This window comes from Eurosta solidaginis, chromosome 2 (assembly GCF_040869045.1).
Source record: "Eurosta solidaginis isolate ZX-2024a chromosome 2, ASM4086904v1, whole genome shotgun sequence".
NCBI classification, from domain to species: Eukaryota; Metazoa; Arthropoda; class Insecta; order Diptera; family Tephritidae; genus Eurosta; species Eurosta solidaginis.
This window is the reverse complement of record NC_090320.1, coordinates 99,596,126-99,668,214: the sequence shown is the minus strand read 5'-3', so window position 1 is coordinate 99,668,214 and position 72,089 is coordinate 99,596,126. Positions and strand designations below refer to the sequence as shown.

The following is a 72,089-nucleotide window of genomic DNA, read 5'->3' as shown; positions in this document are numbered from 1 at the left end:
ATTCTCCTCAAGCGAACGCATCCGATCGCGTTAATAGAGAAATTGTTTCGAAGGTTAGAATTTTCCTGATGGATAAACCAGACCATACCGATTGGGATTAGCATATACCCGAGATTTTATCAGTTTTGAGAAGTGATTTTCATATGGCGATTCAGTGCTCTCCTTATTTTGCATTATATGGCCATGCCTCGGCGTACAATATTTTAGAGAAACTCGGCAGCCTTCGGGGAGACCAGGTTACGATAGTGAGCAGAACTGACAAGTTGACCAATATTCGTGAGCAAATTCGCAGAAATTTAGATCAGGCAAAAGATAGGGGGATAAACACCTATAACAAGCGCTCTAGACAAGGCAATTACAAGGAAGCTCAAGAAGTTTTCCGGAAAAACTTTGCCTTAAGTAACTTCAAACAGGTCATTAACGCCAAATTCTTGCCAAAATACCCTAAGGGTCGCGTGCTCCGAAAAATAGGCAATGCACTGTATGATCTCGAGGACCTAAACGGGAAATGATAGGTCGCTTCCATGCTTCGGATATACGTCCACAATGAACCAACAAGAACATTTTTTTTTTTTTGTTAAATTACAAATTGACTTTTCTTATATAAACCTACCAATCGGACTTTTTTTGTATGGGCGTTTTGGCGGTCGGGGACATTTCGCCCAGTATTCTCCCCGAGGAGATAGGTTGTTCACACGCGTACTCACCGAGAACCGTAAACAGCCTGGCAGTCCACGCTTGTGTCGGACTAGCCTTACGGAGTTTGGACGAGTTCTCCTTATCAAAATGTTTACACCCATATTTTTTTTTTTTTGCCTTTCTGTGGGGGCGATAACCACTAGAAAATACCATACGGAGTTTTGACGAGTTCTCTATAACAAATGTCTAATTGCCGCAAAGCATTTTAACTAAGAAACAAAATTAATTCGCAAATTGACTTAACTTTTTTTTTGATGGACCTTGTTGCCCGGCTAGCTTCGCGGTAGAACTTTCAGACTCTTATCTTAGGGGTGAGTCGTGCCCCACGTTGCTTGGCATCGAAGGTTCCTGGTAGTGGCTTCCCCCAGATGAACCGGTTTCCTGTTCGCTTCATCGTCAGGTCTTTAAAGCGAAGCAGGTTTGTTATGGTCCACTTGGGAGATTCAACCTTGGAACGTACCAGTTGGCTAGTGATAGGGAAAAAGGTACGATTCACCCTCACTCATGTCTGCCTGGGGTGGTTAAAACAACATTTTGTTAGTTTCGTGCGGGTGGCATCATCAAAAATTCCCATGACATTGACGAATTTTCAATAAAACCTGGCTCAATTGTGTAGGTGGCTCATCTCATCAACTGATTTTATTCGTTTCATTGTACTGGCCTAGAGATTGTCAAAAGGAGATGGCAAACGCAAAATGCGACCGATGCATTAGCAACTATGCGCTGTCGTGGTGGTAAAATGTTACGCTTTCTCTACGTTCCATTCACCTAACATCAACACAAAGGTTTGACAGCCGGAACGCGACATGTATAATTTCGTAGGGATGAGCTATCCGTAACAATGAACCAATCGATAATCGCCGCCACAGTTAGATAACTGCGTTTTTCCATCGCTGAATGGAAGAAAAGACATTTTTCAACAATTCGATGGCGTGTGTGGCCATTTTGGGCGGAGGGAAAAAAATTAATTAGAAAATGACAAGCGTGGTGATCGGTCGAAATCATGTAGTGGTCGGATCTATTGAACAGTAAAAAAGAAATCGGGAATTATAAGTGTGCGCGCACCAAAAGCGTTGTGATAAAAATTGTTTCCTCGCGGAGAAAAGTGTGTTTTTCCACAAAACAGGAATTTTCTAATACGTTTTCGTCTCAAGAAAAGAAACTAAAGTGCGTAAGTGAGGAATGTTGGTATCCCGTAAGGCAGTGAGTGGGTAAAGGATTGTAGTCCGGTATAAGTTATCTAGCCAGAATGCGAGACACGTACTGGGCTGAGATAAGGTCACCAAAGACCATAAAAGAATTTGTATCGATATAACAAACAGTGCTGTGTGCAGCGAGCGTACATCCTTGGATTACCTCCGCGGGGATGCACAAATTCCCATTGGCCATTATCCTAATGAAGATAATAACCATTCACCTGCTTTCTAACGTTGGCACGATCCTTATCAGTCCTACGTTCCTGTCGCTGTCGCTCTGTATACATTAGTAATCGCATTCTAGGTATACTTTTGATGGAAAATTCTCCAGACTCCAACTTCGACCAAGCCAGTATATATATTCACCGGCACTTGGGAGCGCATGGCGCGCAGCTTTTGGTGGTACCATTTTGGATCTTTTGTGCCTACGGTTTCTAATTGCCACCATTTTCGCAAGTATTCCTTGCAGTGAATCGACAAAACAGTCACTAGAATACCCGCGGAATAACTATCTTATGCAGTATCAGACTTAGTGCTACCTCGGTTATCACCACCAATATTTAACAGCCACCATCATAAGTTCAACCACAACCACTTAGACAGCGCACCACCACCAATATTGCGCGCCAAAACCGCGCACGACCACCACATTGCGCCTTAACACGGCAACAACTAGCCGCCTCATAAGCTACACAACCAACAGCCACCACCAATACTTAACAACCACCATCATTGCGCCTCAGAACCGCGCACCACCACCACTACTAACAGCGCCAACACCACGTGCACATACCACCAGATACGACGACACCAATACCGGCAGCAACACTCCACACCGGCACGACCATTACAGCAGGGCCATGGGCATAGGCCACGACAGCAAACATACCGACATCATCTTAGGAACACCAAAAAACAATTCTAGCAACAACCGGGTGAGTTCGTTCCGTAAAGCGGACAACTACAATTTTATAAGTTAGGAATTTTCATGTGTAAATTTGGTAGTTTACTTTTTTTTCAATCAGTTATGTTTTATTAACAAGTTTTACTCAAGCCTTAATAATATCAAGGGTGGTTATCACCATCAAATTAATAGCAACTAGCAGCTATATAAGTAAGAATATAAACTAATATATGTAATCCACCACTACTTGGAAAAGAAAAAAAGAAAATTCGCTGAACGATGTGCAAATAGTACTTCTACTTTGAAACATTTAAATTTACTGACATTGTAGTGGACGATATTATTATTATCACAAAATCACTTAAAAACAAATATGGCGGCGACAAGCTTTTATCGGAGGATGTCGTTAAAGATGCCATGACATATACTGCTAATTTCTACAAAGATATAATTAACGAATCCTTAAACAGCGGTATTGTACCTAGTTACTGGAAAATTTCAACAATAATACCTGTGGAAAAAGTAAAAAATACAATGAAACCTGAGGAACTACGTCCAATTAACACGTTACCTACAGATGAAAAAATTATGGAGACAGTGGTGAAGGATCAACTTGTGGCATACTTAGAGAAGCACAATGTGATTATCTCAGAACAATCGGGATTCAGGAAGAGCCATTCTTGTGAAACAGCGTTGAATATGGTAATTGCAGATTGGAAAGAAGACATGGCGGACAAAAAATTTACGGTGTCTGTCTTCTTGGATTTAAAACGGGCTTTTGAAACTGTCGATAGATCTGAGTTATTGGACGTTATGTTTAAAATTGGTATAAGAGGAAAGGCGTTGGAATGGTTCCGGAGTTATTTGGGTGACAGAAAACAGAGAACGATAATTGGAAAGGAGGTTTCATCAGAGGTGGATGTTAACATTGGTTTACCACAAAGCTCGGTCTTGGCGCCAATATTGTTTACATTGTATATCAATGATATCAAAAGATGCTTAAAATATTGTAAAATACGTCTATTTGCGGATGATGCATTGCTTATCATAAGTGAAAAATAGGCAGAATATGCCTTGCTGAAAGTACAAGAAGACCTGGACTCGCTAAACAAATGGTTATGCCTTAGAAAACTGAAATTAAATGTCGAAAAAACTAAGTTCATGATATTTTGTAAAAACACTAATATCATAAGTAACAATAGTTTCAATAATATTACGCTGAAGGTAAAAAACATAGAAATCCAAAGAGTAGACAAAATTAAGTATTTAGGAGTTTTGATTGATGATAATCTAAATTTTGGAGAGCATGTAACTTATCTGGAAAGGAAAATTGCACAGAAAATAGGTTTCATGTATAGAACATGTAAACATACCAGTCAAAGTCATAAAATATTGGTATATCGTTCAATTATTGAACCACACTTTATTTATTGTCCTACTATTCTGCTATTAAGTAATGATATATATATTAAGAAACTTCAAATACAGCAAAACAAGGCAATGCGATTTATTTTAAAATGTTCTCCAAGAACGCCAAAAATTGTAATGCTCAATAGATTAAACTGGCTTAGTATTAAACAGTCAGTTAGTTATTTCACATTGAAATTTATATACCAACTTAGGTTAGGAATGTTACCGAATTACCTGAGTAGTAAAATACATTATAATAATGAAATCCACAATTATGGAACTAGAAATATAATGAGTTACCTTCTGATTTGAAAGACTGTGAAAATATTAGTAAGTTCAAAGAAAAACTGTTTTTATATTGTACGTCACTAAATTTGACATGAGTATTTATGTTTAATCTCTTATTTTAACCTAAACTAGGTCTTAAAGACCGTAATAAGAAATAAATAAAATAAATAAAATAAATAAAATAAATACTTTAGAGTAGGAATATATGATACCTAATCAAATTGACTATAATTTATAATCGACTATAATTCATAATCCAAAAATCCTGATCATAGTTTCGTCAAATAAAAGCCCTGAACTACATTTTGACGAACTACTTACTTACTGTCCTTTATTTACCTTTACTTTAAGTTCAGCATTAACCAAAAACAAAAAAAAAACAAAAAAAAAAGCACAAAATTATAGTTGCATAATGCATATACAGTTTATTTAAGACTTTCAATTACAAAGGTAGTTAGTAAACCGTTCGGTCATTTAATAAATTTAATTATACTTTTAAAGCTCCTAATTAAACAAACAAAAAAAGGAAAATGAAACAAAGTTTGTAAATTGAATTTTTCTTAGGATATAGGCAAAATGTATACGTATATATATATATACATATATTTACTTATTATCCATAATATAGATTAGAGAGTGGCCAATGAAGGCATCATCATAAATACATATGTAGAATTACGTAGCTCGCAGTAGATTTATAATCATACAACACACATACCTAGCCTTAATATGTATGATTAGCTATTTAGTTAAATAAGGGTGTGGATTGTCTTGTGCGAATAGCAATAAACTATTAAGCCTATGGTCATGCACACGTATTTGGCACATATATTTTGGCACATCGTCACGTCAGCCCCTTTTGGGCTACGTTTTAGCTTACAAACAGTAGGAATTTTGAAATAACAAATAACACTTTATGAAGTGCGATAGGAACAATCAAGAGAATGGAAAAGGTAACCCAGATAATAGAGCCACCAAGCGATCTTTAATTAATACAAGATTGAAGAGGCGAAGGGTAATTAGAATTTAGTAGCGACTTTATTATAAAATATGAAAGGTGTGCTAAAATTTTTTTTTTTTATTCTTCCTCACGAAACAACACACTCATATACATAGCAACTCAACAAACACCGACACAGGTATCGATTACACTCAACTAGAATTAGTAGCATTTAACGCACTAATACTAATACCTAACCATAGTTACTAATACTTACCCCTGAAGTACTAATGATTCAATAATTACATTAAAATTTTCCAGTTCTCTGTTTTAACGAAGTTACATGCGAATATACGTACTTTGAATTATTCGAAGCGAATCTAATCGAATAGTCCGAGCAATCCGGCTGATTCGAATAATCTAAAGAAATGCAGGCCTTTAAAATTTCTGAGCGATCATTTTTCTAAAGCTTTTAGGTATAGTAAGGAAGATTTGAAAACGGCAAAGAGTGCGACTATTGCCGCTGAGGAAAACAAAATAAGGAAAGGGGATTTGTTTAGAAGATTTTATTTCTTTCCTTTGCTGTACATTTTTTTTTTGTGATACTTGGATGAGTCGTAGTATAAATCTAGATGTATTGCACACGTTTCCATGTATATACGTATTGTTGCAATCAATTAAGGTCTTATGCCATAACTTTTGTAAGGAATATTATCTTGCAAAAGCAAAATGAAAACAGACTCAGTTCTTTTATTATCCTCGTTAACCGGATATGCGTATCCGATATAAAACCTAGTTAACTTTCAGTGATGAACAAGTCCTTACCCTTGATCGTGATTTTGTAGGATTGACCAGTAGTTAGGTTTAGACTTTATAAGTTCACCTCGTATTAACTAGATATATACCCAGATGCATTTTGAGTAAATTTTCTTGCAATGAGTTATAAATAAAATTGTAATTAAAATGGGAATGCTGACGTTCATCTTCATTTAGAAGGCACGTATGGTTAACAGGTAAGGGGCCACCGAAAATTTAGGTGCGTCGGTGGCCATGGATATGAGGGTGGGATATGCAGCGGGCGTCGCAACAACACCAGCGGCGCCCCCAAGTTATATTCGGCCCTTTTCTTTTTTATTTTAGTTCTTTCAGCGTTTTTTTTTATTTTTATTTTTTTTTTGAATTTCAGCAGTTAGTAACTGGTCGTGCCCGGTTCGGTAATTTTTTTTTGCGTCATATAGTTTTTGTCTAGTTTTTTATGAAGTTTAAATTTTTGAATGTTGTAACGGTTAGTCTGTGACATCCGGTTCGGCCGGATGTTGTTTTATTTTGAATTATAAGCATTTTGAATCGGCTCTGCGCTTTTGTCAGTTTTTTTAAAGGCATGATAGAAACTTTTTTTGTTATGGCGCAGGAACAGTAAGGTTAGCAAGGACCCCGCCCAGCCGACATGACTAGCCACTGAGCATCCCCAGACCATGCCGACTGCCTTTCTTACTGATCCATTAAAGATGCGTAACCATAACAGATGGCGCCCAACGTGGCACCTGAAGCGCTGGTCACGAGGGCCATTTCGGGTCGACTTGGGAAATCGACCATCCCACCAGTCCGGGATGCGCAGCCGCAGCAGCAGCCACCTGCGTTGCGGTGGGATGGTTGTACTCATCAGGTTGTCCGGAGTGGTCATCGGGGGCAGTAGCGGAGGGTTCCACGTGACTACACGTCAGTCCGCCGGATTTTTGCATTCACCCGATGAGGCAGTGCTGAACCCACTTAGTTTCTTTTTGTACTTGGGATTTTAGTTTGCCGGATGTGGTCCGTAGTCGGCTGTGGAAGTATTTTTTCCGCTAAATTGGGTTTTTTTTTGTCTAAATTTTTATAGTTTTTTTTTGTTTTCAGCCGAATTTGTGTTGTTAGGTATGAGTGTGTGTATGAATTGTAAGGACCCCAGCTCATCCCACGTCTCAGGTGGTACCACAGAATACCACCTGGATTGTGACGGGTTGAGCTGGGATCCAAAGCGGCGGAGGCAGGAGGGGTGTCCAGTGAGAATGGACGGGAGGCCTCAACACCCCCAACCAGTCCCAGGGGCGAGCCCCTGGAGACTGCCCCTGCGTTGCGGCTGGGCGTGTCGAGACCAACACGTGTGTATCTGGAACTGAACCTAGTGGCCCCAACCAGTCTCGGAGGGGGGCCTTAAGACCCCCTCGCATTGCGGTTGGGAGCACTAGGGACAGGTATGAATGGATTCTTGTATTTTTTTTTGTTTTCCTGTAGCCTGAGTGTCTTCTGGGGGATGGGATGTCAGCATTCCCATTGATTACTTACACTATATATTTAACCTTACTAATAATTTTGTTTCAGCTGATTTTTTTTTGTCTTTCGATACGAGTATAGATTATTTACTGCAGTTATTCTCTCGAGTTTTTTTCCTCGCGCCATTTTTTTTATATATGTATATATTTTTTTTTATTAAGCAAACCGTCGTCTGGAATATAGGTTAAGGGGGGGGGGGGGGGGGGGGGGGGTGAATCCTGACCTTTTTCCGTAACCCCTAACTGCCTTACGTTTTACTTTAGGCAAAAGTTTTTTTTTATACCAAAACTACTATTTGACCAATTATTTTTACTCCTGATTATAATGTCGCGTTTACCAGTCATTGGGGCAACCGGGCCGGCATACTCCGTTCGGGATCGCGGGGAACTTTAGAGGGCACCGGAACCGGGGTGGAAATAATAGGGGGGTTTTTTCAAAAACTAAACGTCCCCTGGTGATGCCTACTCCAATAGTTGGCCAGTATGGAGATCCCGCGAGGACGAATGTAGGCTCGGACCTAAACGACCCCCGTGAAAAGTTGGATAGACCCGGAAGTACCAGCAACTTGAATGCGCCCTTATTAAACGCGCATGATATCTCGGGGCTAATGACCAATGTGTCGACCTACGCACCAGAGGGAGCTGGTGCTTTACCATCAAATCATGGAATCGGAAATTTTAGAGAAGCTGTAAGCGACAGTGCGAATACTCCATATATCTATAACGAAGCTCCTCGTGGGGACTCGTGGGTGGAAGTGTTACACCAGCTGTTCAGGACCTCGCAGGAACAGATGCGGAGGGAGATGGGGTCAATCCGAAACAATATGGGCCAGCTCAACGCCGCTCTCGAATCTGCGCAGCAATCCATGTATTTGAACCGGAACGCGAATAGAACGGAACGTAACCCACTTCCAGCAGTAGTACCACCAATGAACCCTGATCCGAGCAGCACAGTAGTGAAACCTCAAGAGTGGAAGGTATCGTTCGACGGCGCTGGAAGCGTGGCGGATTTTCTGTTTAAGCTAAACACCCTGTGTGAACGTACACAATGCACCGACGACCAGATAATGGCTAGCTTCCACCTATTCCTTTCTGGACAGGCCGAAGAGTGGTACTGGTTGTTCAAAAAGCAGAACCCAAGTGCGACGTATGCCTTTTTGTGCTACTCCTTAAAAAGAAAGATCTCCGTGCGGAAGCACGTTTAAGAGAACCCATGTCAGAGGGTTTGCTGAATGACATCATAAAAAGGGACGTCAACAGTAGCCTTAAGCTGATGCTCTTCAACGCGGATGTAAGAACCCTCATGATCTACGCGATGTAGCACGCAGACGAGAACAAGTGCTGAAGGAAAGCAAGCTGTTGGGAGCCTTTTACCCAGGACGGCATGTGAACGAAGCCCGTATGTCAACCCCGGATATGAAGATGGAAGGCGAGGAATGCGAAGCTGATCCGCACATAGAGGCGTTGGAGTATCGACGCAGCAGGAGACCGGACTATTCAGGAATCCAATGCTGGAATTGGCAGGCAATGGGCCACTCATATATATACTGCGTGGAATCCATTAGGAATTCTTTTTATTTTAAATGTGGCCATAGGGGAGTATTAACTCCAAAATGCCCTAGGGACCATCGCAGGCAGGGAAACCAGTACCCGAGCGAGAAGGCGGGGGAACCTCGTTCGGCATCATAGCTCCCACACCAGCCAGTGCTCGAGGCGTCGTCCCGTGCACTGAACCAGAGGGTGGATCTATCGCAGGTACCGAGTTGCATGGAGGTGGTGAGCTTCCGAGGTGCAGTAGTACCCTGGCGAAAGAATACCCAAATGTAATCGTAACCCTCCCGGACAGTACGGATAATACCAACAGCTCTGAATCCGAGAGTCAAACGTCCTCATCCGCGATGGGCGAGACAAATTCTGTGACGCCAGTATAGGGATGTCGCTTGCCAGACGCATTTTTCACCAATTCTAGAAGAAAGGGAACATAGGTACAAACAAATAAGAAATGGCATTTTTGAACAATACACGGTATCAGAAAATATTTTGAAGTGCAGGAAAAGATACCACAGGAGAGTACAGGAGCGTATTCTGTTGCAAGCCACCACGTTAACGCTTGCAGAGGATGAAAGGCCTCTCGTAAAGGCAAAAATTAAGGATAGTTTTATTGTAGGGTTGTTGGACTCGGCAGCCAACGTTTCCATCTTGGGGAAAAATGGTGTAGAATTCCTGAAAGATAACGGCTTCGATTATCAGCCCTTACATGCATTCGTATATACCGCGGGTGGCAACAAGGAAAAAATCTTAGGCTCAGTGTCTCTACCGGTCACTTTCAAGAATATCACAAAGATTATTCGTTTTTACCTTGTTCCTTCACTTCTCCAAGAAGCTTACTTCGGAGTAGATTTTTGGAGAGCATTTGCCTTAGCTCCCGAAATATTCCCAAGCGTAGAGTGCATAGAGGTGAGGAAGGAAAAGGACGAAGAACCTAACCTCCATGAATTGTCACCAGCCCGGAAAATAAAATTGCAAAAGATCATAGAGACGTTTCCTTCGTACGAGAAGTTAGGCCTGGGGCAAACTAAATTAGTGGAGCATCACATTGACACCGGTGATGCCGTTCCCATAAAAAGCAAACATTTCCCTCTTTCGCCACCGAGGCAAGCCGAAGCTTTTAGCGAATTAGACAGGTTACTCGAACTGGGAGTTATAGAAGAATCAAACTCTCCGTGGTGTAGTCCTGTGGTACTGGTCCGGAAACCAGGTAAAGTTAGGCTGTACATAGATTCCAGGAAGGTCAACGCGGTGACTAAGAAGGACCCATACCCTCTGCCTCATATCAACGGCTTTTTGAGCAGACTGAAAGATACGCATTTTATTAGTGGCATTGATCTGAAGGACGCATTTTTCCAGATCAAATTGACAGAGTCCTCCAAGGAAAAACAGAATTCGCAGTTCCGGAGAGGCCTCTGTACCACTTCAAGGTAATGCCCTTTGGTCTGTGCAATGGACCGCAGACTATGAGTAGGCTGATGGACAAGGCAATCCCCTCGCGTCTGCGGGAGAATGTCTTCGTCTACCTGGACGACCTGATGGTATGTAGTACAAATTTTGAAAACCACCTGAAATTGCTGGCGGAAGTGGCAAAATGTTTGACAGACTCAGGTCTGACAATAAACGTAAACAAAAGCAAATTTTGTCAGAAGGAAATTCGTTACTTAGGGTACTTGATAGGCAGCGGGTGTTTGAAGATGGATCCAGGAAAAATAGAAGCGATGCAAAACTTCCCGATCCCTAAATCCCCTCGGCAGGTGCGTAGGTTTGTGGGCATGACGAATTGGTACAGGGCATTTATTATCAATTTTGCTGACTTGGCAGGTCCTTTGACCGACTGTCTCCGTAAGTCATCAGGCCCGTTCAAGCTTACCTCTGAAGCTATAGAGGCCTTCGAAAAACTAAAAGTAGCTTTGAGTTCTGCTCCTGTCTTGGCCCAACTTGATTTTTCCAAGGAATTCGTAATCCAATGCGACGCGTCCAAAATAGGTGTTGGCGGAGTGTTGTTCCAGGTCGATGATGAGGGCGCTGAGCATCCAATCGCGTTCGTGTCGAAACAGCTGAATAATGCTCAACGCAATTATACAGTAACCGAGCTGGAATGTCTCGCCGCCATAATCAGCGTGAAGCGTTTCCGGCCCTATGTTGAGGGATTACCGTTTCGGATTATCACGGACCACTCCAGTCTCAAGTGGCTGATGACGCAAAAGGACTTGAGCGGGAGGTTGGCGAGGTGGTCGCTCCTGCTGCAAAGATATGATTTTAAAATGGAACATCGTAAGGGCACCCTGAATGTAGTACACGATGCGCTTTCGCGGTTTGATTCTGACGAGTTAACTTTCACTACCACACCCGGGGAAATAGATTTAGTCTCTCCCGAATTTAGCAGTAACGAATATTTAGACTTGATTCGGACCGTCACCGAAAACGAGGAGTCGCTTCCGGATTTACGAGTGGTGGACGGTGTAATTTTCAAAAGAGAGAAATTTCGTAAGGGGGTGGAAGGGGAAGAAAAATCGCTGTGGCGTTTGTGGTTGCCAAAAGGGTTGACTGAGGAAGCAGTAAGATTAGCACATGACGCTAACCGGAGTTACCATGGCGGGTGGCAGAAAACCTTAGAAAGTGTTAGGCAAAAGTACTTCTGGCCGCAGCAGGCTAAGGACGTCAGGGACTACGTCCAGCGTTGTGACACTTGCAAGGCAGTAAAACCCACCAATCAGCAGTCGAGACCGCCTATAGAAAATACCTTTGCATCCGAGAGACCATTTGAGCGATTATATTGCGATTTTCTGGGGCCTTATCTAAGATCTAAACGACGCAATCAATTTCTTTTTATAGTACTGGACCATCTGTCAAAATATGTTTGGCTAAATCTTACTTTAAAATTGTTAAACTAGTACTAAGTTAACCTGTAATCTAGTCAGTAAGGTTGTTACCATTTGACTTAATAAAGATATGAAATATGAAATAAAGCCTATGCAAGAAGCCACCATTGTTAACGTCACCAACTACTTCGCTTCAGAAATTGTTCCAGCTGTAGGGGTTCCTGAGTTTATTCATATTTACAATGGTAAACAGTTTGTCTCGAAGGAAATGAACCAATTTTTAGTAAGTTACGGGGCGACGCACGTGAGGACGAGGTTATATTCTCCTCAAGCGAGCGCATCCGAGTGCGTTAATAGAGAAATTGTTTCGAACATTAGAATTTTCCTGAAGGATAAACCAGACCATACCGATTGGGGTAAGCATATACCCGAGATTTTATCAGTTTTGAGAAGTGATTTTCATATGGCGATTCAGTGCTCTCCTTATTTTGCATTATATGGCCAAAATATGGTCCAACATGCCTCGGCGTACAATATTTTAGAGAAACTCGGCAGCCTTCGGGGAGACCAGGTTACGATAGTGAGCAGAACTGACAAGTTGACCAATATTCGTGAGCAAATTCGCAGGAATTTAGATCAGGCAAAAGATAGGGGGATAAACACTTATAACAAGCGCTCTAGACAAGGCAACTACAAGGAAGGTCAAAAAGTTTTCCGGAAAAGCTTTGCCTTAAGTAACTTCAAACAGGTCATTAACGCCAAATTCTTGCCAAAATACCTTAAGGGTCGCGTGCTCCGAAAAATAGGCAATGCACTGTATGATATCTAGGACCTAAACGGGAAATTGATAGGTCGCTTCCATGCTTCGGATATACGTCCACAATGAACCAACAAGAACATTTTTTTTTGCTAAATTACAAATTGACTCTTTTTATATAAGCCTACCAATCGGACTTTTTTTGTATGGGCGTTTTGGCGGTCGGGGACATTTCGCCCAGTATTCTCCCCGAGCAATGATATCATAGGTTGTTCACACGCGTACTCACCGAGAACCGTAAACAGCCTGGCAGTCCACGCTTGTGTCGGACTAGCCTTACGGAGTTTGGACGAGTTCTCCTTATCAAAATGTCTACAGCCATATTTTTTTTTTTTTGCCTTTCTGTGGGGGCGATAACCACTAGAAAATACCATACGGAGTTTTGACGAGTTCTCCATAACAAATGTCTAATTGCCGCAAAGCAAAATTAATTCACAAATTGACTTAACTTTTTTTTGATGGACCTAGTTGCCCGGCTAGCTTCGCGGTAGAACTTTCAGACTCTTATCTTAGGGGTGAGTCGTGCCCCACGTTGCTTGGCATCGAAGGTTCCTGGTAGTGGCTTCCCCCAGATGAACCGGTTTCCTGTTCGCTTCATCGTCAGGTCTTTAAAGCGAAGCAGGTTTGTTATGGTCCACTTGGGAGATTCAACCTTGGAACGTACCAGTTGGCTAGTGATAGGGAAAAAGGTACGATTCACCCTCACTCATGTCTGCCTGGGGTGGTTAAAACAACATTTTGTTAGTTTCGTGCGGGTGGCATCATCAAAAATTCCCATGACATTGACGAATTTTCAATAAAACCTGGCTCAATTGTGTAGGTGGCTCATCTCATCAACTGATTTTATTCGTTTCATTGTACTGGCCTAGAGATTGTCAAAAGGAGATGGCAAACGCAAAATGCGACCGATGCATTAGCAACTATGCGCTGCCGTGGTGGTAAAATTTCACCTAATTTAGCGCACAACGTTCCCACAACACACAACAGTTGCAAAGTTTTACGATTTCTCTACGTTCCATTCACGTAACATCAACACAAAGGTTTGACAGCCGGAACGCGACATGTATAGTGCCGTAGGGATGAGCTAACCATAACAATGAACCAATCGATAATCGCCGCCACAGTTAGATAACTGCGTTTTTCCATCGCTGAATGGAAGAAAAGAAATTTTTTCAACAAGTCGATGGCGCGTGTGGCAATTTTGGGCGGAGGGAAAATGACAAGCGTGGTGATCGGTCGAAATCATGTAGTGGTCGGACCTATTGAACAGTAAAAAGGAAACGGGAATTATAAGTGTGCGCGCACTAAAAGCGTTGTGATAAAAATTGTTTCTTCGCGGAGAAAAGTGTGTTTTTCCACAGAACAGGAATTTGGTAATACCTTTTTCATCTCAAGAAAAGAAACTAAAGTGAGTAAGTGAGGAATGTTGGTATCCCGTAATGCTGTGAGTGGGTAAAGGATTGTAGTCCGGTATAAGTTACCTAGCCGGAATGCGAGACACGTACTGGGCTGATTTAAGGTCACCAAAGACCATAAAAGAATTTGGGTCGATATAACAAGCAGTGCTGTGTGCAGCGAGCGTACATCATTGGATTACCCCCGTGGGGATGTACAAATTCCCATTGGCCATTATTCTAATAAAGATAATAACCATTCACCTGGTTTCTAACGTTGGCACGATCCTTATCAATTCTGCGTTCCTGTTGCTGTCGCTCTGTGTACATTGGTAATCGCATTCTTGGTATACTTTTGATGGAAAATTCTCCAGACTCCAACTTCGACCAAACCATTATATATATTCACCGGCACTTGGGAGCGCATGGCGCGCAGCTTTGGGTGGTACCAATTTGGATCTTTTGTGCCCACGGTTTCTAATTGCCACCACTTTCGCAAGTATTTCTTGCAGTGAATCGACAAAACAGAGTCACTAGCATACCCGCGGAATAACTATCTTATGCAGTATCAGACTTAGTACTACCTCGGTTATCACCACGAATATTTAACAACCACCATCATAAGTGCAACCACAACCACTTAGACAGCGCACCACCACCAATATTGCGCGCCAACACGGCAACAACTAGCCGCCTCATAAGCTACACCACCAACAGCCACCACCAATATTTAACAACCACCATCATTGCGCGTAAAAACCGTGCACCACCACCACTACTAATAGCGCCAACACCACGCGCACATACCGCCAGATACGACGACACCAATACCGGCAAACAACACTCCACACCGGCACGACCATTACAGCAGGGCCATCGGCATAGGCCACGACAGCAAACATACCGGCATCATCTTAGGAACACCAAACACCAATTCTAGCAACAACCGGGTGAGTTCGTTCCGTAAAGCGGACAACTACAATTTTCTAAGTTGGAAATTTTCATGTTTAAATTTGGTAGTTTACTTTTTTTTCAATCAGTTATGTTTTATTAACAAGTTTTACTCAAGCCTTAATAATGTCAAGGGTGGTTATCACCATCAAATTAATAGCAACTAGCAGCTATATAGGTAAGAATATAAACTAATATATGTAATCCAGCACTACTTGAAAAAGAAAAAAAGAAAATTCGCTGAACGATGTGCAAATAGTACTTCTACTTTAGAGTAGGAATATATGATTACCTAATCAAATTGACTATAATTTATAATCGACTATAATTTATAATCCAAAAATCATGATCATAGTTTCGTCAAATAAAAACCCTGAACTACATTTTGACGAACTGCTTACTTACTGTCCTTTGTTGTTGTTGTTGTTGTAGCAATGCTCGCCCCACCTAATAGCCGCGACCGATCACAAATTGTCATCAATATCCTCTAACGGGAGTCCAAGGAAACTTGCCGTTTCAACAGGGGTGGACCATAAGGAAAGGGGTGTTAGAGGCGTTGGTTCCACATTACAATTAAAGAGATGGTTGGTGTCATGTGGGGACACATTGCAAGCAGGGCATACATTTTGTATGTCGGGGTTGATTCTGGATAGGTAAGAGTTTAACCTGTTACAGTATCCAGAACGAAGTTGAGCAAGAGTGACACGCGTTTCCCTGGGGAATATGCGTTCCTCTTCTGCGAGTTCTGGATATTTTTCTTCAAGTACTGGATTCACCGGGCAATTCCCGACATAAAGGTCCGACGCCTGTCTATGGAGTTCACCAAGGACCTGCTTGTGTTTTTCCGCTTCATACGGCTGGGTTCTCAGGTGCCGTATTTCCTCAAAATGCTTACAGAGATGACTCCTTAGGCCCCTAGGCGGTGCTCGTTCGTCAATCAGATGTCTGTTGGGATGCCCAGGTTTCTGGGTATTCAACAGAAACTGTTTGGTCAGCATCTCATTTCTCTCCCTGATGGGGAGTATTCTCGCCTCATTATGCAGATGGTGTTCTGGGGACATCAGAAGACAGCCCGTGGCGATTCTGAGAGCAGTATTTTGGCAGGCCTCTAGTTTCTTCCAGTGGGTGGTTTTTAGGCTTGGCGACCATATGGGTGACGCGTAGCACGTAATCGGCTGGCTAATTGCTTTGTATGTGGTCAAGAGCGTTTCTTTATCTTTTCCCCAGGTACTGCCAGCAAGGGATTTGAGGATTTTATTACGGCTCTGAATTCTTGGAACAATTGCGGTTGCGTGCGCACCAAAATGTAGATCCTGATCAAACGTCACACCCAAGATTTTGGGGTGTAGGACAGTCGGTAGCGTAGTGCCATCGACGTGGATGTTCAATATGGTCGACATTTGGGGCGTCCATGTTGTAAATAAGGTCGCGGAAGATTTAGTCGGTGACAATGCCAGGTTTCGCGAGGCGAAAAAACTGGAGAGATCAGGGAGATAGCCATTTATTTTATTGCATAGCTCATCGATCTTTGGGCCTGGGCCTGTAGCCATTATTGTGCAGTCATCGGCGTAGGAAACGATTGTGACTCCTTCCGGTGGTGAAGGTAGCTTAGATATGTAGAACTTAAACAAAAGCGGGGATAGTACACCACCCTGTGGCACCCCTTGTTTAATTCTCCTTTGTTTTGATGTTTCGTTTCTGAATTGCACCGATGCCTGCCGACCACCCACCACCTTTCCACCTTTTAAGACTTGGGGGAAGGGTAGACCCTTCCAGGTCTTGCAGTAACGAGCCATGTCAAAAGCTTTTGATAGGTCTAACGCTACGAGTACTGTTATATGGTGGGGATATTGATTCAAACCGCAATTTATCTGGGTGCTAATGACATTTAGCGTGGAGGTAGTGCTATGGAGTTTTCTGAAGCCATGCTGATGAGGGGCTAGCTGCAAATGTGCTTGGAAATAAGGGAGCAAAATGGCTTCAAGCGTCTTTGCCACTTAGATGCTTAGGTGCTCTTCCCATTTCGCCCGCTTGTGTTCGTCCACAAGCAATCTGATGCGTTGGTTTATATCCCTTATTTGGGGGTCGCCTGGATCAAGCTGTCTTATAAGGTCGCGTTCCCTCGCTAAGCTCGCGGCCTCCGCCGGGAAGTGGGGCCGGATTTCGGGAATTCTCCCGGCGGGAGTGAAATGTGCCGAGGCGGATTCAATGACCTTACGGAAGGCACGCTCCCCTTGGCGGGCATCAGTCGGGATAGGGAGGGCAGCAAAGCTGTTGTCTGTTGCAGATTTGTATTCTTCCCACTTTCCTTTTTTGAAGTTTATGAAAGTGCGTTTTTCGGTGACGATGAAGTCGGCGGTACGCTCGAACGAAATAAGTATGGGCAGGTGGTCGGATGCCAATGTTACCATCGGCTGCCAGTTGACGCAGTTTACGAGTTCTGCGCTCACGATTGAGATATCTGGCGAGCTATGACAGCTTCCTACCATACGTGTGGGGGCGTCTCCGTTTATTGTGCAGAACGTCGTTTCGTCTATTTGATCCGCCAACATCTCACCCCTACTGTCCGCCCGCAAGTTTGAATGCCATAGGTCGTGATGGGCATTGAAATCGCCTAAGATAATGCGATTGTTGCCAGTGAGTAAAGCCTCGATATTAGGGCGGTATCCACTGGGGCAACAGGTGACAGGAGGGATGTAGATGTTGATGATTTCTAGATTTGCATCGCCTAACCGGACAGATAGGCCTTGACGTTCTAAGACATTGTCACTGCGGTCGATGCCAGGATCAAATATATGATATTGCACAGAGTGGTGTATAATAAACGCGAGGCCGCCTCCATTTCCGCTCTCGCGGTCTTTCCTGTGGACATTATAACCAGAGCAGGTCTGCAATGCAGATCTTGCTGTGAGTTTAGTCTCTTGAATCGCAGCAATGCGGATGTTGTGCCGCTTCATGAAATCGACTATCTCCGTAATCTTCCCATTTAGTCCATTACAGTTGAACTGCAGAATTCTGAAGTGCATGAGGGGTGACGCCGCCACTCTAGGGGTAAGTGAGGGGTGACTACGCCTAGGTTGTGGAAGGCCAGGACGCAATTGCTGTTGTGGCCTTGGGACTGGGCGCCCTTGGGCAAGCATTGGGGTACCCGGATGATTTGGGTTTGCGACCTGGCAACATGGCGCGATGAAACCCGTCGAGGGGTTGCCGTCGCGGAGACCAGAACATCTAGGAAAGTGGCACCACCCAAGGCAGGAGCTGCATTGAGCGGATGTCGCAAACCTGTATATTCTGTGCTGGCAGACGGTGCAAACGGAGGCAGGGACTAAGAGTCTGTTTCTCTGACCTGCACGATTGCTGCCAGAAAAGAAGGGGGAGAAGAAGACGGGGCAGGGGCTGATTCTCAGCATTGCTACCAGCTCTACTACGAAGGTAGTAGTTATGAGTGGTATCAGCTGTTTGAGTTGTTGGCGCCGTGGGGCGCGAGCAGCAGCGGGTACTTGTTGTGGCTCTCTGAGCAGCGAAGCTGCTGGAAGGTAGTGGGGATACGCTTAGGCGTAGACTACGGGACGCCCTTGGGCGTGAGCAGCAAGGAGCCACAAAAGATTTATAAAAGTTACGTGGACGTCGGGTTTTGGGATCAAGCCCAGAACAACCTGTCCGATGCAACCATCCCTTGCACGAGACACACTGAACAGAGTATGACCGTCCTAAAAAGATTCTTTTCTGGCAAATGCAGCAAAACCATTTCTCAGGACCGGGGTCAGGAGACGGACCCGGATTGGGTTCGATACCTTCCCGGAGTAAGAGAATATGTAGCAGTCCTGCTGCAAGGAGCTGCTGGGAGGATGACAATTTGTGGGAGGGACGAAACAAATTAAATGGGGTCACACTGAAATGACAGTCCTTGGTCGAGAAAAATCCCGAGTCGCTCCGGTACATAGAACCGACTGCCTACTGTCCTTTGTTTTCCTTTACTTTAAGTTCAGCAATAACCAAAAACAAAAAAAAAAAAAACAAAAACACAAAATTATAGTTGCATAATGCATACACGGTTTATTTAAGACTTTCAATTACAAAGGTAGTTAGTAAACCGTTCGGTCATTTAATAAATTTAATTATACTTTTAAAGCTCCTAATTAAACAAACAAAAAAAGGAAAATGAAACAAAGTTTGTAAATTGAATTTGTCTTAGGATATAGGCAAAATATTTACGTATATATATACACATATTTACTTATTTTCCATAATATAGATTAGAGAGTGGCCAATGAAGGATCATCATAAATACATATGTAGATTTACGTAGCTCGCAGTAGATTTATAAACGTACAACACACATACCTAACCTTAATATGTATGATTAGCTCTTTAGGTAAATAAGGGTGTGGATTGTCTTGTGCGAATAGCAATAAACTATTAAGCCTATGGTCGTGCACACGTATTTGGCACATATATTTTGGCACATCGTCATGTCAGCCTCTTTGGGCTACGTTTTAGCTTACAAACAGTGGAATTTTGAAATAACAAATAACACTTTATGAAGTGCGATAGGAGCAACCGATAGGTAACCGAGATAATAGAGCCACCAAGCGATCTTTAATTAATACAAGATTGAAGAGGCAAAGGGTAATTAGAATTTAGTAGCGACTTTATTATAAAATATGAAAGGTGTGCTAAAATTTTTTTTTCGATTCTTCCTCACGAAACAACACACTCATATACATAGCAACCCAACAAACCACATTCGTAGTTACAACAGGTATCGATTACACTCAACTAGAATTAGTAGCATTTAACGCACCAATACTAATACCTAACCATAGTTACTAATACTTACCCCTGAAGTACTAATGATTCAATAATTACATTAAAATTTTCCAGTTCTCTGTTTTAACGAAGTTACATGCGAATATACGTACTTTGAATTATTCGAAGCGAATCTGATCGAATAGACAGAGCAATCAGGCTGATTCGAATAATCTAAAGAAATGCAGTCCTTTAAAATTTCTGAGCGATGATTTTTCTAAAGCTTTTAGGTATAGTAAGGAGGATTTGAAAACGGCAAAGAGTGCGACTATTGCAGCTGAGGAAAACAAAATAAGGAAAGGGGATTTGTTTAGGAGATTTTATATCTTTCCTTTGCTGTACATTTTTTTGTGATACTTGGATGAGTCCTAGTATAAATCTAGATGTATTGCACTCTTTTCCATGTATATACGTATTGTTACAATCAATTAAGGTCTTAGGCCAGAACGTTTGTAAGGAATATTATCTTGCAAAAGCAAAATCAAAATAGACTCAGTTCTTTTATTATCCTCGTTAACCGGAGATGCGAATCCGATATAAAACCTAGTTGACTTTCAGTGTTGAACGAGTCCTTACCCTTGATCGTGATTTTGTAGGATTGACCAGTAATTAGGTTTAGACTTTATAAGTTCACCTCGTATTAATTAGATATATACCCAGATGCATTTTGAGTAAGTTTTCTTGCAATGAGTTATAAATAAAATTGTAATTTAAATAGTAATGCTGACGTTAATCTTCATTTAGAAGGCACGTATGGTTAACAGGTAAGGGGCCACCGAAAATTTAGGTGCGTCGGTGGCCATGGATTTGAGGGTGGGATATGCACCGGACGTCGCAACAACACCCGCGACGCCCCCAAGTTATATTCGGCCCTTTTCTTTTTTATTTTAGTTTTTTCAGCGTTTTTTTTATTTGTTTTTTTTTTTTGAATTTCAGCAGTTAGTAACCGGTCGTGTCCGGTTCGGTAATTTTTTTTGTGTCATATAGTTTTTGTCTAGATTTTTTTTTTGAAGTGTAAATTTTTGAATGTTGTAACGGTCTGTCCGTGACATCCGGTTCGGCCGGATGTTGTTTTATTTTGAATTATAAGCGTTTTGAGTCGGCTCTGCGCTTTTGTCAGTTTTTTTTAAAGGCATGATAGGAACTTTTTTTGTTATGGCGCAGGAACAGTAAGGTTGGCAAGGACCCCGCCCAGCCGTCATGACTAGCCACTGAGCACCCCCAGATCACGTCGACTGCCTTCCTTACTGCTCCATCAAAGATGCGTAACCACAACACATTTCACTACTTTTTTTACTATAATTTGCTCTCATCTTTCAAACGGATTTTTAATAAATTAATACAACTAAATTTTCCCAGCCAACCAGATCAAAACGTTGTTTATAAAAATATTAATTCAAAATAACGCCGCCTGAGAGAACAAACTAGCCAAAAATAAACACAACCGAGTGAAGAAATATTTCTTCATGAAGAAATATCGCCAATCACTGATATATTTGGATAGCTACCCTGCAAAAATTGTTGGATTACGTGTTCCATTTTCTTCATGTTGGAGTACTGTTGATCACCCTGTGCCGTTCCGCCTTGAGTAACAGCACGCATGAACATACATCATAAACTTTCCTATTGTCAAAAATATGACTGGTCAGCAGCGCGCAATTTTACTAACGATTTGAGAGCAGACGCGAGCGCACGTAAAACACAAGTGTAAAACGACAAGTGTAAATGACAACGTTTCTGATAACATTTTCCATTAAACCGACAAGTTATTTTACAATCAATTCAACCAATTTATGATACAATTTATGTAACCAACGACAATTTAACCAACAATCAATTTATGTAACATTTAATCGGCAATTCAACCAACATTTTGTGATATAAAACGACCATATTGTGCGATCACATTTTACAATACAAACCGACGATATTTGGAGACGATATGTGAATAACATTTTTAAACATTCTACAATTAAACATTGCACCAAATTGAAGTCAATACAATATTCGCAACCAAGAGGACACCAAGTTCCATCATCGATCAGAGGTTCCACATACAATTACAATCTGCGCTATAAATCACATTGTCTAAATGAAAAGCAATCAAATATAATTGTAACAAGTAATTCATTTATTAAATACTTTATTAAAATACATCGTATATTTATTCCATTGTTCGGACGGCCAAATCGTAAGTCACAAATAAGTTTAATCAGTCTTTAACAGTTTTTACACTTTTGTGCGCTCCGTCTAAGGAAAGTTTATATGTTCGCACGCTTTGCAAATAAATAATTTACAATCTTGTGTCGCGTTTAATGAGGGTAAGAATTAATCTTGTAGTTTGAGCACCTCGTCAATGTACAGCTTTATATAAATTTGGGTGCTCCGTCTAAGGGGAAATTGCAAGCCGTTAATAACTACAGATTAATCACGCGAGTGCATGTCAGAAAACAGTAGTTATTCGCTACGAAATCGAGCGGTAGAAAGGAGAAATAGCGGAACTGCGAACAATAACGAACAGCCGAACATGGAAGGTACAGGCGGCGATGATAATGTAAGTACAACTGTTGCCACGGTAAACGTTTTACGAACGTCGGTTGAGGAGCTTAGACAGAGCACGGTAGAAAGCCAAAGGGACATAATCAGGTTACGAGAAGGTATGCAGTCACAAGCCGCCAACATAGAGAATGGCGCTCAAAACGATAGTCAAGGGGTAGTTGTGGCTGATACTGACTCTCGCATAAAATTATACGACCTACCAATGTTTAGCGGAAATATTGACGAGTGGCCATTATTCTTCGCCAATTTCAAAGACACCACAGAGACATTCCATTATAGTCATCGCCATAATTTAATGCGACTGCAAAAGTGCCTAACCGGACCGGCAAAAGAGGCAGTGGCGTCCATGTTGATTTACCCGAATGATGTGCCGAACGTTTTAAGTGAACTTGAGTTTAGGTTCGGTCGGCCCGACATTTTGGTAAAGCATCAGGTAAATCAACTACAAAATTTGCCGCCAATATTAGACAACAAAATCGAGAAAATTATACCGTTTTCATCTAAGGTGCGAAACGTTGTTGCATTTTTAAAGTCAGCAAAGTGCCAACAACATTTAGCGAACATAACTTTACTTGAGCAAATGGTTTCTAAATTGCCACTAGCCAGACAATTCGACTGGGCGAAACACGCAGCGACGATACAGCCCTTTCCGACAATTGAACATTTTTCGGAGTGGCTCGGCGGACTGGCTAGAGTAATTAGCTTAATGCCGACAATAAACACGCATAGTAGACAGCAAACGCAACCGAATAATCCACGCCGCTTAATGCATATTGGCCAAGCTAAACAAAATGGTTCGTGCTATAAATGCAATGGTAAACATACAATGTCACAGTGCGGATCTTTTAAAGCAATGGACGTTAACAGTCGATGGGAGTTAGTAAAATCCAACAGCTCTGCTTCTCATGCTTGCGCCAGGGTCATGGCACATCCAAATGCCGTTCAAAACAAAAGTGTGAAGTCAACGGATGCCGACGGTACCATCACTCATTACTCCACAATAAAGATATAGCTACCAGCACAGCACATCAAGGCACGTCAGAAAATGCCAATGTACAGCCACTGTTAAATTGCCGTGTGAAGCAACACACCGAACAATTATTATTTAAGATGTTGCCAGTTCATGTTTATGGTCCACATGGCAAACAGGAAATAGTTGCAATTTTGACGAAGGTTAAACAATATCAATCATGGAAGCAGAAATTGCAGACATGATTGGTGCAAAAGGTGACCTGCACCCGCTTACGCTGCAATCGTATGATAATAAGGTAGTAACCGAACAGGCTTGCAAAATAAATATCGAGATTGAGAATTGTACAAACAAACACAAATTTGTGCCGAAAGACGTATACACGGTGAAGAATTTGAATTTGCCTGAGCAATCATTCAATCAAGAGAATTTTGTACATATGAAAGATTTACCAATCTCAAGTTATAATTTCGCAAAGCCAGCAATGCTAATTGGCCTTAAGCATGCTTACCTCGGTACCACTACAACAATCGTCCAAGCTGGCAATGATAGTTCGTTGGCTGCAAAAACTCCGCTAGGTTGGGTAGCATATGGTCCGACAAACGTTCAGTCGGCTTCTAATTCTCGTGTTCTGCATCTGAAGGAATATCGACAACTCTATGACCTGGTAAATTAGTACCTAATAGCGGATAAATTCGGTGCAAATCCGTCAGTAACACAATTAGAGTCAGACGAGGAGAAGCAAGCACGCCAGATACTGGAGAAAACAGCTAAGCGACTCAATGAACAGTATGAAGTTGGCCTCCTGTGGAAACTGTGTCCACCAAAATTACCTAACAGCCGTCCGATGGCCGAAAAGCGTTTGATGGCATTAGAACGAAAGATGAGAGACGACGTCGAGTTTGGCATGCGGTATAAACAAGAAATAAATAAGTACTTAAATAAAGGATACGTCATGAAACTAAGCGAATCGGAAATCAGCGCACCATATCCACATATCTGGTATTTGCCCCACTTTGCGGTAATCAATCCGTATAAACCTGAAAAAATGCGAATCGTTTTTGAAGCCGCCGCCAGCGTAGGCAACGTTTCACTGAACTCAGCACTTTTAAGAGGCCCAGAACAAGCACAGCCACTGATACGAATTTTATTACAATTTCGCCAGGGGCAAATTGGAGTATCAGCTGATATTCGCGAAATGTTTTCGCAAATTAAAGTGTGCCTAGTTGACCAACATGCCCAGCGCTTCTTATGGCATGATGGTGATCCGAGCCATCCAATACAAGAATATGCCATGACATCTTTAATCTTCGGCGCTGTTTGTTCGCCGTGCATAGCCGAATATATAAAGAACAAAACCGCAGATGATTTCCGAGCACAATATCCGAATGAGGTGGCAATAATACGCAACAAACATTATGTCGACGGCTTAGTAGCCAGTTTCGAAGATGCAGACCAAGCAGCAAGGCTCTGTCAACAAATAGTTAATATCAACCGACGAGCAGGGTTTGAGCTGCGAAACTTTATATCAAACAGTAGCGAAGTACAAAACAAGCTAAATCAATATTCATCACTCGACCAGAAAACAGTCAATATGGAACACAATGCAACAACAGACAAGGTACTTGGCCTGTACTGGAATACAGGTGAAGACAGCTTCGAATTCCATACTAAGTTCCATAGGGTCCCTCAAGAAGTCCTAGAGGGGAGACGTGCGCCAACAAAACGCGAGCTAATACGAATTGTGATGGCGGTGTTTGACCCTTATGGTATGTTAGCTAATTTCTTACTATTCACTAAAATTCTAATGCAGGAAACGTGGAAGCAACAAATCGAATGGGACGAGGTTCTACCAGGAGAATTGGGGAAGAAGTGGTCTTCATGGTGGCAGGAGTTCCCTAACATAAAAAAATTCAAAATTGCTCGATGTTACTCACCGCACGTGGCAAGTGTGGGTAAGGTCGAGGTGCACATGTTCGTTGATGCCAGTCAGGCAGCCTTTGCGGCGGTTGGTTACATGCGAGTAATACACGAATTTGATACTGACGTTAGCTTCATAATGGGCAAAACACGTACAGCCCCAACAAAACTTATGTCAATTCCAATGTTAGAACTGCAGGCCGCGGTTCTGGGTACACGGTTGTTCAAAATGATAAGCGAATATTTAGAGGACAACATTGTCCGTACGATTTTCTGGACCGATTCACAAACGGTTCTGCAATGGCTTCACTCATCGCATAGGAGATATAAAGCTTTCGTGGGTCACCGAATATCCGAAATCCTTACCTCCACTTCGCAAAATCAGTGGCGTTGGGTACCGACGGCTCAAAATCCTGCAGATGCTGGCACACGCCCATCATGCCCGCCAAAATTTGAAGTAAACAGTCATTGGATAAAAGGTCCAGACTTCCTGAAACACGGCGAGACACATTGGGCTATCACGACATTAGAGACAGAAACTAGCCTACCAGAAGAAATTAAGAATGACATTATTTTATTTGTTCAGTCCAATAGTACACTCATAAATTTCTCACGTTTCAGTTCATTCTCAAAGTTGCGTCGTACGATGGGTTGGGTGTTGCGTGCAGTAGCAATTCTACGTAAGCAATTCAACAAAAACGAAGATCCATCAATGAGTTTGAACATGGCAGAAATTAGCGAGGCTGAAATGATGATTTGCAGATTAGTCCAAAGAGAGTGCTATTCCACTGAGAAAGCTGAATTATTAGCATCGGGCAAAGTCAACAAACATAGTTCATTATATAAAATGTCACCTTATATGGACGAAACTGGAGTACTACGACTGAGTGGTCGCATTGATGAGGCCACGTATTTGCCAATGCAGGCTAAACGACCGATACTGTTGCCACCGAAGCACGCCGTTTCGTTCTTGATTGTCAAATATATTCACGAACGAAATCACCATCAGAATTTCGCCATAACCATCAACACAGTGAGACAGAAGTATTGAATCCCAAATTTGAAGGCACTGCTCAAGGCAGTACAAAGAAAGTGCACTACATGTATGCTTGCCAATGCCAAACCACAACCACCATTAATGGGTCAGCTACCGGCCGACCGTGTTACACCGTTCGTACGACCATTCTCCTACACGGGTGTCGATTTATTTGGTCCATTCAATGTGGCAATTGGAAGGCGGAGAGAGAAGCGATGGGGTGTTATTTTCACGTGCCTCACAGTCCGGGCGGCCCATATTGAATTAGCGGAGAACTTGTCCAGTGATGCATTCATCCTATGTCTACGCAATTTTATAAACCGCCGTGAAGTGCCAGTGAGGATCAGAAGTGATAATGGAACCAATTTCATAGGTGCACAGAAGGAGTTAAAGGCAGCAGAGCAGCTGCTCGACACCGATAGCATACGATCCGAAGCGAGTAAATATAATATCGAGTGGGTGTTTAACTGCCCATCGAATCCAAGTTCGGGTGGCTGTTGGGAGCGGCTAATAAGAGTAGTCAAATCGATCTTGAGTAAAACGCTAAAGGAGGGTGCACCGAGGGTGGATACGTTGCAAAGTGTATTAATAGAGGCGGAAAATATAATAAATTCGCGCCCACTAACCGATTTGTCCGTAGCACATGACAACGACGAACCACTCACACCAAACCACTTCTTGCTCGGCTGTGTGAATTCTACCCAAACACCGCACCCGGTGGACGAAAAGATATGCCTCCGAAAGCAGTGAAGAATAGCACAGAACCTTAAGGATCGTTTATGGAAACGGTGGGTGATAGAGTATCTGCCGCAGTTGATATGCCGTCCTAAGTGGCAAGAGAAGGCGAACCCGCTACAAGTTGGTGACCTGGTAATCATATGCGATCCATCGTTACCCCGTAGGCCGCATTACGAAGGTATTCCCAGCCAAAGATGGCCAAGTGCGAGTCGCAGAAGTACGAACTAGCAACGGAGTTTTACGACGACCAGCGTCGCGTCTTGCCAGACTAATGATCAATGGTGAATCCAAGGGGGATTCACGGGGGGCGGGGTGTTGATCACCCTGTGCCGTTCCGCCTTGAGTAACAGCACGCATGAACATACATCATAAACTTTCCTATTTTCAAAAATACGACTGGGCAATAGCGCGCAAATTTGCTAACGATTTGAGAGCAGACGCGAGCGCACGTAAAACACAAGTGTAAACGACAACGTTTCTGACAACATTTTCCATTAAACCGACAAGTAATTTTACAATCAATTCAACCAATTTATGATACAATTTATGTAACCAACGACAATTTAACCAACAATCAATTTATGTAACATTTAATCGGCAATTCAACCAACATTTTGTGATATAAACGACCATATTGTGCGATCACATTTTACAATACAAACCGACGATATTTGGAGACGATATGTGAATAACATTTTTAAACATTCTACAATTAAACATTGCACTAAATTGATGTCAATACAATATTCGCAACCAAGAGGACACCAAGTTACATCATCGATCAGAGGTTCCACATACAATTACAATCTGCGCTATAAATCAAATTGTCTAAATGAAAATCAATCAAATATAATTGTAACAAGTAATTCATTTATTAAAATACATCGTATATTTATTCCATTGTTCGGACGGCCAAATCGTAAGTCACAAATAAGTTTAATCAGTCTTTAACAAGTACTCTAACAATACTCCTTTGCATTGCGTTTGCGGACCACCATCAGCCCATCATTGCACGTCTTTTAACGACCGTGATCACCACACGATGACGATCTAACAGAGTTGCCAAAAGTAAAATATTGCAGATGGATCAGCCAAGCCTGAAATAATTCATATAAATCGTAAAATATTGCATACAAATAACTGATAATAAAATTTTACTATGGCAACTCTGATAAAATGCAACCGCGCACTGGTTTTATGTATACATACTAAAGTATAGAGAAATATTAGTTTCTTTATTCACGCAAATGCTAAATAACATAAGAATATTCGCAGCAAAAATATAAAAGTTGTATTGCCCCTCTTCATTTACTTTCATTTTAAATTAAATTCACTCCGATAATCCTTTCCGACACAATTCCTCTTTCGTACTTTGGCATATGATCCTCTGTGGTGCTCCACGGAGTACTACAGTGAAGTACTTTGGAAAGTACTCTCACGTATGTACTCTATGGATTACTCACAAGCAAAGCGAGAGTGGGATCACCTACTCCTCTCCTAGGACATCGAAATGTTAATTGGAGCACATTTTTTGTATGAATACAGATTCGTTTCGGAATACTCCTATACTCCCAAAGAGTATTCCTTACATTATTTATGGAGTACTCGCGTTTTTTGAAGGGTAGTAGTGATGAACGATATTTCACTATCGGTGTTTGCATCGCCACTATCACTATTAAGGCCGCGGCACCATGACATTTTTCATATAGTTGTGTTTAACACAAGCTTATGCAATCCATTAACATCCCCACAATCAACCAAGATGTTGCGTTTGTAAATATAAATGAACTTCAGACTTGGCTATTGAAGTTTATTTCGCCCTCCACATTCACATACAAAATTTCGCGAAGTACTGTTATAAATATTCGCTCTATGCAACAAAAATACTTGCTAACATATTTTGTGTCGCATTCGATTGTTAAATTTCAGTTTTTAATTGCGAAAAAAGTTAGAAAATTTACCAACCATTGGGAAAAATAATTTCACTTGGAAAATGTGCCAACGACCTTAGCCAGGGCAAATGTCAAATTCTTCTTCTTATGAATTGCTTACAACAAAATATGGGAGTTGGATACTTTTCCATATCAGCCCTTCAAAAAACGCGAGTATTCCATAAATAATGTAAGGAATACCCCTTTGGGAGTATAGGAGTATTCCAAAACTAATCTGTATTCATACAAAAAATGTGCTCCAATTAACATGGCGATGTCCTTGGAGAGGTGTAGGTGATCCCACTCTCGCTTTGTTTGTGAGTATTCCATAGAGTACATACGTGAGGGTACTTTCCAAAGTACTTTCACTGTAGTACTCCGTGGAGCACCCACAGAGGATCATATGCCAAAGTACTAAAGAGGAATTGTGTCGGAAAGAATTATCGGAGTGAATTTAATTTAAAATGAAAGTAAATGAAGAGGGGCAATACAACTTTTATATTTTTTACTACGAATATTCTTATGTTATTTAGCATTTGCGTGAATAAAGAAACTAATATTTCTCTATACTATAGTATGTATACATAAAACCAGTGCGCGGTTGCATTTTCTCAGAGTTGCCATAGTAAAATTTTATTATCAGTTATTTGTATGCAATATTTTACTTTTGGCAACTCTGTTCGATCGTCATCGTGTCGTGATCACGGTCGTTATAAAACGAGCAATGATGGGCTGATGGTGGTCCGCAAAAGCATTGCAAACGAGTATTGTTAGAGTACTCCAACATGAAGAAAATGGATCACGTAATCCAACAATTTTTGCAGGAGATGATGCTAGTGTCGTTCAATCTACCGTTCTCCATAAAAATACGTGCAATCTGCTCACAATGCATAAGCTTGCGTTAAAACCATATATACGAAAAACTGCTTAGTGACGGAGCTATTAGTGTTTGAATTTCATGCTGATGAAAAATCCACAAATCACAACAACAAGATTACACATTGCGCATGTAAACAAAAGATCAGCTGTTTTTTATGGGCAATTTTTACGTCATTTTCCTTTAGCTCTTATTTTTTTTTTCTTTCATTCGCTCAAACAGTCAAGTGCGAAGTAATACGCAGAACGGAGCAATTTTGAACTCGTGAATGCTGCTAATTGATTTGTGAGGAAAATCGCTATATATATTTTTCATTCGCGGCGATGAATCACCGTCAGTGAAATATCGTCCCATCACTAGTACCAACTGGATCTAGTCACATCAAAAGCATTTTCATAAAAAAATGCCACGGTTAACTAAAATGCAACACATATATTAAAATTAGTTCATAATGCAATATTTGTATTCTAATCTCGTGCTGAACAATGCATAAGTTTCCTTTGTGCTATTTTGTCAAAGAAGTGCAAAGTCATGCGGTTGAAATAATCCTTTTACCAGTGTTGTGGAATTCCTGAAAACTATTTTGAAGAGTCAAATGCTTCTATTAAGTGAAAGTAAAAAGACACCACTCCCACAATTAAAATACTTAAGAATAGGAATACTTTTAACAACATGATTCCCACAATTAATGTTACACCACATAGTCCGGCCTCAGTTACCAAATACAATAATATTTTCGAAGATGCATTGAAGCATTTGCAGAATATACGGGAAACTGTTGTACAAATGAAGACAGGTGCTAATACGCACGATGGGTTCAATAGTTTCTGGCCTTTTCATGCAGCTGTACTCAGCGCTTCATTACCTGATCTTAACGTTGAAAATATCTATCATAGCAATCAAACAACTGGCCAATATATTAGATGGATGACACGAAAACATCAATATGTTTCTATAAATGGACGGCGGAGGTCGTGGACAACTGTTGATGACTTGAATGTTACTAATAAAAGTATAAGCCTCTCCAGTTTAGAAAGCGAAGAACCAGAAACAATTTGTTCTGCGGATCAACGCAGACGGCCAGCTAGAAATAGTACTGGAGGTAAGCACATTCAACTAACAATTTTATATACCCATGGTTTGGTAAAAGTAGAACAACAGTCGACTTCTAATAGTTGCCCAAAAATGTCGGGAGAGGTATATTGTCGTTGTTTTTGTAATGTACGCAGGGAGAAAAATTGTCCACAAAGGGATATTGAAAGGTTTTAAATTTGATCTAACACTATTGGTGGACCAGCCGGGGTAATTTTTTATAACCGCGGCCAAAGGCCTCCAACTCTGACAGGTTTTCTACGTAAAAATACTATGGATTCCACCCCGGGTTTCGGAGGGGCCCAGGACCTTTTAAGGCTTTTCAATATACACCACTTTTCGTTAATGTTTTTTGAACCGCCAAACATTTTTGTTTCCCGCCTTCAGATTGTTAATACAATAGTCTGCATTATTACAGACAGGGATGTGCTGTGAGTGAAAGCCACAAATATAGGAATATGCCTACAGGTAGGATATGGGGCTACTATCGAATGGCAGGAGGTATGCAGACATGTTGTTGGTGTTGTTGTTGTTGTTGTTATAGCAATGCTCGCCCCACCTAATAGCCGCAACCGATCACAAATTGTCATCAATATCCTTTAACGGGAGTCCAAGGAAACTTGCCGTTTCAACAGGGGTGGATCATAAGGAAAGGGGTGTTAGAGGCGTTGGTTCCACTTTTCAATTAAAGAGATGGTTGGTGTCATGTGGGGACACATTGCAAGCGGGGCATACATTTTGTATGTCGGGGTTATTCTGGATAGGTAAGAGTTTAACCTGTTACAGTATCCAGAACGAAGTTGAGCAAGAGTGGCACGCGTTTCCCTGGGGAGTATGTGTTCCTCTTTCGCGAGTTTTGGATAATTTTCTTTAAGTACTGGATTCACCGGGCAATTCCCGGCACAAAGGTCCGACGCCTGTTTATGGAGTTCAACGAGGACCTGCTTGTGTTTTTTCACTTCATACGGCTGGGTTCTCAAATGCCGTATTTCCTCAAAATGCTTACGGAGATGACTCCTTATACTAATTTCACACAGACGGCTTATTGAATAATAAAGGCAATTTTCTACATTAAGACGCTTATTGAGCTCAATCTTCCTTACAAAATTCGAATCTATTATTATTTCATTAGTAGCTAATCGAATGCCTAATGAAGTCAAAAGCACAATGCAACTCTGTTGGCAGCGTTCCGCTTCCGTTTCCGCTTCTTAGTTTTCAAAGCAAATGTCATTGTCTGCATAGCGGAACGATACAAGGTGGCCGCATCGAACAGCTGATTATAACCTTTTTTATTTGATTTGATACATCAACTGCCGGCGCAGTACGATTTTGACATTTGTCCATCGAATTTACAAGTACATGGAATTTTTTTTGTTTGTAGGTATGTCACCATGCTCCCACCTTTATCGTTCCGCCATGATTGTCTGTCTAATCCTTCATACTAATCGAGGAGTTACTTCTGTGTGAAAGCAAAAAATTTAAGATTTCATTAGCAGGTGAAATGAGATCATTAAGTTTATGTGTGAAAACAGTATTAAGCCCCTAGGCGGTGCTGGTTCATCAATCAGATGTCTGTTGGGATGCCCAGGTTTCTGGGTATTCAACAGGAACTGTTTGGTCAGCATCTCATTTCTCTCCCTGATGGGGAGTATTCTCGCCTCATTATGCAGATGGTGTTCTGGGGACATAAGAAGACAGCCCGTGGCGATTCTGAGAGCAGTATTTTGGCAGGCCTGTAGTTTCTTCCAGTGGGTAATTTTTAGGCTTAGCGACCATATGGGCGACGCGTAGCACGTAATCGGCTGGCTAATTGCTTTGTATGTAGTCATGAGCGTTTCTTTATCTTTTCCCCAGGTACTGCCAGCGAGGGATTTGAGGATTTTGTTACGGCTCTGAATTCTCGGAACAATTGCGGCTGCGTGCTCCCCAAAATGTAGATCCTGATCAAACGTCACACCCAAGATTTTGGGGTGTAGGACAGTCGGTAGCGTAGTTCCATCGACGTGGATGTTCAAAATGGTCGACATTTGGGACGTCCATGTTGTAAATAAGGTCGCGGAAGATTTAGAGGGGATAATGCCAGGTTTCGCGAGGCGAAAAAACTGGAGAGATTAGGGAGGTAGCCGTTTATTTTATTGCATAGCGCATCAATCTTTGGGCCTGGGTCTGTGGCCATTATTGTGCTGTCATCGGCGTAGGAAACGATTGTGACTCCTTCCGGTGGTGAAGGTACTTTAGATATGTAGAAATTAACCAAAAGTGGGGATAGGACACCACCCTGTGGCACCCCAGGTCATGCAGTAACGAGCCATGGTTGACCGTATCAAAAGCTTTTGATAGGTCTAGCGCTACGAGTACTGTTCTATGGTGGGGGTATTGATTTAAACCGCAATTTATCTGGGTGCTAATGGCATTTAGCGCGGTGGTGGTGCTATGGTGTTTTCTGACATAATATTAAGTTATGTATATTGGAATGATTTTCCGTCATCCCTTGTCAAATTTGGTTTGGATACAAACCGGTTTCGGCGTTGTCTTGTCGTCAGTGTCGATTTTCGTTCTGATCTGTTGTTGTCGTCTGAATTCTAATGTAGCGAATGCTGGGGATTTCTGTTATTTATGAACCTTCTGCTAACGTTCGAATCGCTGAACTGTGGAGTAAATAACTCCAATATTCAGCATTGCAAAATGGTCTTTATTTAGACTAATTTGGGAGTAGTACAACTATACTTCAATATCAGGTAAAAGAACGTGTGCAGACGTGTTTTTGCTTGCTCCGTGCTTTTAATCTTTTTATACTCTTACTGTTGTGACTTTTGCCTTTTCGACTTTTTAAAAACAAGAATGGCTAACTATTGTGGTAAATGCTATAAGCATTTCCCAAAAAAAAGATAGCTTGATGGTGGTGACTTTTGCCTTTTCGACTTTTTAAAAACAAGAATGGCTAACTATTGTGGTAAATGCTATAAGCATTTCTCAAAAAAAAGATAGCTTGATGGTGCCGTGCAGTGGATTTTGCAAAAAAATATTTCATCGCACCTGCTGTGAAGGCATTATATCCGAGTATGATGTGGGTTTACTCGTAAAAAACTGCAACATTAATTACATGTGCAATGAAAAACTCAGTAGAGCTTATGAAAATATACTGGTTTCCCTTAAATCTGGATTTGAATCTATTTTGACTGCGTTTCATCTGAGATTCATGTGAGATAATCCTTATAAATTTATGTATACAGAATATATATGTCGTTTTTGTTGTTATTAAAACAATAGTTTTATTTATATTAAAGCTTTTATCATTTTTTTTTTTAACTTTGAAAAAACTCCGAACACCATTCCTTCATTATATGACATTCGACTGCCTAGTCCACTGCCTTCCACTCTATTCGCAACATAACCTCTACGTAAGCTGCCAAACTATATAGTAAACAATGATAATCATTGTAAACTTTACCAAGTAGCGCAACTAACAGCTGATCGCTCAAAATTAGCACAAACACACACAAACATCACAATGGCCATATTAAGGAAACATTAGGGAAACTCAAGTTAAATTTTTAAACAGGCATAAAATGTTATAACTTTGGAATATATAGCATCTAGGACACCTTAATTGCAGAAATCGAAGGAAAATGTTTGATTATACTCAAGTGATTAATTATTTTTTCTAAATTTATTTTAAAATTAATACAATGATTGAAGGTATATTGATCCAATGCAACCTTGCCCTTCCTACTGTTCTTCATTCCACTCCATTCGAGTGCCTTCTTTCACCTGATTCGAATGCCTTCCACTCTATTCGCAACATGACCTCAAATTAAGCTGCCAAACTATATAATAAACAATGACGATAATTCAAGTACTATTGATAACACAACCAAAGCCGACGCTAACGCTGCTGCTATTAACAGTGATTCTAACACTAATACTGATGTTACTACTTATAACACAACCAAAGCCGACGCTAGAGCTTCCCAAGGCAGTCGGTTCTATGTACCGGAGCGACTCGGGATTTTTCCCGACCAAGGACTGTCATTTCAGTGTGACCCCATCTAATTTGTTTCGTCCCTCCCACAAATTGTCATCCTCCCAGCAGCTCCTTGCAGCAGGACTGCTCCATATTCTCTTACTCCGGGAAGGCATCGAATCCAATCCGGGTCCGTCTCCTGACCCCGGTCCTGAGAAATGGTTTTGCTGCATCTGACGGTCATACTCTGTTCAGTGTGTCTCGTGCAAGGGATGGTTGCATCGGACAGGTTGTTCTGGGCTTGATCCCAAAACCCGACGTCCACGTAACTTTTATAAATCTTTTGTGGCTCCTTGCTGTTCACGCCCAAGGGCGTCCCGTAGTCTACGTCTAAGCGCCCCCCACTACCTTCCAGCAGCCCCGCTGCTCAGCAAGCCACAACAAGTACCCGCTGCTGCTCGCGCCCCACGGCGCCAACAACTCAAACAGCTGCTACCACTCATAACTACAATCTTCGTAGTAGAGTCGGAAGCAATGCTGAGCAACAGCCCCTGCCCCCGTCTTCTCCCCCCCTCTTTTCCGGCAGAAATCGTGTAGGTCAGGAAAAGAGACTCAGTCCCTACCTCCGTTTGCACCGTCTGCCAGCATAGAATATATATGTTTGCGACATCCGCCCAATGCAGCTCCTGCCTTGGGTGGTGCCACTTTCCTAGATGTTCTTGTCTCCGCGACGGCAACCCCCCGACTGGTTTCATCGCGCCATGTTGCCAGGTCGCAAACCCAAATCATCCGGGTACCCCAATGCTTGCCCAAGGACGCCCAGTCCTAGGGCCACAACAGCAATTGCATCCTGGCCTTCCCGAACCCAGGCGTAGTCACCCGTCACTTACCCCCAGAGTGGCGACGTCTCCCTTATGCACTTCAGAATTCTGCAGTTAAACTGTAATGGACTAACTGGGAAGATTACGGAGATAGTCGATTTCATGAACGGCACAACATCCGCATTGCTGCGATTCAAGAGACTAAACTCACAGCAAGATCTGCATTGCAGACCTGCTCTGGGTATAAGGTCCACAGGAAAGACCGCGAGAGCGGAAATGGAGGCGGTCTCGCGTTTATCACACACCACTCTGTGCAATATTATATATTTGATCCTGGCATCGACCGCAGGGACAATGTCTTAGAACGTCAAGGCCCCTCTGTCCGGTCAGGCGATGCAAGCCTAGAAATCATCAACATCATCTACATCCCTCCTTTTTGGTGGACCGCAAATTATCTGGGTGGTCGGCAGGCATCGGTGCAATTCAGAAACGAAACATCAAAACAAAGGAGAATTAAACAAGGGGTGCCACAGGGTGGTGTCCTATCCCCGCTTTTGTTTAATTTCTACATATCTAAGCTACCTTGACCACCGGAAGGAGTCACAATCGTTTCCTACGCCGATGACTGCACAATAATGGCCACAGGCCCAGGCCCAAAGATCGATGAGCTATGCAATAAAATAAACGGCTATCTCCCTGATCTCTCCAGTTTTTTCGCCTCGCGAAACCTGGCATTGTCACCGACTAAATCTTCCGCGACCTTATTTACAACATGGACGCCCCAAATGTCGACCATATTGAACATCCACGTCGATGGCACTACGCTACCGACTGTCCTACACCCCAAAATCTTGGGTGTGACGTTTGATCAGGATCTACATTTTGGTGCGCACGCAACCGCAATTGTTCCAAGAATTCAGAGCCGTAATAAAATCCTCAAATCCCTTGCTGGCAGTACCTGGGGAAAAGATAAAGAAACGCTCTTGACCACATACAAAGCAATTAGCCAGCCGATTACGTGCTACGCGTCACCCATATGGTCGCCAAGCCTAAAAACCACCCACTGGAAGAAACTACAGGCCTGCCAAAATACTGCTCTCAGAATCGCCACGGGCTGTCTTATTATGTCCCCAGAACACCATCTGCATAATGAGGCGAGAATACTCCCCATCAGGGAGAGAAATGAGATGCTGACTAAACAGTTTCTGTTGAATACCCAGAAACCTGGGCATCCCAACAGACATCTGATTGACGAACCAGCACCGCCTAGGGGCCTAAGGAGTCATCTCCGTAAGCATTTTGAGGAAATACGGCACCTGAGAACCCAGCCGTATGAAGCGGAAAAACACAAGCAGGTCCTTGGTGAACTCCATAGACAGGCGTCGGACCTTTATGTCGGGAATTGCCCGGTGAATCCAGTACTTGAAGAAAAATATCCAGAACTCGCAGAAGAGGAACGCATACTCCCCAGGGAAACGCGTGTCACTCTTGCTCAACTTCGTTCTGGATACTGTAACAGGTTAAACTCTTACCTATCCAGAATCAACCCCGACATACAAAATGTATGCCCTGCTTGCAATGTGTCCCCACATGACACCAACCATCTCTTTAATTGTAATGTGGAACCAACGCCTCTAACACCCCTTTCCTTATGGTCCACCCCTGTTGAAACGGCAAGTTTCCTTGGACTCCCGTTAGAGGATATTGATGACAATTTGTGATCGGTCGCGCCTATTGGGTGGGGCGAGCATTGCTACAACAACAACAACAACATCTACATCCCTCCTGCCACCTGTTGCCCCAGTGGATACCGCCCTAATATCAGTGCCTTACTCACTGGCAACAATCGCATTATCTTAGGCGATTTCAATGCCCATCATGATCTATGGCATTCAAACTTGCGGGCGGACAGTAGGGGTGAGATGTTGGCGGATCAAATAGAAGAAACGACGTTCTGCACAATTAACGGAGACGGCCCCACACGTATGGTAGGAAGCTGTCACAGCTCGCCAGATATCTCAATCGTGAGCGCAGAACTCGTAAACTGCGTCAACTGGCAGCCGATGGTAACATTGGCATCCGACCACCTGCCCATACTTATTTCGCTTGAGCGTAACGCCGATTTCATCGTCACTGAAAAACGCACTTTCATAAACTTCAAAAAAGGAAAGTGGGAAGAATATAAATCCCTCACAGACAGCCGCCTAGCTGCCCTCCCTATCCCGACTGATGCCCTCCAAGGGGAGCGTGCCTTCCGTAAGGTCATTAAATCCGCCTCGGCACATTTCATTCCCGCCGGGAGAATTCCTGAAATCCGGCCCACTTCCCGGCGGATGCCGCAAACTTAGCGAGAGAACGTGACCTTATAAGACAGCTTGACCCAGGCGACCCCCAAATAAGGGATATAAACCAACGCATCAGATTGCTTGTAGATGAACACAAGCGGGCGAAATGGGAGGAGCATCTAAGAGGTTGTAACCTCTCTACCGGTGTGGGTAAACTTTGGTCCACCGTAAAGTCCCCTATCGAATCCGATAAAAAAAAAAAATAAATGTAAGGCGCGATAACCTCCGAAGAGATCTAAGGCCGAGCTTCTCTTCCAATTTGCGTCGTGCTCCTCTTGATTTTTCCCTACAAATTGGCCGGACGGGACCTACATGTTTTATGCGGACTCCGAACGGCATCTGCAAGGCAGATAAGTTTTCACTGAGAGCTTTTCAATCGAATCCGATAAGGCAATGCAAAAAGCGCAAGAATCATGCGAAAAGAGTGTTGTAGAAGTGAACAAAATACGGGAAACTGCTGAAGGCTTTAAGCGAAGCAGCGAGCAGGTCTGTGAGGAATTGAAAACAAACAAGGATGACAATAAGAAAATGATTGAAGAAATAAGTAAAGAGAATAAAAAAATGTGCAATGAAATAAAGAAAAATGTTAATAGTGTTGAAGCCAAAGTGTCATACGCAGCGATAACAAAAAATGATGGACAAAAAAAAGAAGTGTTGCCAGACATTAGAAAGAATCATCCCTTAATTGTCAAGCCGAATAAAAGGCAAAATATAGAAATAACCAAAACTGACCTAAACTCGAAAGTTGATCCTAAAGGGCTGCAAATAACTAATATAGTAGAAAGGCAAAGCGGAGTTGTTATTGTTGAAAGCGAAAATGACCATGAGCGTGACAAAATAAAAAATGCTATTGAGAATAATCTGGGAAATAACTATGAGGTTAATATTCCCAAAAAAGTGAAACCAGCAGTCATGGTGACTGGTATAAATTTTAAATATAGCGACGAGGAACTGGTACAAAGAATTAAACGACAAAACATTTGTTTAAGTGAAACGGACATCAAACTTGTTAAGCAATATGAAGTGAAAAAGAACGCGAAAAACTATTATAATGCCGTGATAGAAATGAATGTTGAAGCGTTCGCAAATGTACTAGCTGGAGAAAGGCTTAATGTAGGTTGGGAACGCTGCCGAGTATATGATGCAGTGCAGGTTTTGTGTTGTTTTAAGTGCAAAGGTTTCAATCATAAAGCTAAAGACTGTAAAGAAACGGAAGTGTGCACTAAATGTCATGGCGGCCATTCTTCCAAAGAATGCAATGAGAGCAATTAATAAATGTATCAACTGCATTAGAGCAAACAAAGATCTAAATATGGGATTAGATATAAACCACGATACTATGGATAGATTTTGCCCTGTATATCAGCAGAAGCTGAATGTTAGGAAAAAACATATGGCATACTAGCAACAAACCAAATATACTGTGACTATATCACGGAAAACTAAAGCGTATAATACACGTACTAAGGAAGGCTGTATACTGCAGTGCATATATCTTAATATTAATAGTATTGTTTCAAATAAAGTAGAACTAGAACGTCTTATGGAAGTTAAACAACCAGCCTTAGTAGTGTGCTCCGAAACTTGTACAACAGATAATATAATGGACTCCGAATTAAATATTTCTACATATAAATTAATCCGTTGTGATTCACACAGTAGGCACACGGGCGGTGTGTTATTTTATATACATGAACAAGTAGAATTCAACGTTGTATGCAATAAGTCTTTCGACATGAACATATGGTGTATTATTATAAAAATTAAAAAATGCGATCTAAAGTGGAAACTTGGAGTAATCTACCACTCACCTAGTAGCAGCGATGCAGATTTTGTTAAATATTTAAATGAGATCGTCACAGAGCATCTTAAAGATTCGGATAATAATCTAATTATTGGGGACTTTAATATAAACATGAATATACCATCCACGTACTCTAACCAGCTTAGAAGTGTGTTTGCACAAATGGCCATGGTACAAAAAATTGATTTTAATACGAGAGTAACGGAGCACTCAGCTACAAAAATTGACCAACTATTTGCAAATAATGACCAGATCAAAATTGAATGTGCCAACGAATATAAAATATCTGATCATGAGACAATCTGCTTTCAGATACCTACTTCAAAATATTGCAGAATGAGAAAATATGCTAATGCTGTCTGTTGGGAGAACTACAGCGCGGAGAACCTGATAAATCTGCTGCGGATATGTGATATAAGTTCTATATCTAATATAGGGTTAGAAAATAGGGTTCATGCTTTGAGTGATAACTTGTCTGAAGCCATGCAAACGTTGACGTACGAGAAGAGGATCAATATAAAATTGCGAAATAAGTGGTACGACCGTGAACTAACAGTACTACATAAAAGAAAATTTGAATTATATAAAATTGCGATTAGCACAGGTCACTGGGATGATTATAATGCCGTTAAAAAAATATATAAAAAAACAATAATACTTAAAAAGAAGAAATACATGGAAGATCAAGTGATTATTAATAAAGGAAATATGAAATCCATGTGGAAATGTTTGAAAGATGCTGTGGAACTTGCAGATAATAAAGAGCATATTAAAAAAATAGTATTTAACGGTGAATGTCTAGAAAATAGCAACTATATAGCTAATGTCTTGAATTGTTACTTTGTTCAGAGCATAATTCAAATCAATGATAGTATTGAAACAATTGAACTTGTTGATGAAAGTGAAACAACCAACTCGGTAGCAACATTTGAGCTCACCAGTATCGAGTTAGAAGATATAATGAACATAACAAAATCATTTAAAAACAAATATGGCGGTAAAAACCTATTGTCAGAGGGTGTTATCAAGGACTCTATGGTGTACATTGCACACTTATATAAGGACATTATAAACGAATCGTTTGATAGTGGCATTGTTCCCAGCTGCTGGAAGATATCCACAATAATACCAGTGGCAAAAGTAAAAAATACAATGAAACCTGACCAGCTGCGTCCGATTAATACCCTACCTATTGATGAAAAAATTATGGAAACAGTGGTGAAAAAGCAACTAGTAGCATACCTAGACGATCATAATATAATCATACCAGAGCAATCAGGCTTCAGGAAAGGCCACTCCTGCGAAACAGCATTGAATATGGTAATTGCAGAGTGGAAAGAGGCTGTTGCTGATAAAAAGGTAGTAGTATCTTGCTTCTTAGACTTAAAGAGGGCGTTTGAAACAATCGATCGAAATGAATTGCTGAAGTTAATGGATAAAATTGGGATCAAGGGAAAAGCTTTGGAATGGTTTCGTAGTTACCTCAGTAACAGAAAGCAGAGGACGGTAATTGGAGACGCAATTTCATCGGTTGTTGATGTTAACATTGGGCTGCCACAAGGCTCAGTACTTGCTCCGATATTGTTTATAATTTACATCAATGATATAAAAACTTGCTTGAGAAATTGTAAAATAAGTCTTTTTGCGGATGATGCATTAGTTAGCATTAGTGACAAAAATGTAGATTGCGCTGTCATGAAAATACAAGAAGACTTAAATAATTTATTTAAGTGGCTATGCAGTAGAAAGCTAAAACTTAATATTGATAAAACTAAGTATATGATATTTAACAAGAACCATAATAACGTAATCCAGTCTAGTCTGAAAATAAAAACCAATGCAATTGAAAGAGTAGGTCAAATGAAGTACCTAGGTGTAATAATTGATGAGAAACTAAGTTTCACAGAACACATGAATCATTTAGAGAAGAAAATTGCACAGAAAATAGGATTTATGTATCGAACATGTAAGCATATTAGCCAACATCATAAAATATTAGTATATAGATCAATTGTAGAACCACATTTTATTTACTGCCCATCAATACTACTAGTAACAAATGATACGTTAATTAATAAGCTCCAAATACAGCAAAATAAAGCAATGCGTTTGATACTAAAATGCTCTTATAGAACATCAAAAAGTATTATGCTTCCTATGTTAAATTGGCTTAGTATTAAGCAATTAATCTGTTATTACTCTTTGAAGTTTATACATTACATAACACAGGGAATGTTACCAAATTATCTGAGTGATAGGATACAGTACAATTATGAGATCCATAACTATGGAACTAGGAGTAGCAGAAATTTAAGACTGCCCAAAGTAAGAACCGAGTTCGCAAAAAAGACCTTAGAATACGTAGGCTATAAAACGTATAATGAACTACCAGCAGAGATAAAAGACTGTGAAAACGTTGTTAAGTTTAAAGAAAAACTATTTCTATATTGTAAAAATTTAAATATTTAATACTAGTTAAACAATAAATTTACTCATTTCTTTTTAATGAAATAGTTTTAAGAAACAATTATGAATTTTGTAAATTGTACTATACAATGAATTAGGCTTTTTTGGCCGTAATAAATAAAATAATAATAATAATAATAATAATAACTAAGCACAAAGGCAAAGTTTCCATCGGCTTTGGCGACAAAGTGCTGTCGGACGCGAAAAAATGCGCGAGCGCTTTCTGCCGACAATATATAATGCATCCTACGGTCGACAAAGATAGAGAGAGCCAATAGACGCGCACATAAACACAAATCAGCGCGTCACCAATCACCATCACCGCTAAAGAGGTTGAGGACGCCATTGGTCATGCTAAACCATCCAAAGCAGTGGGCCCAGACGGCATAGCCATGCCGATGCTTAAAAACCTAGGGAAAGAGGGGTTCAAATATTTAGCGCATGTCTTCAATCTGTCTCTTTCCACCTTTGTCATACCTGAGAAATGGAAAATGGCCAAGGTGGTCCCGCTACTAAAGCCTGGGAAACCAGCTAACATAGGTGAGTCGTATCGTCCGATATCTCTCCTATCGCCAGTGGCAAAGACGCTTGAAGCCATTTTGCTCCCTTATTTCCAAGCAAATTTGCAGCTAGCCCCTCATCAGCATGGCTTCAGAAAACTCCATAGCACCACCACCGCGCTAAATGCCATTAGCACCCAGATAAATTGCGGTTTAAATCAATACCCCCACCATAGAACAGTACTTGTAGCGCTAGACCTATCAAAAGCTTTTGATACGGTCAACCATGGCTCGTTACTGCAGGACCTGGAAGGGTCTACCCTTCCCCCATGTCTTAAAAGGTGGACCGCAAATTATCTGGGTGGTCGGCAGGCATCGGCGCAATTTAGAAACGAAACATCAAAACCAAGGAGAATTAAACAGGGGGTGCCACAGGGTGGTGTCCTATCCCCAATTTTGTTTAATTTCTACATATCTAAGCTACCTTCACCACCGGAAGGAGTCACAATCGTTTCCTACGCCGATGACTGCACAATAATGGCCACAGGCCCAGGCCCAAAGATCGATGCGCTATGCAATAAAATAAACGGCTACCTCCCTGATCTCTCCAGCTTTTCGCCTCGCAAAACCTGGCATTATCACCGACTAAATCTTCTGCAACCTTATTTACACCATGGACGCCCCAAATGTCGACCATTTTGAACATCCACGTCGATGGCACTACGCTACCGACTGTCCGACACCCCAAAATCTTGGGTGTGACATTTGGTCAGGATCTACATTTTGGTGAGCACGCAGCCGCAATTGTTCCGAGAATTCAGAGCCGTAACAAAATCCTCAAATCCCTCGCTGGCAGTACTTGGGGAAAAGATAAAGAAACGCTCATGACTACATACAAAGCAATTAGCCAGCCGATTATGTGCTACGCGTCACCCATATGGTCGCCAAGCCTAAAAATCACCCACTGGAAGAAACTACAGGCCTGCCAAAATACTGCTCTCAGAATCGCCACGGGCTGTCTTCTTATGTCCCCAGAACACCATCTGCGTAATGAGGCGAGAATACTCCCCATCAGGGAGAGAAATGAGATGCTGACCAAACAGTTCCTGTTGAATACCCAGAAACCTGGGCATCCCAACAGACATCTGATTGATGAATTAGCACCGCCTAGGGGCTTAAGGAGTCATCTCCGTAAGCATTTTGAGGAAATACGGCACCTGAGAACCCAGCCGTATGAAGTGAAAAAACACAAGCAGGTCCTTGGTGAACTCCATAAACAGACGTCGGACCTTTATGCCGGGAATTGCCCGGTGAATCCAGTACTTAACGAAAATTATCCAAAACTTGGGGAAGAGGAACTCATACTCCCCAGGGAAACGCGTGTCACTCTTGCTCAACTTCGTTCTGGATACTGTAACAGGTTAAACTCTTACCTATCCAGAATCAACCCCGACATACAAAATGTATGCCCCGCTTGCAATGTGTCCCCACAAGACACCAACCATCTCTTCAATTGTAATGTGGAACCAACGCCTCTAACACCCCTTTCCTTATGGTCCACCCCTGTTGAAACGGCAAGTTTCCTTGGACTCCCGTTAGAGGATATTGATGACAATTTGTGATCGGTGGCGGCTATTAGGTGGGGCGAGCATTGCGTCAACAACAACAACAACAACGCTAACGCTGGGGTAAATGAATTGCCAATCGGAATGGATGCATATAAAATGTAATACAAATTCAAGTGAAAATAGCAAATTTTTATAATTTAAATTGAAATATCAAATAACTGTGAGAAAAAAGAAAAAAACTCAAATCAAACAAATTTGAATGCATACATATGCAAATAAACGGAAGGCTAGTTAAAATATATTGTAACGAATTTTTATTTGCAAATCCTCTTATTTGCCCTTTTGCTAGGATCGTATCGCTAAACTGTTGAATAAATAACTCCAATATTGAATAACGGAAAAATGGCCTTTATTAAAATACTTCACAATAACACTCAAACTGTGCAACGAATAGCTTAATAACCAAACTCATATCTTAAAGGAAACTGACTTTCAAAATAATAGTGCTATTGCTCGCTAGATATCGTCTTGCTCGTAACTGCTTGACAATTCAAATCAAACTGAATTACTTCTTACTCGCCTGCATCGCTTTTATAGTTTACGCTGCATACTTCTAGGCTCTTCGATTTCCAGAAGTTACTAGTTGTTTCGGCTACAAAATCGCCAGCCACAACTACGTGCACCAATTATTGCTCTCTCTTGTGACAACTCAGATAAGGTATATGCATGTGTTTGTAGTTTACAGTCTCCCGCACACACATAAGCGTATAAGTAAATTCATCGGTGTGTGACATCTCATCTCTCGCTGCCTTGTATGTAAATGTTGCTCGTCGGAATGTGTACATATGTGTAGACGCAATTATTGATTCGTTTATGTAGATACATAATGATTGAATTATTGATGTGCATTCACGTCACTGCTTAGATCGGCTTAGAGCTGGCAGCACTCCTTAGTTTTGCTAATATTCGTAACACTGCCCTCCACCTAAGTCTGATCGTCCCGATCAGACAAATCTCTCGATCTAAACGCTGCTAATCTCTCCAAATGAACCACTTTCATTTTGGTTCGTGGTTTGGTAGTGGTTTGTATGCGGTACACTACATCGTTGATCCGTTTTACAACTTTGTATGGGCCTTCCCAGTTACACTGCAATTTCGGGGACAAACCTTTTTTTCGTTGTGGGTTGTATAGCAGCACCAAATCTCCTTCCTGAAACCCTTCCGAATTAATTGCTTTATCGTACCTCGCTTTCATCTTGTCACTCATAATCTTTGCTCGTTGCCTTACCAGATCGTGTATCTCTCTCAGCTCTTCTTCTAAGACATCAGTGGATTTCTTGACATTCCTCTCCGCATCGGCATCTATCCCATACTTCAAATCAGCTGGCAGTCGAAGGTCATTGCCAAAAATTACCTTTGCGGGAGTTTGGCCCGTTGTGTCATGTACTGCCGATCGGTAGGCCATCAAGAATAATGATATGTGTGTAACCCAGTCCTTATGGTACTTGTCGACTACTTTCCTTAAATGCTCCTCCAATGTTCTATTGAAACGTTCCACCATACCATCGGACTGAGGATGCAATGCAGTTGTCCGTGTTTTTCGAATGCCCAACTTCTTGCACAGTTCTTGGAACACAGCTGATTCAAAATTCCTGCCTTGGTCAGAATGTAACTCCATTGGTACACCATACCTTGCAACCCATTCGTTTTTAACCACTTCTGCTACAGTTTCTGCTTCTTGGTTTGGGATTGGGTATACCTCTGGCCATTTACTGAAATAATCCATAACCACCAGTACGTATTTGTTTCCGCGGTTGCTAGTAGGAAATGGACCTGCGACATACATGGCGATCCTTTCAAATGGTGCACCTGAAATATACTGCTTCATCTGGCCACGACTTCGGGTTTTGGGCCCTTTCGCTCTGTTGCATACCTCGCAATTGGCAATCCACTCGGTGACCGACTGACGGCAACCAACCCAATAGAATCTCTGCTTAATTTTCTCGAGTGTCTTCGTGATTCCAAGATGGCCTCCACTTGGACCATTGTGCAACTCGCTGAGCACGTCAGGAATCCTCTTTCTGGGAACAACTATAAGTTTCTTCTTGCACTGACCATCCTCACTCTCCCATACTCGATGCAAGCAACCGGATATCAATTCCAAACTGTTCCACTGTGCCCAATATGACTTCGCAATGGGACTCTCTGCTGACATATCCTCTCTGCTTGGTCTTTCGTTTCGTTCGAGCCCTTGCATAACATGTGACAGATCTGTATCTTCTAGCTGACACTTTCTTAGTTGTTCCTTGTCCCATTCATGCGTACACGTTATAGTCATTAGCCGGACATCTATTATGTCTTCTTTAGCCTCGGCCTTTGAACAGTGCTTGCATTCCAAACTACATGGCCTTCGTGACATTGCATCGGCATTTCCATGGAAAAGTCATAGCTTCGAAGTCGCTCGATCCACCGTGCCAATTGTCCTTCCGGATTACGGAACTGCAGAAGCCATTTCAATGCTGCGTGATCTGTCCTGACATGGAATCGCTGGCCGTAGAGGTATTTGTGAAAATGTTTAATGCACTCTACCAATGCCAACAGCTCTCTCCGCGTAACACAGTAGTTCCTCTCTGGTTTTCCAATCGAACGGCTGTAATATGCAACTACCTTCTCCTGTCCATCGACCAGTTGTGATAAAACGCCTCCTATAGCATATCCACTTGCATCTGTATCTAGAATAAATGTTGCTCCTGGAATCGGATATGCTAACATTGGGGCAGTGCACGAACGCTCCTTCAATGTTTGGAAAGCCACTTCTTGCTCCTTCTTCCATTCAAAAGCTTTGTTTTTTCTTGTAAGCTCATGGAGGCTATGGGCTACGCTGGAAAAATTTGGTACAAATCGGCGGTAATATGTGCACAGCCCAAGAACACTCCTCAATTCATGTAGATTCTGTGGTCTTGGCCAATCCTGTACAGCCTCTATTTTTTCCTTCGCAGTGCAGATGCCCTCTGTCGTTACCTTGTGACCCAAATAATTGACTTCCTTTTTAAACAGCGCACACTTTTTGGGACTTAACTTCAGACCAGCGCCAGCTATTCTCTGGAAAACTTCCTCCAAGTTCTTAAGATGTTCATCAAAGTTCTTGCCCAATATGATGATGTCGTCCAGGTACACCAAGCATGTTTTCCAATGTAGTCCTTTCAGTACCTGGTCCATGAGTCTCTCAAAAGTAGCTGGTGCATTACAAAGTCCAAAAGGCATCACTGTAAATTGCCAAAGACCATCACCGACACTGAAGGCTGTATTCTCTTTATCTTCCTCCTTCACCTCCACTTGCCAGTAGCCGCTTTTCAAGTCCAGTGTGGAAAACCATTTCGTACCAGATAGCGAGTCCAGAGTGTCGTCAATTCTTGGCAATGGGTAGCTATCCTTTTTCGTTACGTCATTCAACTTCCGGTAGTCCACACAAAACCTCATTTTTCCATCCTTCTTTTTTACAAGTACTACCGGTGAGCTCCATGGACTAGCTGATGGTTCGATGACGCCGCTGTCGTTCATTTCTTGAATGATTTGACTCACAACTTCCCGCTTCGCCAGTGGAACACTACGTGGAGCTTGACGGATCGGTCTCGCATCTCCAGTGTCAATTTGATGTTTCACAACGTTGGTGCGGCCTGGTTTAGAATCATCCTGGTCAAATATGTTCGCGTACTTTAGGAGCAGTTGTTTTGCCTTACTCTGATATGCTTCCTCTAGTCCCTGCATCCATGCCGTGATGTCATTTGAAAGATCAGTATTACTAGCTGAAACGTGTTCCTGGAGCTGTTCACAGTTAATAACCACTTCAGCCTCTTGGCATCTTCCCAAAATAGCTCCTTTAGTCAGTTTGAGTGGTGACTTGAACTCATTGAGTACTCTTACCGGAATACGTCCATCTTGTTTTGTCATAGCCAGGGTTTTTCCTACAAGTATGTTTAGTGGCGGCCACCGTGGTGTGATGGTAGCGTGCTCCGCCTATCACACCGTATGCCCTGAGTTCAACTCCCGGGCAAAGCAACATCAAAATTTTAGAAATAAGATTTTTCAATTAGAAGAAAATTTTTCTAAGCGGGGTCGCCCCTCGGCAGTGTCTGGCAAGCGCTCCGATTGTATTTCTGCCATGAAAAGCTCTCAGTGAAAACTCATCTGCCTTGCAGATGCCGTTCGGAGTCGGCATAAAACATGTAGGTCCCGTCCGGCCAATTTGTAGGGAAAAATCAAGAGGAGCACGACGCAAATTGGAAGAGAAGCTCGGCCTTAGATCTCTTCGGAGGTTATCGCGCCTTACATTTATTTTTTTTTATGTTTAGTGCTGATTTGTTTGCTGCTTCGACAACCCACAATTTGTTTGTCCCACAATCTCCATCAACCTTTGCCCAGATGACTGCTTCGGATTTTGGTGGTATTTGCTGACTCTCTTCCACCAGCACTCGTTTACTGCTGTAGCCTCTCTCGTAGCCGAAATTAAGTGGTACATCCATGTTTTTATATCGCATCGTCTTGCTTTGCATGTCGATCTTGATGCCCTGGTCGATTAAGAAGTCCACTCCAATTATGATTTCATCAACAATTTCTGCCACTATAAAATTGTGTACTACCATGACGTTCCCAATTGCGACTTCACATTCTACTCTTCCAATTACCTGGGTGTCCTCTCCCGTGGCTGTACGTAATCTTGCTCCAAGCAATGGTCTTATCTTTTTGTTGACTAAATCCGCTCGATTGATGGAATGAGATGCACCCGTATCTACAGTCAATAACCGTTCCTTTCCGTCCACATGTCCTCCAACAGTAAGGTTGCTCGATCTTCTTCCAATCTGCGAGATAGAGATTATGGGGCATTCAATTGCGGGAGCCAGCTGTCGCCCCTTGCGGCTGACTCGATTTAGTTTAACGATTGAGTGGTCTTGGATATTTGCTCATCACCTTCTGCTCTGCGTTTACGACCACCCACATTGTTGGAGCTATTGGGACCGCTGCTGCAATGTCGTGCAATATGACCTGGGTTGCCGCACTTGAAACATTTAATAACTCCGGCATTTTTCTGTTGTGATCCCTTCAGTGCTTCCAAAATAGTGTCTACCCAATCTGGTCTTTCCACTTCTACACGATGAGCTTTGTATGCTGGTTTACTCAATAGTGAGGCCGTTTCCTGAGTCAATGCATGTGATACCGTTTCAGAAAATGTCAGCTTTGGGTTTGCGTATGTAGCTCGCTTCGTTTCCACGTCCCGTATGCCATTTATGAAACTCTGGATTTTTACCCTTTCAGTGTATTCCACGGGTGCGTCCGCATTTGCAAGATGATCCAATCTTTCAATATCTGAAGCAAACTCCTGCAATGTTTCATTTGCTTTTTGGTAGCGGTTTTGCAACTCAATTTGGAATATCTGTTTCCTATGCTCGCTTCCATAACGTCGTTCTACAGCAGCCATCAATGCTTCATAATTGTTCCGCTCTCCTTCGGGAATCGTCTGTAGAATTTCCGCTGCTGGCCCCTTCAATGCCACGAATAGTGCAGCAACTTTATCTTCCGAATTCCAGTTGTTCACTGCTGCGGTCTTCTCAAACTGTAGCTTAAAGACCTGGAAAGGAACAGAACCGTCAAAGGATGGTGTTTTTACCTTTGTATTGCTTGCTGAAGCAGCTGGGCGGTTTAATTGCAACTCTTGTATACGACCTCTCAAAGCATCCACCTCGGCTTCGATTTTTTCCTCAAACTGCGTTATTTTCTCGTCCATACGTGCTTCGAGTTTTGATGATATACGCGCCTCTTGTGCTTCGAGTTGTACTGTTATGCGTGCCTCTTGTGCTTTCAGTTGTGTCTCCATTTTTGATGTAATCTGTGTCGACATTTCTGCCATACGCGTTTCTTGTGCTTCAATCTTCGATGTAATCTGTGTCGACATTTCTGACATACGCGTTTCTTGTGCTTCAATCTTGGATGTTATGCGTGTCTCCTGCGATTCTAGTTGTGATGCCATATATGTATGTCTTCTGTTCTGCCAGTTGAGATGACACTGTCGATGTTTGAGCAGATATTGCAGCTAAAATCATGTTCAAGTCTGTACTGGTAACCGTCTGCGATGTTTCGTTCTTCTCTTCAATTTTTGTTGTCTCCTCGCCATCAAGATGAAAGACATGCTCTTCCACATCAATTCCTTCTGCTTCCATTGCTTCTCGTAGCCGTGCCTGAAGTTCGAGTTTAACGCCGCTTGTATTCAATCCACGGCTCTCCAACTCCTTCTTCAGTTGCGGGATCTTCAATTCACTTAACTTTGCCATGTCCTTGTTGTCCTCTAGAATTTATTCAACAATTCCTCTTCTGACACCAATTGTAACGAATTTTTATTTGCAAATCCTCTTATTTGCCCTTTTGCTAGGATCGTATCGCTAAACTGTTGAATAAATAACTCCAATATTGAATAACGGAAAAATGGCCTTTATTAAAATACTTCACAATAACACTCAAACTGTGCAACGAATAGCTTAATAACCAAACTCATATCTTAAAGGAAACTGACTTTCAAAATAATAGTGCTATTGCTCGCTAGATATCGTCTTACTCGTAACTGCTTGACAATTCAAATCAAACTGAATTACTTCTTACTCGCCTGCATCGCTTTTATAGTTTACGCTGCATACTTCTAGGCTCTTCGATTTCCAGAAGTTACTAGTTGTTTCGGCTACAAAATCGCCAGCCACAACTACGTGCACCAATTATTGCTCTCTCTTGTGACAACTCAGATAAGGTATATGCATGTGTTTGTAGTTTACAGTCTCCCGCACACACATAAGCGTATAAGTAAATTCATCGGTGTGTGACATCTCATCTCTCGCTGCCTTGTATGTAAATGTTGCTCGTCGGAATGTGTACATATGTGTAGACGCAATTATTGATTCCTTTATGTAGATACATAATGATTGAATTATTGATGTGCATTCACGTCACTGCTTAGATCGGCTTAGAGCTGGCAGCACTCCTTAGTTTTGCTAATATTCGTAACAATATATACAGTAAAAACAAAGAAAGCAAAAATTGCGAAATGCAATAGCAATATAAGAGGAGAGAGCAGTATACGATGTGAGGGAGTGTGTGGCGCTTCCCAAGGCAGTCGGTTCTATGCACCGGAGTGAATAGGGATTTTTCCCGACTAAGGACTGTCATTTCAGTGTAACCCCATTTAATTTGTTGCGTCCCTCCCTTGGTGACTTCAATCTACCCAATATTGAGTGGTCCTATGCTAAAGATAGCTACACTTTATTGCCTATAATGGTAAGCAGTACTGCTGAGATGTTCCTCATTGATAATTTCTTGAGTGTCAATCTTTCCCAGAAAAATAGCCTCACAAATCAGTTATCGAGAGCTCTGGACCTTGTCTTCGTTAATGGTAATGTCAACTGTACTCTTAGTGAATGTCTTGACCCGTTGTCTTGCGCAAGTTTTCATCACATCCCGCTTGCCTTGGACATGGAATTTTATACCTTTTGTGGTATCCGTCCATATGACGATACCCATAGCTTTTCATTTAAACGCGGAAACTTTGATATGATTTTTCTGGAAGTTTCGTCCATTGACTGGGAGTCTCTTTTTCTGGGAAAGGATCTTTCTAGTTTTTTCAACATTTTTAAAACTGTTGTTAACCAAATTTGTATTGAGAATATACCTCGGAAAAAAGCGCGTCGTATCTTGTAATAATAGAAGGCTGAAGCGGCTAAAGAATTTGAGAAATAGATTCTTCAAAAAATTTAAACTTACTAAGTCATTGGTCTATAGATCTAAATTTCTTCATTATTCTAAAAAATTTAAAGTATTGGGAATTTTGTTCGTAACTTTGAACTTGGTATAAAAGAAAATATGTTTTGGAATTACGTAAAATCCAAAAAGCTATGCTCTAGTATTCCGGCATCAGTTTTCTATAATACTGAACATGCCTCTTCGCCAGCTGAAGCGGCTAATCTCTTTGCAGATTTTTTCCGCTCCAACTTTGTTGCGCAAACGGAATTCCGGCCGGAGGTCCCGTTTGGGCTGACTCTTCTATCAACTTTGGCGCTTTGACCTTATCCCTTAAAGATGTTGTGGAAGGAATCCAAAACATAAAATCATACACCTTTACCGATATTGACGGCCTATCGTCTTATCTTTTTAAAAATTATTTGGAATTGGCGATCCCACTCCTTATTTTTAACAAATTTCTCGAGTGTGGTGAATTTATCGAAGCATGGAAGATAAATTTCATTAGCCCTGTTTTCAAGAGCGGTAATAAAAATAACGTCGCTAATTATAGAACCATAGCAAAGTTGTCGACTATTTCTAAACTTTTTGAGTATATTGTGAAACAAAAAATGTATTTTGCGGTAAAGCCTCTTATCAGTAACAGTCAGCATGGTTTCATGTCCGGTAGATCCACTGTGACAAATTTAGCAATTTTTTCTGACTATTGCCTATCCGCGTTTAATAATCGTTTACAAGTCGATACTGTATACACTGATTTCTCAAAAGCGTTTGATAAAGTTAGTCACCCTAATTTCTAAATTGCTTTCTTTGGGTTTACACTCAACATTTCTTTCCTGGATAAGGTCGTATCTTCAACAACGTAGTTGTGTTGTCGTAATTGATAATACTCACTCTGACTCTTTTATTGTATGTATGTATGTATGTATTTATTTGAAAATTTGTTCCTAGCACCACAATTTTGACAAATTATTTAACAGTGCTAGTCATGAATAGCATGAGCTATAAAAATTGAACATTTATAATAACAAATTAAATTAATCAATTTAAATTAAATATAACAGATAATAGTTAAATATTTATGTATGCAGATGCATATCTTAAAACTAAAGAAAATTAATTAATAAATATTAAGAGGTTAAAGATTATCTATCATCACTACTGCTGTATCTTAATATTTATTAATTACTTTTCATTAGTTTTAAGATATGCATCTGCATACATAAATTTTTAACTATTATCTGTTATATTTAATTTAAATTGATTAATTTAATTTGTTATTATAAATGTAGTATTTAACAAATAAAGAAAGAAGACAAGGAGGACTTAGAAATGAACATTTTAACAACAACAATTTGAGATCCAGTTTAAGGGTCGTTAAAAAATGATATTAGCTCGTTCTTGAAGTGCAGAGCATTACTTAAGAGTCGAAGACTTGTAGGTAGGGAGTTCCAAAGATGTATTGCAGTAACAAAGAATTTGGCGTTCAGAGGTTAGCGTGCGGTATCTAATGTGCGTAAGAAGAAGCACCGATCTAGATGATTGCAGAAAAGTAAGCTTATTATTATTATTATTATTTATTTATTATTACGGCGTTTTAAGCCTAAAACTTAGATTATTACAAATTATATATATATTTTAATAATAATAGGATTTCTAGCGTTTGGAGTGTCGGAATGCATGAGATTCCGATCAGCACAGGAACTGGTGGTCCCAACGGGCGAGTCTTGGAGTCATCTCATTTGGAGGTTGGAAGGACGTGTTCTCAATCCTGCCCTACTCCAAGACGTATGATTACACAGTTTTATTATTTATGCTGTCAGAATGCATTTGATTCCGGTCAACCCAAAAGCTAGCAGCTAGGAGAGCGAGCCATTCTTATCGGACGGTTGGAAAGGACGCGTTTCCAATCCTCCCTGTACCAGCTTTTATGTACACACAACCAACTATAATATATCATTGTTGTAGGAATATACGTGATTCACATGATCACTCCAACTGTTTGTCTGGGACGATATTTTCCGGAATTCTTTCCCAATTTGATTGCGAGCGATATATGTTTTTGACCTGATGCATAAGGTTCCTCTGTGTCTATTTGAATTGCCATGTACGCTCAAGGATCAGTAACATGAAATACAGATACCAAATATTTTATCTTATTGGAAGGGTTTTGCAATATTCTAATAAACTTTTTTTGAAGGTGTTTAAGTTTTCACAATTTTTAACATGATTAGGTAGTTCATTAAAACATTTCAGGCCTTTGTAAAATATATTTTGCTTGTCCATTTCTGTTTTGAGAAGAGGTAATCTAAAATTATTATATTCCCTGATTATGTAAGAATGGGTTTCATTCACATAAACAAGTTTTTCACTTAGGTAGGCTGGTAATTTACCATGCTTGATATAAAATACAAATTTCATACTATGGTAAAATATCAACTGTTTCACACTCAACCAGTTTAGTGCATCAAGCATACTCTTTATTGAAGTGTCGTACCTCACTTTCAATATAAATCTCATAGCTTTGTTTCGCATAATTTGTAACCTGCCTACTTGTGTTTCATTGGCAATAAAGAATATTGTAGGGCTTACGATATAGATAGTCAGGTTCCTTCGTGTGTATCAATTTATGGAGGAAGGACAGTGTTTTGACTTTTAAAAGATTTTCGAAAGAAATGTTTAGCAACCTTTCAGCATGTTGTGATACATGATCAAGTCTTTTCAACCCATAAACATATTTAGCAATGTTGTTGTAAACAACATTTAGTTTGTTCTTGCACACATTGTCACAGTTGAGTAAATCACACAACTATGGAGTAGCGTAGGTGTTAAGTACGCTTTAGCCAGAAGAAGTTTTATGTGCAAAGGCGTGAAATACTGTGTTAACCATAGTGTACAAAGCATTCCATACACTTTTCCAACCGTTCTAAAAATATGGTCTTTCCATGTCAATGTTTTGTTAAAAATTACACCTAAGTTTTTCGCCGTATCTACGTATTCTATAACGGAATTGTCAAACACTACATTCTCTAAATCATTAGTGGGAAAAGACCTATGAATAACAATACATTTTGACTTATTCGGGTTTATACATATCATAGTAGCCCATCAAAATATTTGATTCAAATCGTGGTTTAAGTTACTTATGCACAAGCTAATTTGATCACAACCCAGGCGTAGTCACCCGTCACTTACCCCCAGAGTGGCGACTTCTCCCCTTATGCACTTCAGAATCCTGCAGTTAAACTGTAATGGACTAACTGGGAAGATTACGGTGATAGTCCATTTCATGAAGCGGCACAACATCCGCATTGCTGCGATTCAAGAGACTAAACTCACAGCAAGATCTGCATTGCAGACCTGCTCTGGGTATAACGTCCACAGGAAAGACCGCGAGAGCGGAAATGGAGGCGGTCTCGCGTTTATCATACACCACTCTGTGCAATATTATATATTTGATCCTGGCATCGACCGCAGGGACAATGTCTTAGAACGTCAAGGCCTATCTGTCCGTTCAGGCGATGCAAACCTAGAAATCATCAACATTTACATCCCTCCTGCCACCTGTTGCCCCAGTGGATACCGCCCTAATATCAGGGCCTTACTCACTGGCAACAATCGCATTATCTTAGGTGATTTCAATGCCCATCATGATCTATGGCATTCAAACTTGCGGGCGGACAGTAGGGGTGAGATGTTGGCGGATCAAATAGAAGAAACGTTCTGCACAATAAACGGAGACGCCCCCACACGTATGGTAGGAAGCTGTCACAGCTCGCCAGATATCTCAATCGTGAGCGCAGAACTCGTAAACTGCGTCAACTGGCAGCCGATGGTAACATTGGCATCCGACCACCTGCCCATACTTATTTCGCTTGAGAGTACCGCCGACTTCATCGGCACTGAAAAACGCAATTTCATAAACTTCAAAAAAGGAAAGTGGGAAGAATATAAATCCTTTACAGACAGCCGCTTTGCTGCCCTCCCTATCCCGACTGATGCCCGCCAAGGGGAGCGTGCCTTCCGTGAGGTCATTAAATCCGCCTCGGCACATTTCATTCCCGCCGGGAGAATTCCCGAAATCCGGCCCCACTTCCCGGCGGAGGCCGAAAACTTAGCGAGAGAACGTGACCTTATAAAACAGCTTGATCCAGGCGACCCCCAAATAAGGAATATAAACCAACGCATCAGATTGCTGTGGATGAACACAAGCGGGCGAAATGGGAGGAGCACCTAAGAGGTTGTAACTTCTCTACCGGTGTGGGTAAACTTTGGTCCACCGTAAAGTCCTTATCGAATCCGACTAAGCATAAAGACAAAGTTTCCATCGCCTTTGGCGACAAAGTGCTGTCGGACGCAAAAAAATGCGCGAGAGCTTTCTGCCGACAATATATAATGCATCCTACGGTCGACAAAGATAGACGGAGACCCAATAGACACGGACATAAACACAAATTCAGCGCGTCACCAATCACCATCACCGCTAAAGAGGTTGAGGACGCCATTGGTCGTGCAAACCATCCAAAGCAGTGGGCCCAGACGGCATAGCCATGCCGATGCTTAAAAACCTAGGGAAAGAGGGTTTCAAATATTTAGCGCATGTCTTCAATCTGTCTCTTTCCACCTTTGTCATACCTGAGAAATGGAAAATGGCCAAGGTGGTCCCGCTACTAAAGCCTGGGAAACCAGCTAACATAGGTGAGTCGTATCGTCCGATATCTCTCCTATCGCAAGTGGCAAAGATGCTTGAAGCCATTTTGCTCCCTTATTTCCAAGCAAATTTGCAGCTAGCCCCTCATCAGCATGGCTTCAGAAAACTCCATAGCACTACCACCGCGCTAAATGCCATTAGCACCCAGATAAATTGCGGTTTAAATCAATACCCCCACCATAGAACAGTACTCGTAGCGCTAGACCTATCAAAAGCTTCCGATACGGTCAACCATGGCTCGTTACTGCAGGACCTGGAAGGGTCTACCCTTTCCGCATGTCTTAAAAGGTGGACCGCAAATTATCTGGGTGGTCGGCAGGCATCGGTGCAATTTAGAAACGAAACATCAAAACCAAGGAGAATTAAACAAGGGGTGCCACAGGGTGGTGTCCTATCCCCACTTTTGTTTAATTTCTACATATCTAAGCTACCTTCACCACCGGAAGGAGTCACAATCGTTTCCTACGCCGATGACTGCACAATAATGGCCACAGGCCCAGGCCTAAAGATCGATGCGCTATGCAATAAAATAAACGGCTACCTCCCTGATCTCTCCAGTTTTTTCGCCTCGCGAAACCTGGCATTATCACCGACTAAATCTTCCGCGACCTTATTTACAACATGGACGCCCCAAATGTCGACCATTTTGAACATCCACGTCGATGGCACTACGCTACCGACTGTCCTACACCCCAAAATCTTGGGTGTGACGTTTGATCAGGATCTACATTTTGGTGAGAACGCAGCCGCAATTGTTCCGAGAATTCAGAGCCGTAACAAAATCCTTAAATCCCTCGCTGGCAGTACTTGGGGAAAAGATAAAGAAACGCTCATGACTACATACAAAGCAATTAGCCAGCCGATTACGTGCTACGCGTCACCCATATGGTCGCCAAGCCTAAAAATCACCCACTGGAAGAAACTACAGGACTGCCAAAATACTGCTCTCAGAATCGCCACGGGCTGTCTTCTTATGTCCCCAGAACACCATCTGCATAATGAGGCGAGAATACTCCCCATCAGGGAGAGAAATGAGATGCTGACCAAACAGTTCCTGTTAAATACCCAGAAACCTGGGCATCCCAACAGACATCTGATTGATGAACCAGCACCGCCTAGGGGCTTAGGAGTCATCTCCGTAAGCATTTTGAGGAAATACGGCACCTGAGAACCCAGCCGTATGAAGTGAAAAAACACAAGCAGGTCCTTGGTGAACTCCATAAACAGGCGTCGGACCTTTATGCCGGGAATTGCACGGTGAATCCAGTGCTTAACGAAAATTATCCAAAACTTGCGGAAGAGGAACGCATACTCCCCGCGGTAGGTATGCCTGTCGTAAGAGGCGACTAAAATACCAGATTGAAGGGGCTGTGTAGCGCAACCCTTCAGGTTGCCAGCGCAATATATAGCTTCTCCAAACCCAATTGTCAACCTAACCTATCCGCGGCGACTCCTGTTTCACTAACAGACGAGGCTCTGGCGACCCCAAGCTCCTCATGGAACTTGGGGGTGGGGAGGGAGGGAATGGCATGAAGGTTTAATGTGGCCACATAAATCGTTCCCGAGATGGTCGGGCTAGCACCTTAATGGTGCTATGGTACCGGAGCGTACCGGATCTGTATCCGGAAAAGGACCATCACATCGATAACACTCCCCAAAGCCTTCGGGGAGCAACCTTATCGCTACAACAACAACAACAACGCGTGTCACTTTTGATCAACTTCGTTCTGGATACTGTAACAGGTTAAACTCTTACCTATCCAGAATCAACCCCGACATACAAAATGTATGCCCCGCTTGCAACGTGTCCCCACATGACACCAACCATCTCTTCAATTGTAATGTGGAACCAACGCCTCTAACACCCCTTTCCTTATGGTCCACCCCTGTTGAAACGGCAAGTTTCCTTGGACTCCCGTTAGAGGATATTGATGACAATTTGTGATCGGTCGCGGCTATTAGGTGGGGCGAGCATTGCTACAACAACAACAACAACATCACGAGGACAACACGTAAACAACTGCACATCATCAGTGTAGATATGAACATTACAATACTTAAGGACATCGGGTAAGTCATTGATATACAGAACAAATAACAGAGGACGCGGGATAGAGCCTTGAGGGACGCCTCTTAAGACATGTAGGAAGTCAGAATTTTTACCATCTATACATACTGCTTGAGTCCTATCGCCAAGATATGATCTTATAAGGGCAACTGCATGACCAGAGAAGTTAAATAATGTTGGTCCGCTTGGGATAGTCACCTTTGGAACGGACCTAGTGGCTAGTGATGGCAATGGAAAGGACCCATGGCAATTTTAATCGAAAATGGACACTAGAGGTCGCCACGGCCGCGAAAGCGATGATCTCTAGGAAAAAACACGCTATTTCCGGGAGAAGAAAAAAATTGACAGAGCCGGCAGGCAGAGAAAAATCGCGGCAAGGAAAAAATTAAACATTCCTGCCAAAAAAAATCATATATTCTCATTTCACATGTGTTTGCAGCTGTTAAGGATACAATCCTTCAATCAAATCTGCAGGAATATAATTTGGTCTGAAGCGTATTCAGATGTACGGGCAATTTTTGTGATTTTATTTTATTCACGATTCCCTTTTCGTATAAGAATTAACTAATTGGGTGCTGGCAGCAGATTTTATGAGCCAAATTACCGAAAACGTACAATCACTAAGTTATTAGTGAACCGGCTTGGTACTGCTGTGGTTTTGGTCTTTTTACGCTAAAAGACTTGTATTGAGCAGTCCCATTCCGACGCAGGAAACCGAAGTAGCCAAAAAGTAACACGACCGCGAGAAAAATAAAAAATCAACCCCTTTGTATATGCTTGGAATTGTCTGGAGCACAGTTTAATCGAGGAAATCGGCAATTGGAAGAAATGTTTGTCCAATCATGTCGAGGTACCACCTTCACGATTGAGTGTATCCGGATGTAGGTAATCCCTGTGCACTGCGCCCACATCGTGCCCTCTACACGGCATACAGTATCCTTGTTAACCTATGAATACATATATGGGCACTCTTGTAGTCAGTGTTATACTACCTCAACAACGGTGGGGAACATGATAGGTGTTCCACGTTGAAACTCATACCAGCATACGTCGTATCGAGCACGACAGCAATTGCGCATAAACAACTTAAGATACCCATACTGCTGCACTAACCACCCTAGAGCGCAACCACCACCAACCGCGCGTTAACACCACCATTGCGTGCAACACTGCGCGCAACCACCAGCGATAGCACTAGCCGACCAAGCGCGCTCCCACCAGCTATAGCGCCAGTGAAAGCACCGGACGTACCACCAATAACATCTACTTTGGTGGCAAACACCAGCGGGGCCGACCCATATAGTCCGCTATAACATCGACTGTGACCACAACAACCAGCAGGACCGACGCATATAGGCCGACCGTAACAGCCACTGGGGCAACAGCAACCAGCAGATCCAGCCGTGACACCAAGACCAGCACGAAAGCGGTGAGCTTGTTCCGGATACGGAAAACCAAGTTTTTTTACCTACCTTTAAATTTGATAACTTATGTTAGATTCAGTAGATAATACTATTTAAATTATGCTTAAAATTATGTATATACATGAGATGTAAAGGGGGGGGGGGGGGGGGGGGGTTGGTTTCCTTGTAGTTATACCCAGGTAGCAGTTTGAAAGAGTATCGGAAAGTTGCTAGAAAACGCTCACATTCGAAACTCAATGTATCGTCGGGAGAAGGGTGTACCCTGGATGGGATTATTCTTGACTAATCAGTTGTAAGCCACATTTTCTTTTCCCCTTTATTCGTTTTATCATCATATTTGATATGACATTTTATTAGCTTTAAAAATTTTTTTATCGTATTTAACAACAATTACCAATCATATAAATTAATGTTTTGGAATCATTTGTGAATATGATTACGATTCAATTTTCCATCATATTTAGTGCATAATTCCATATTATATTATAAACATATTTCATCAGCGGATGGAAGTATCCGGAAGCTCGAAGGTGAGATAATTAAAACCTCAGGTAATTGCGATAGTTAACTTGAACGAGCTTCATACACGACTACAACATCCAACATTATCTATGGCCATCATCTTAAATAATGGTAGTGTGATGTTTTAACAAGCGTAACCCATGTAGGATGTTGAAGCCGGAACATATCGAGCTTAAATTACCAGCGGTTCAACCGCATCGGAACTTCCGTACCACGGTTTCATACACTGTAACCTTCTTTTCTTTTTTTTTTGAAGACGTGTCGACATAAATGCTATCGGACATCGTAGTCTAGGAACAGCATCCACATTTCTTTAGGTCTAAACATAATTTTGGTATAGCCATACATTTTTTTAAATTCATTTATTGAGGAGTGTGAGCATAGGAAGGCAATCGGATTTTCAATGAATAGCAAGTCATCCTTGAGTCTTAAGCTAGCAGACACTTTTCTCGGAACCGGACGCAGCTTACAATTTTTTTTTTGCGGTTATAAATTACCAATAAATATGACATCAATTATTTAAGTCGTTCGGAAGCTTTAGGTCGTGTTTTCACAAAGTGTCTGCTGGCTTGAGTCTTAAGCTAGCAGACACTCACTTTTCTCGGAACCGGACGCAGCTTAAAACTTTTTTTGCGGTTATAAATTTAAATTTCAAATTTATTAGTTGAACAAAGTGGTTGTGACAGTAAGACGGAGTCTTTTATAGCACATCGTCCGTTTTATAAATACAATATAATTACCATAAACTAAATTCGAATTTAAAATTAACAATAAAACGAGTTTCTTATAATTCAGATTAATGTTAAAACTAAATTTAATGTTAAACCTTAAATACACACTTAAGACTAAAGAGTAGAGCCATTTAAATTTGGTAGGAAAGAAAAAACAGGGATAGGAAGTGAAAGAGATGTAGTCATGCAGTTAGGTTGAAATCACAATATTCACACTGAGTTGAAGTAATCATGGATCACCGTTTTGTAATTGCTCCTACTCAAAGCACCCTTGAGAAAATCAGGTATAGAGTTCCAAAGCCTTACAGCATTTACAAAAAATAGCCTCGATGAGGCCAGATAGTAATGTTTGGGGATTATCAGATTGCGGTGCCTACAAGACTTTGGGAATTTAAGCTTTTCGTAAAGATATTGAGGGGTTTTGAACTCGATGAGCTTGAACATATAAATACAGTTTCGCGCCTCAATGTACTCAAAAATACTGCATCCTAGTATTTCGCGCTTAAATAGAGAGATGTGGTCATATTTCCTTAGGCCGTAGACATAACGCGTGATATTGTTGAACGCAACATCAATTTTGTGGTACGAGGCAGAATCAAACTGACTATAAACTAGATCTGAGTACGTTATGTTTGGGACTATAAGCTGAACAACTAGCTTTTTTCTTGTCTCTAAGGGAGTAAACGAGGCAGACATTCTCAATCTACGTAAAACCGAATAAACATTACTCACGACTTTATTAACGTGGTCAACACAGTTCAATTTAGAATTTATCACAAAACCCAAATTCCTAATTTTGTCAGTAAACGGAAGAACACTATTGCCAACTAACAATTTAGGAATATCTTCAACGTGCACAACACTGTTACTAATGGGCAACACATAGGACTTTTTAGCATTTAGACACAGACAGTTTTCAAACGCCCATTTCGAAATTGCAGACAAATCACTATTAATTTTAAAACACAAATCCTCGACGAGACCAACACGGCTAGACAAATATAATTGAATGTCATCGGCATAAGCATGGACATTTACGTACTGGCAAACAGAGAACACATCATTGACAAAAAGACTAAACAGGAGAGGGCCTAGTACATAGCCTTGTGGTACACCCGAGGAAACAGTACATGGTTTTGATGCAGAGCCTTTGCATAACACTCTCTGGGTCCTTCTCGCCAAATAGCTAGCCATAAGCTTTACAGAACTGTCAGAGAACCCATAATAGGACTCAAGCTTTTTGCATAGGAGACTATAGCTGACTGAGTCAAATGCCTTAGAGAAATCAAGGAGAGTAAGGTCACTATTATCAAATTTTATTCTTATATCGTCAAGTATTTTTATTATTGCTGTAGAGCAACTATGCTTAAAAGATGGTGATTTAGGACATATTTTGAAATTTCTCCAGTGAAAGGTTTCTAGTTATATGATAAGGTACAGGATTGACCCGGCGGTTGCCTGAGCTAACAAAATAGTCATTAAGGGTATCCGGATCAACCTGACACTCAGATTGCTGCTTACCGTGTATATTTAGATTTTTCAAATTGCGTCATAAGTCTTTTGAAGGTAGTGACGGGTTTAGCTTATAATCGCAGTACATCTGTTTCGCTTTTCTGGTAATAACAGTGGCTTTATTCCGGGCGGTTTTATGCTGCGACCAGGCAAACTCGGTTTTGCTCCTCTTCCACTTGGAGTAAAGCTTGTTACGATTTTTAAATGCATATCTCACTTTGCCGTTATACCAAGGAACAGAGTTAGTTTTAACACTCACTTTTTTTAGAGGGACGTGTGTATCATAAAGTTTACCAAGAGTTTTATTCAAAAAGTTCAGCTTCGCATCCACCGTAGCAATACTCCAACACGCGATCCAGTCGACATTAGACAAATCCCCAAACAACGAGCGTACATTTATAGACTTAAAATCACGATATACAGTAGTAAGAGTATCAACAGGGCAATTAAAGGTAACATCCAGTGTACAAAAAACTAAGTCATGGTCCGAAATAAAGCTAATTTGGTCAAACTTAAGAATATGGTCCGCACTTGACGTGATAAAGAGATCTAACAAGCTCGGAGTCGTATTTTGCGAATATCTTGTTGGTAATTGTGTGTTTACGATGGTGAGACCTGCAGCTGAGACATGATCGAGCAATTTATTGGTATATGAGTCATCAACAAGAATATTAACATTAAAGTCACCACATATAACGTAACGCTCATAATCAATCAAAAACGGGGATAACTCGGCAAAGAACGAGTCTAACAGAAAACACTTATGGGGGTTGTATACACATGATACTAATACTTTATTCGAGTTATCTGAGATTTCAGCAATAATAAACTCCGTATCATTGTTTTTTGATTCCACTAGGGTTCTAACTTTAAGGGAAGTCTTGCAATAGATGGCAACGCCTCCTCCCTTTTTACATGTTCGATCAACGCGCGTAAGTCTATAGTTAGGGATATTGTAGCAGAAATCGGATATGCCATTAGAAAACCAGGTTTCTGAAACACAAACAACGTCCACATTCGACCCAGCAAAAACATCCCTAACATAATACAGTTTCTCTCTATTTAAGCTACGAGCGTTGAAATCCACAATTTTAAATCCATTAGACTGCTTGCACAAAATGTTAATTACTATCTTGTGATATTCGTTTATGCTGAAGGCAGATTTCCTACATGGGTTTGAGTCCATCAGTCGGAGAAGGAACAAATACAAGCGGTGCTAAATACATAAAAATAACAGCACAGAAACAAATGCAGGGGATCATAACAAATAAAATGATGTATGGGAAGAGTAAAGACTGAAAAGAAACAATAATAGTAAACATTTGAATAATGCAGATTGCAGCACAGAATCAAAGAGATAGAAAAAAATATATTTAAGAGAGTAAGATGGGAAATGAAAAGGTAAAAAACATATCTTAAATAAATCAAAACGTTCATTCGCATATTATACAATGTATGTTATTATTTACGCACTCATGTCCCAATGACAGCATTCACCTCAGCTATGCTGCTTACCACTTTCGCCTCTTCACCTGCTTTATGCCGAACAATAACTTTGCCACGAATTGAGAACGCCGACGCTAACTTTTTCTGTCGCTTAAGCACAGAGGCATGTGTCATCACCGCTCGCAGTTTTTTTGGTAAGCTTTCATGCAAAAACACTGATCCATAACCCGGCAAATCAACATCAGAGAGCGCAAGCGATCTCTTTTTTGACTTGCAGAACACAGCGATAGATTTCAGAAGTTGATTTCGGTCAGGTGCAGAAAACAATTTTACAACGATGGGAGTATTGTGTATTTTTTGATGTTTATTACCCACTCCCTTTCGCAGTCGAAACATATCTCGTAGTGGTGGTGGTTTGTGCTCAGCCACACAACAAATTTTGAAAAGCTCAGGTAAACACTCATTAGCTGTTTGTGGAATGCCAGTAATAATTAAATCAGATGCAACAGCATTGAGCTGGGCATGAGCTTCGATAAGTTCATTACGGAGCATCAGAACATCAGAGCATGCGTTCTCAACTGCCTTTTAGCCTTTTCAGCAGCTAACTCACCGAATTTTTGCATAATGCGCTCTTCAGTCTTCCCCATTACAGCTATCAACTCTTTAACTATAGAGTCTCTCAGCTCTTCCAATTTGTTTTTAAGCACATTCGATGATGGTGTGAGAGGGGTTTTAGGGGGAGATGACTGGCCTCTTGCTGGATTTTTCCGCGACATTGCTGTTGGTTTCATAAATTATTTTTTGTATTTTTCAAGTTTATTCGACAATTAGCTCGAACAGGTAAACTGGTACAAACAAATTAACACCACAAACAGTTCGCAGCACACGCGCATAAATTACCAATAAATATGAAATCAATTATTCAAGTCGTTCGGAAGCTGTAGGTCGTGTTTTCACGAGGTATCTGCTGGCTTGAGTCTTAAGCTAGCAGACACTCACTTTTCTCGGAACCAAACGCAGCTTAAAATTTTTTTTGTGGTTATAAATTACCAATAAATATGACATCAATTATTCAAGTCGTTCGGAATCTGTAGGTCGTGTTTTCACGAAGTGTCTGCTGGCTTGAGTCTTAAGCTAGCAGGCACTCCCGTTTCTCGGAACCGGACGCAGCTTACAATTTTTTTACGGTAATAAATTACCAATAAATATGATATCAATTATTCAAGTCGTTCGGAAGCTGTAGGTCGTGTTTTCACGAAGTATCTGCTGGCTTGAGTCTTAAGCTAGCAGACACTCCCGTTTCTCGGAACCGGACGCAGCTTTAAATTTTTTTGCGGTAATAAATTGCCAATAAATGTAATATCAATTGTTCAAGTCGTTCGGAAGCAGTAGGTCGTGTTTTCACGAAGTATCTGCTGGCTTGAGTCTTAAGCTAGCAGACACTCACTTTTCTCGGAACCGGACGCAGCTTAAAATTTTTTTTTGCGGTTTTAAATTACCAATAAATATGACATCAATTATTCAAGTTGTTCGGAAGCTGTAGGTCGTGTTTTCACGAAGTGTCTGCTGGCTTGAGTCTTAAGCTAGCAGTACTCCCGTTTCTCGGAGCCGGACGCAGCCTTAAATTTTTTTTTTCCGGTAATAAATTGCCAATAAATGTAATATCAATTATTCAAGTCGTTCGGAAGCTGCAGGTCGTGTTTTCACGAAGTATCTGCTGGCTTGAGTCTTAAGCTAGCAGATACTCCGTTTCTTGGAACCGGACGCAGCTTACAATTTTTTTTGCGGTTATAAATTACCAATAAATATGATATCAATTATTCAAGTCGTTCGGAAGCTGTAGGTCGTGTTTTCACGAAGTATCTGCTGGCTTCAGTCTTAAGCTAGTAGACACTCCCATTTCTCGGAACCGGGCGCACCTCTAAATTTTTTTTGCGGCAATAAATTGTCAATAAATTTAATATCAATTATTAAAGTCGTTCGGAAGCTGTAGGTCGTGTTTTCACGAAGTGTCTGCTGGCTTGAGTCTTAAGCTAGCAGACACTCCCGTTTCTCGGAACCGGACGCAGCTTTAAATTTTTTTTTGCGGTAATAAATTGCCAATAAATGTAATATCAATTATTCAAGTCGTTCGGAAGCTGTAGGTCGTGTTTTCACGAAGTGTCTGCTAGCTTGAGTCTTAAGCTAGCAAACACTCCCATTTCTCGGAACCGGACGCAGCTTAACATTTTTTTTTTGCGGTAATAAATTGTCAATAAATGAGGTATAAATTATTTAATATATAATATTGTTGTTTGCTATAGTGTGTCTGCCACCTTAATAGGACCGTACTTATTTTCTGAGCAACAATTTCATAAGTGTACATGAAGTTATGCAGTTGGCAGTCCATATAAAGTGTAAGTGCATAAGTATAAATAAAAAATGTAAGGCGCGATAACCTCCGAAGAGATCTAAGGCCGAGCTTCTCTTCCAATTTGCGTCGTGCTCCTCTTGATTTTCCCTACAAATTGGCCGGGACCTACATGTTTTATGCCGACTCCGAAGGGCATCTGCAAGGCAGATGAGTTTTCACTGAGAGCTTTTCATGGCAGAAATACACTCGGAGCGCTTGCCAAACACTGCCGAGGGGCGACCAGGCTTAGAAAAATTGTCTTCTAATTGAAAAACCTTATTTCTAAAATTTTGATGTTGCTTTGCCCGGGGTGCGAACCCAGGGCATACGGTGTGGCAGGCGGAGCACGCTATCATCACACCACGGTGGCACTTGCATATGTATATAGATGTAAAAAAAAACACTGCTACTATTACAAAAACATTCACATTTGTTTTTTTTTTGCAGGTATATCAACTCATTCGCTTAACGAAGCGGAATTAGCACGTGACTTTCAGCGTATTGCAGCAAAACGTAATTTCGCAACAGAAATACGTATCCCACTACAAAAAAGCATATCTACATCATCTATTGTTGCTAAAGAGGAAATCAAAACACGGCACCTATATGACAGTGAAGATGAGAATCATAGCCTTCTACGTGCACATGCAAAAATTGAGTCATATGATAATGTTGAAAAACGAAGCAAACGCGGTTCTCTTTTCTTTAGAAAGAAAAAGGATAAAAATAAAAATAAACCAAGCAATCAAATTGGAATGTGTGAATCATGTGGTAACAGCGTATCAATTGTAAATATAAAAGATCATCAAATTGAATGTATAGGAAAAAAATCAGGTGTTGGGAGCGGACAAAAAATATTGTTAGTTGGTATACGGAAGGGGACCGACAAGGCGGAAGATTGTTACAATGCAGCTGAACAAGTAGGAAATTTAAACGATTATACGCCATTAATACGATCCGAATTTCTTAATGAACCACAAATCGAAGCTCATGATCTTGGGGCTGAACCTATATTGGGAATCGCAGCTGAGGAGCATGACTCGTGGTCTCCCAGCGTACCGAAAGAAGTTTTAAAAACGCTCAAAGAAAAACAGATTAAAAGGCAGGAACATATTTATGAATTTATTATGACTGAGAAGCACCATTGCCAGACATTGCTTGTAATGCAAAAGATTTTCGTTGAAAGCTTGCAACGTCATTTTCCTTCCTTGAACATTAATAATATGTTTCCTCGATTGTCCGAACTCACCGAATTACATATTAGTTTCTTAAAGAAACTACGACAAAAGCAAAGAGAACAGTATGTAGTTGGTAGTATTGCTGATATATTATTGGATTTCTTTTCCTTGGATAAAGCGCAACATTTAAGACTGTCATATGGCGAGTTCTGTGCTAATCATCGAACAGCCCTGGAACATTTCAAGGCATGTATGACAAATCGGGACCAAACATTTGCAGAATGGTACAAGCATTGTTTAGCCAATCCGTTGTTAAAGAAAAAAGGGATTCCAGAGTGCATATTATTTGTCACTCAACGTCTTACCAAGTATCCATTACTAATTGAACCGCTGCTTAAAAGTGCAAAGGAGGATAAATCAGAAGCTGATAAACTAAAACATGCGCTGAATTTAGTCAAAGCTTTGCTTATAGATGTGGACGCATGTGTTGCAGAAAAAGAATTAAGAGAAAGACAATTGGAAATTTTTAATCGCGTCGATCCGAAATCGTTTGCCATCTATAAAAATAAACCTTTTCGCAAATCCGATATAGGTATTGTATCACGTCGTAGACTAAAATTTGAGGGTCTGGCTACTTTGATGCAAGGCCGTTCCAAAATGCAGCTAGTCTTAGTAGTTGTACTCACCGATTGTCTATGTTTTCTTAGTGAAAATTCAGCTCATAATAAATACACATTCTTCACACCAGAACACAAAGCGGGCGTAGTGCCTTTGCAAAAGTTATTGATACGCGAAAAGGCAGGGACCGAAGCACGAGGCATATACATAATATCATCTAATCCATCGTTTCCAGAAATGTATGAATTAAAAGTGCAGCAACCGAAGGACAAACACACTTGGATTCAATCAATACGACAGGCGGTTCTGGAATGTCCGTCATCGGATGTCATTGAAACTGAAGATCTCACAGCCGAAGAAAAGCTGAGAATCGGAGTTAGCAAACGAGATCTTATTGATAAAATAAGACAAAAAGATATTGATCATGCAATTTTGCTTGAAGATAAAATTTTTTTGCAATTGACTTTGTTGAAAGAACAAAAACATTTTTCCGAATTAACTGAAACACCTAGCTCTAATTGCAGTACAGCTGGAGTCGAAAATTGTGGCAATATTAACGCAAGCTCTGCGAATGCATCAAATTTTTTGGCAACTTTTGGTTCCTACAAGGATTTGGTTAGTGTAGATTGTAATACCACAGAATTATGGAAATTTGTATTGAATATGATTCAAGGTATAACTCAATTAGGCACTACGATATATACGGCCTCAACAGGACTGCCAGTTTCACGTTCGGTAAGCTCGGTCGGTGAAAAACAAAGTGATACCTACGCTTCACCCACATTGCCAAAACGTGCTGAAACATTTGCTGGATTTGATGATAAACGGAGCAAAAATAGTTTGCCATGCCGAGATGTGTCGAAAACTGCAACACTACAAGCTTTAACACCTCGACTGGAAGAGCTAGAAGAAAAGTGTGATTTGAAAACTGATTCATCATTGGTCGCTTTAAAGTTACAATCAACAACGAATGAAATGAAATCTACAGTGGGATATGCAACAACAGCAAGCAATGAGGATGTGGTTATTAAGGAGCATAATTATGCAGCACTGCAAATATCGCATCATCTTCATACCTTGCTTTGTATAATATCACAACAAATGACAACCATCCACAATTTACAGCTGCAGTTGGCATTGTATCGAGAAAGTCCCCGTGTAGCTTATACACATAATGACCAATTAGAAGAACTACGTAATTTGCAAGACAAATTGCAAGAAGAAAAAGTTGCTTGGATGCGACATAAAGAGCAACAAGAACAAGATTTGGATGAGAAACATGAACAGCTAATCAAACTGCAAGAACGTTTAAGAGCTGAGCAAGAAGACGTTAAACAGCAACGAGAACAACTTTATCGTAAAATGGAGATACTTTCAAACCATGGTTTAATACTATCGCCAAATACGCCACTGTTAATAGGCAGTAGCCCTTCTATAGCTCTAGTGAACTCTCCAAGTGATTATGTACATGAGAGTCAAGAGAATGTAAATATACAAAGTGATACCGCATCTGTAACAACTCAGACCACCATGGATCGTCGAAAAGACAAATGGCGTACAGCTTCGACGATCTCCAAAAGTCCTCCAGTTAATTTACTGAGTGCAAAAAATGCTCCGAAAATAAATCAGGTTTGCATTAGGCAAAAAATTCCCATGAAGTTGTCGTCCCTTTCATCAACTGCATCTGCAAGTTCGATATCTGGCAGTAGCAAAGTTGACAAATCTACCAGTTTCAATGCAAGCGCTTGTCAGCATGGTGGTTGCACTCAAATGATACCACTTAAATTGGCAGACAAAAATTCCACTACTTCTAACTATACCGGCACGCAATCTTCACATCACATCGTTCCACAACACTTACGTACTGGCAGCTCACCAGCGGTTATTCAACATATTAATACAAGAACAACAACTTCTCCACAACCAACCTCTATGACGCCAACTCTTATAGATTCCCCAGCGACGTTCAGTTTTAGCAGACGACAGAGTAATTTAACTGCAATTACATATGCTTCTACAAGCATTTCTCAAGCAATGGTTGCAGCGGAGAGCAGTTGCTCTACAGTTGATTCCAGTACCTATAATCTTCGTGCAAAAAATAAAACTGCAAAGCGTGATGAAGAAGAAATTTACTTCTGACGCTCATTTTCCCCAGAAGTTGAGATATAAATTTTAACCACTTATTAAAATCGTTCATAATATACCTACATACATATATGTAATACTCTTAAATTGGTGCAACAATATTCTCGCAATGAGTTTTGAATTCGGAATTTTTGTGAGTAAAGCGGTATAATGCCAATTTCAGACAGAGGCTTAATGATATAACTAGTGAGGTTTTCTACATGTAAACCCTCATTGAACTAAATCTTCTATACAATATCCAAATTCTTAATTATCATTATTGTTTTATTGAATGCCATTGTCATTGATTCCCCTCCCTATGAGTCTGAAATATGTAAAAAATATGAGCATCAGAAATATGATCACAAAACAACCTTAAATGATTCCGATGTGATGAAAAATTTTAGCCCTTTGCCAAGAGTGTTCAGCAACCAAACCACCTTCAGAAAAGATATTCATAATTTATTCATTCAGAGGGGTGTTAGAGGCGTTGGTTCCACATTACAATTAAATAGATGGTTGGTGTCATGTGGGGACACATTGCAACCAGGACATACATTATGTATGGCGGGGTTGATTCTGGATGAGTAAGAGTTTAACCTGTTACAGTATCCAGATAGAAGTTGAGGTAGAGTGACACGCGTCTCCCTAGGGAGAGTGCGTTTCACTTTTGTGAGTTCTGGGTACTATTGTACAATATTAAAATTCATTATTCAAATTCTTAATTATCATTATTGTTTTATTGAATGCCATTGTCATTGATCCCTCCCTATGAGTCTGAAATATGTAAAAAATATGAGCCTCAGAAATATGATCACAAAATAGCCTCAAATGACTCCGATGTGATGAAAAATTTGAGCCTTTTGCCAAGAATGTTCAGCAACGAAACCAACTTCAGAACAG

At 41.2% G+C, this 72,089-nt stretch overlaps 1 protein-coding gene across 1 annotated transcript; it reads left to right on the top strand.

The window, feature by feature from the left end:
- The first annotated feature begins 30,373 nt into the window (after positions 1-30,373).
- Positions 30,374-71,457, top strand: cyst (rho guanine nucleotide exchange factor 18 cysts). The gene is made up of 2 exons (XM_067766037.1): positions 30,374-31,226; positions 67,714-71,457. Exons 1-2 carry the CDS (start codon positions 30,797-30,799, stop codon positions 71,199-71,201), a joined length of 3,918 nt encoding a protein of 1,305 aa, XP_067622138.1. The 5' UTR covers positions 30,374-30,796; the 3' UTR covers positions 71,202-71,457.
- Positions 71,458-72,089: the final 632 nt, after the last annotated feature.

Excerpts from the sequence above, each read along its gene's own strand:
- cyst (XM_067766037.1), top strand. The coding sequence starts at position 30,797 with ATGATTCCCACAATTAATGTTACACCACATAGTCCGGCCTCAGTTACC. Across the intron at positions 31,227-67,713 it reads AGCTAGAAATAGTACTGGAG|GTATATCAACTCATTCGCTT; the intron begins GTAAGCACATTC and ends TTTTTTTTGCAG.